At 42.7% G+C, this 72,089-nt stretch overlaps 1 protein-coding gene and 1 pseudogene across 2 annotated transcripts; both read right to left on the reverse strand.

Annotated features, from left to right (window-relative positions):
• Positions 1 to 3,939: 3,939 nt before the first annotated feature.
• Lonrf3 (LON peptidase N-terminal domain and ring finger 3) lies at positions 3,940 to 40,045 on the reverse strand. 2 transcript variants are annotated; one of them, XM_048336169.1, is made up of 13 exons: positions 39,922 to 40,045; positions 38,411 to 39,112; positions 35,331 to 35,449; positions 30,795 to 30,917; positions 24,947 to 24,996; positions 24,750 to 24,907; positions 23,968 to 24,055; positions 15,988 to 16,102; positions 13,765 to 13,886; positions 12,557 to 12,715; positions 10,225 to 10,387; positions 8,533 to 8,682; positions 3,940 to 4,689 (listed from the first exon to the last, which is right to left on the reverse strand). In XM_048336169.1, exons 2-13 carry the CDS (start codon positions 39,075 to 39,077, stop codon positions 4,534 to 4,536), a joined length of 2,070 nt encoding a protein of 689 aa, XP_048192126.1. In that variant the 5' UTR covers positions 39,078 to 39,112; positions 39,922 to 40,045; the 3' UTR covers positions 3,940 to 4,533. The 2 variants fall into 2 exon arrangements, with proteins under 2 accessions (XP_048192126.1, XP_048192125.1); XM_048336168.1 differs by lacking the exon at positions 39,922 to 40,045 and having other exon boundaries at positions 3,941 to 4,689; positions 38,411 to 39,384.
• A 21,503-nt stretch (positions 40,046 to 61,548) lies between these two features.
• Positions 61,549 to 61,833, reverse strand: LOC125343508 (annotated as a pseudogene).
• Positions 61,834 to 72,089: the final 10,256 nt, after the last annotated feature.

The following is a 72,089-nucleotide window of genomic DNA, read 5'->3' on the forward strand; positions in this document are numbered from 1 at the left end:
CTTGTTGTAATGGGTAAAACATTGGCATCCTCAGATTCAGGTTTCTGTATCCTGGACTATGTGTTTGTTTTGGCTACATATCTCCCAAAGTTCCCCTTAAATAAAAATTTAAAAAAATTCTTGAGACATATACATTAATAAAGAAAAGTATATGAGACTTCTGCTCTTTCTGCACCTCAACTATACACCATGTAAACAGAAGTAATGTACTCACTTTGTAGACTTAGCTTCCAGTCTGTTGATCAGCTCAGTGTCCCTCTGCTTGATCCACCTCCCCATTTCCCACTGTAATTATTTGCTGTCCTTAATTGAGATAGATCTATATTCATCCTGTATATTCTGGAACTGCCACAGTGTCCAAGACTCCTCTTCATTTTCAAGGAATGGAGAAACACAATTTTTTTTTTTTGGCCAGTCCTGGGCCTTGGGCTCAGGGCCTGAGCACCTTCCCTGGCTTCTTCCAGCTCAAGGCTAGCACTCTGCCACTTGAGCCACAGCGCCCCTTCTGGCCGTTTTCCATATATGTGGTGCTGGGGAATCGAACCCAGAGCTTCATGTGTAGGAGGCAAGCACTCTTGCCACTAGGCCATACTCCCAGCCCCTGAGAAACACAATTTATACATAAATAATGAATGGTTGTTATACTCTTGTAGTCTTCATGGATGAGGGAGAGGAAGACAGGGATGAGGACAGAAGGGACCCGTTTTGAGGCAGCTTTCATTCAGAGTTTGAGTGGAGCAGAACTCACAACTTACCTCTAAGGGCTCCACATAGGGCTGAATAGTATTTGTGTCAACTGCTGGCCTAGCCAAGGCATTAACCAAAAAAAAAAAAAAAAAAGAGAGAGAGAGAGAGAGAGAGAGAAGACAAGAAGGAAACTAGGAAAGTAAAAGTTAAGTCTTATACTGAGTCATGTGTTCCCTGCCAGTGGAGCACTATTCAAAATTACTCACTCAGAACTCTGAGGCTACTGTCTATCCAACTTCAAATGCCCTGGTGCCCAAGAAGGTTTGAACTTGAGTTACTCTCAAGGTGGGGAGATTCCTCTGCATCCATTGCCCCAGAGCCTCCAGATTAAATGACAGCTCTCCATTCCACTGATGACAACTCCATTCTTTGCTTCCTGCACCATCATTCTCTCCATTTGTGAACAATCAAATCATTTATTAAAAATGTCCATCACACTGGCTGTATGTGTCTCATACCTGTAATCCTCGCTACTCAGGAGGCTGAGATCTAAGGATCATGAGACATCTCCAATGAATGACCAAAAAAGGCTGGAAGTGGAGCTGTGGCTTAAGTGGTAGAGCACTAGCCTTGAGCAAAAGAAGCTCAGGGTCAGTGCCCATGCCCTGAGTTCAAGCCCCAGGACAGGCAAAAAAAAAAAAAGTCCATCACATCAATCCACACTTGGATTGCTCTGGTCCAAGTTCTAAGATGCTTTCTGGGCCCTGCAATAAGCAGGTTAAAGGTATTGTATGCAGATAGTGTGGGTAAAGGTGATGTTTTGTGAAAGTGTAAGTATGACTAATATAATAGCTGTGTTTTACTCAATATTTCCCATACTAGAGACACCGTGTTAAGTGATTTCTGATCCACTTAATTTAATGTCCCTAACAACCTTAATGCTGTAGATGAGAAAACTGGGGTTCAACAGGTTAAATCACTAGTCAAAGTAAAACATGTAGAAGTGGAAAGGTTTATGAGCCTTTTCTTTGATGTAGTTACATTAAGGAACAGGATATGGCACTAGGACTGTGATATAACCACGTGGCCGGGAAAGGGAAGTCTCTTATTTCCTGCCCTCTGGATCTTGTAGTTTGCTTAAGCAGGAAGCAAGCCTATATTTCCATTCCATCCATAGTGTTCTGCACCAGCCCAGTCCACTCCCAACATCAAGCGTGATAATGTGGGAAGGGGAGAGGATGCAGGCAAGTGTTCACTGTATATGCCATAGAATTGAGAAAAATAAGGGAAAGGGTAAGTCAAAGGGGGATGTTGAGGAGATGACACAGATCAATGTATTGTTTACATAAACTGCTTTGTTAAATGAAAAAAATCAATACATAACCTAAAATTAAGAAAAGTGAAGGAAGGGATAGGTTGGGGGTAGGGTGCATGAGAATGGTGAATAGGGCAACATTGATCAAGATGCACTGTATTCATAAACTACTCTGTTGAATGGCAACTCCTTTGTACAAGTACTCAAAGATAGTAAAATATTCAAAGACTATAAGCTTAAAAAAAATTAAAACGAAACCTGGTAATGTGGTGCCCTGACAGAATGGCATCCATTAAGCAAGTGTAGATGATCATTAGGCTTCTGCCTACATTATCGGGATCATCGGAACCCCTTTCTTGCCGGTTTCTGACCAGCAGTGGTGGATTGAAGAAATAAGACTGATTACTTGATCATAACATGACCTTTTCACCATAATAGTCAATAGGTTTCATGTGAACAATGCAACAAAGCTGTATTACGTTGCCGGGTGGGTGCCAGTGGCTCACACCTGTAATACTAGTGTCTCAAGAGGCTGAGATCTGAGGGTCAAGGTTCAAAGCCAGCCCAGGCAGGAAAGTCTGTGAGACTCTTACGTCCAGTTAATTACCAGAGAATTGGAAGTGGTGCTGTGCTGTGGCTCAAAGTGGCAGAGCGCTAGCCTTGAGCAAAAAAAGCTCAGGGGCAGCACCCAGACCCTGAATTCAAACCCCACAGCTGACCAAAAAGAAAAAAAGTATAATGATAATGGCAACAACTCAGTTGTCTATGGTCCTAATCTTTCCACTGCGTCATTACAACATACCCACACTGTGGGGATTTTCAAGTTCTGACACTGAAGGAATCAAATCAGCATTAAACAAGCTAGTGCTTGATCCTAAAACCTCATCCCTCTTCTCCGTCTATACTGAAATCTTTCGCTCATTGCTGTGTGCAGATAAAATCATGGCTTAGTTGTGTGTATGTGTGTGTGTGCACACGCACGTGCCAGTCCTAGGGCTTGAACTCAGGGGCTGAACACTATTTTGAGTTTTACTCAACACTAGCTCTACTATTTGAGGGATAGTTCCACTTCAGCTTTTTGGTAGTTAATTGTAGTTAAATTCTCATGGATTTTCTCAGGCTACCTTCAAACCATGACCCTCAGATCTAAGCTTCCTAAGTAGCTAGAATTGCAGGTGTGAGTCACTGACGCTGTATTTAAAGATTTTACTCTTTCTGACCTCTTTACACCTTTAAAAACAAATACCCCTTCAAGTGTTTTGGCATATTCTAATGCAGATCTTTGAACCCTGAGAAGAGGTGGGATATGCAGGCTAGTTGAGAACACCTATGATCCACTAAACTGAAAGCCATTCACTCTGAACAGTTAAATAGTAGTCAACCTAAAATCCAATTCCTAATTGCACTGGGGAGAAATACTTCTAACCAGATTGTGTACATGGTATTTTCCATATAATAGATTGCAGAGGGCTGCGATATAGCTCAGTGGCAAAGCATTTACCTAGCAAGTGAAATGACCTGGGCTTGATCCTGGTATCAAAAAAGAAAAGACAAAAAAAAAAAACACAAAACCCTCCTCCATACTTATCTGATTCATCTTTTCATTTTAGAGCAATAATTCTTTTAGCCTTATTCTGCATTGTCTATACATTTGTGTGCACTAGATTGCAAAAAACTCCACACTTCTCTGATTTATCTTTTCATTCTAGAGCAATAATTCTTTCAGCCTTACTTTTCATTACACACAGAAAATGGATGGCTTTATGCCATAAACCTGGCATTTGCTATAATCTCTGCCAAATCATTTAGTATTTTATATTTAGTTCAAACAAAAAAAGTAGATTTTGTGAAAAGAGATGATCTTAGCATCATTCTGAAATTCTTTTAAATATCCACTAAGATAAATGTGAAGATGGGTCAAGAACTGGGATCAATGTTTTAAAAATACACATTTCTAACTTTCATTATTTCCCTTAGATCCATCGTAAACCGCATCAATAAATAAAGCAATGACCATTTCAATAATGTTCTTTTAAATTGTTATAAACACACACATAGAAAAAAGGAAACAATAGTGCAAAAAATAAATTATTAAAACAAGAACGAACTCTGAACATTATTTTACACAATGCTCTATAAAACCTGAACCATTGGAATGAGACCTCAAGTCACTGAAATACTATAACAACATTATTAGTATCTTTGCATTTCAACCACACAGTCACTCATGTATGAAAGAAAAAACTTAAAGCAAAATCACTTTAGGGTTTCAGACAATTTTATGTCAAACTTCCAGTTGTTATCCCTTGGGCTCTTAAATGCTTTTTGCTGTTGATATAGTTGGTAGCGTGTCAAGGAGTTATCTTTAGACAGAACATTTTAAACAGGTCACATTCTTTTGATCTTTCTACTTGATTTCTGAGTGCTCAATAGGTGGTAACGCTTCTATTTGGTAGTCCCTTTTGTTATGATGTTACTGCAATTAGGTACATTGATAAGGAGACCTCCTGTCTTCACGCAACCCACTGTGGCTAGTTTCGATGTCTAGCGATGAAGGTGAGAACTCGGCGGATACCCTTCAGGCGATCTTTTAAGGATGTCATAGCTAGGAAAGGCAGCTGTGCTCGATTTTCCAAAGGAAGTACAGCTAATGTCCACCAGCACCAGGCGGGGCCATTTGGATTAATCTGTCATAGAGAAACACATTGGGTTCATGTTAATTCCATGAAAGCCAATCTTCTGATTTCCAAGTGCTCTAAATAAACATCCCCGGCTGAACTGCTTCTATGGGTGGCAGAGACTGCTAGGTGCCTCCAGACTGATTTCCTGTTTCTTTTAGCTGGGTGTATAGCCACCCAGTCGAAGGAGGGGAGAAGACTGCCCATCTCAGCCTCCCTTGCAGGTAGATGAGGCCATAAGACAAAAATTCTGCCTAGTAAGATGTAGAAGAAGTGACGTGTGTAGCTTCCAATTTTTATTCTGGGAAAAGCATGTGCTCTCTGCCTTGTCTATTCCTCCTCATTTCCCCTGGCTAGATTATAGATACAGCAATGATTAGCCTTCCTGGAAGATAACTCTGGTAGAACTAACTCTGGTAGAACTTTGTGATGAAGTAGCCTAGATGCCTGAATGTTCCCTTATGATAAAGCCTAACTATCCTTCTAGAACTGAGGTCCTCCATCTCATTTAGAGGAATTTACTCAAGGTCATTTTTGGCACTTGTTAAAACAAGCAAACCAACATTCTAACAAATGTACCATGTCCCTCCTAATTAGTGTGATTTTTATAAGATGGAATATTTACTAGTCTCTTCCACGTCTAAGATTTGGTTTAGGTTCGTTGGATGGATACACCTGTATTTAGACATGTCTCTTAGCTCCCTTCATTTTCTTGTTCTGGTAGAATACAATAGAGTGAATATGCCGTGTCATACACATAGACACAGCTATTTTCTCTCCTGAAATCAAGGGCTGTGATTTATAGTATCAAAGAGCAGTAACCTCATTTTGTAAAAATGCGATTGGGACACACATTTACATTAAGCTAGGTGCAGTGGCTCACACCTGTAATCCTAGCTACTTGGCAGGTAGAGATCCAGGAGGATTGAGGCTTGAGGCCAGCTTGGGGTAAAGAGTTCATGAAAGGCCCCCATCCCAACGAATAAAAGCTGGGCCTCATAGCACCAGCTACCCAGAAAATATAACTAAGGGCCATCCTTAGCATAAACACGAAACCTTAATTAAAAAAAAAAACTAAAGCATAAAGAATGGAAAGCATGGTTCCTGTGGTATAGAACCTGCCCAGCAAGTTTGATGCAGAGTTTAACCTTCAATACTGAAGGGGAAAAGAAGTAAAAGAAAAAGGAAACATTTACATTTTCCCCCAGCTTTCCCTTTAATAGAGAGCTTTCCTGTTCCTTATCTGTCCTTCCTCACAATTTCGTTTTTGTTTTCAGTTTCCCGAGTATATACTTTAGATATTGGTAACTTACTTCTCCCTAAGCCCCACAACTTTCATTCCTGGGACGGCCAGAACTACAGTGTTGGTTATAACAAAACTTGGATAGATTCTTGTTTTTCACAGGGTCTGCTACTGCCAACGCAATGTGGTAACAAAACTAAACTAAAAGGAAACGAAACCCACAGTCTCCGCTTGCTATGTCATTAAGTCCTTATGAATCACACTGCAGCATCTGGGTTTGTTCTTTGGAAGATGTGGTAAGTGTGGCTGATTGTTACCTTTTGCCTGATTGGAGAGAATTGCTTCCAAACAGGTGAAGGGAAATATTAAGCTTGATGAGGAGTTTACTCTGTTATGAGTCACCATGGCTCAGAGCCAAGAGCCAGCTCACTAGGAAGCACCCACTGGCCTTTCTCCCTTCAAAACTCATGATGCCTTTTCAAGGAGAAAAGAAACTACTTTGTGCTCTAGAGAAAGCAAGACATTTCAGCCCATTAGGGAACAAGTAGGTGTTTGGGTGCCTCATGGTGCAAGAGAAAGAGGGGATGTTAGAGATCTCTCCCATTTCCAAGAAAAGTTGAGAAGGAAGTAGAGATTTATCCAAGGTCATGATGTTAGAAAGATAAGGAGAACCAGTATTTTGGGAGCAGTAAGAATATACATATGCTAGGCCAAATGTGGTAGCTCATACCTGTAATTCCAACCACCCTAGAGATAGAAATCTGGAGGATCATAGCTCAAAACTAGCAGGCAAAGGTTAGCAACAAATCTCAACAAATCTCAAATCTCAACAAATAAGTCAAATATAATAGTTCATACTTCCAATCCCCACTGAAGGTTGAGATAGGAAGAACATGGTTTGTCTAATTCATCCAGTCAGAAAGCAAGAATCTGCCAGGTGCCTGTGGCCCTCATTATAAAATCCTAGCTACTCAGAAGGCTAAGGTCTGAGCATCCTAGTTCAAAGCCAGCCCGGGCAGGAAAGTTCGTGAGACTCTTATTTCCAATTAACCAGCAAATAAAAGCTAGAGAAGCTAGAAGTTGAGATATGGCTCAAGTGGTAGAATGCTAGCCTTAGGGATAAGACCCTGAGTTCAAGCCCCAAGACCAGCACCAAAAGAGAGAGAGAGAGAGAGAGAGAGAGAGAGAGAGAGAGAGAGAGAGAGAGAGAGAGAGAGAGAGAGAGAGAGGAAGGAAAGTAACTGTCTATTAAAAAATAACTTTAAGCAAAAAGGGCTAGAGGTGTAGCTGAAGTAAAACACCCTGAGTTCAAACCCCAATAATGCCTATATAATATATATTTATATATATGAATATATTTTCCTATTGTCACAAAGTCAAGAATGAGCATAAGTAGAAAAAGAAAATTAGTTTCCCTCCTATATCATAAATACCAAATTAACATCCTGAACTTTCTTTCCCAGGATCATTAGCATGTATTTAAGCTTATGTTAATACTTATAGAACTCTCTTAAAGTATCCCTTGATTTAAACCAGGCAAGCCAAGTTTGTTGAAACTTGACTCTCTTTACTGGAGAGCTTCTGACCTATAGCTTGAGCTTTAAAATGCCACCTCTCCACACCAAAGAAAATCTATAGAACCTACTGAAGTATTCTTTGGCATAGGTGAGCCAAGGGTACCCTTAAAAGACAGGATCATTATTAATTTTTTAGTCCTGGAGCTTGGACTCAGGGCCTGAGCACGGTCCCTAGCTTCTTTCTCAAAACTAGCATTCTACCACTTGAGCCACAGTGTCACTTCCGGCTTTTTCTGTTTATGTGGTGCTGAGCAATTGAATCCAGGGCTTCATGCATGCTAAGCAAGCACTTTATCGCTAAGCCACATTCCCAGCCCCAAGGGTCATTATTCTCAGGACCTGTTCTCTAGTGAGGACAATAGTATCTAGTCCTGAAGAGCTAAACATGGATGAGCCTATTTGTGTAGTTGCTGTGCTCTTGCAGCTAGAAACAGAGGGTGGCTGCTCCTAGATCCTTACTCCTACAGCAGTGGAGGAGGGATCCAAAAGAATCTTGGCTTTGGTCTCAACTCTCTAAAGCTCTAGCATTTGAACATACCCTGTCACCCTAACAGAACCTTGGGGCTTGAACTCTGAGCCTGGGTGTTTTCTGAAAGCTTTTTTTTTTTTTCTCAAGGCAAGGTACTTTACCACTTAAGCCACAAGTCTTATTTCCAGATTTTTGGTGGTTCATTGCAGATAAGAGTCTCACAGACTTTTCTGCAGCTGGCTTTGAACTGTGATCAGGAAATCTCAGCCTCCTGAGTAGCTAGGATTATAGGCGTGAGCCACTGGCACCCAGCCTGAAGGTTTTTCTGTTGGTAGTATGTCAGTTCCTATTCTCTCAATCCCCTTATCTGTCAATGCCTTTATTGGATCCTAGTTCCTACTCTTTACCTTAGGTACTACCTTAGGTACCCCAAGTCTGACTTAGGATCCACTTTGTCTTTCCTGTGATGTTCACTGGCCAGAAATACAATACCTAAACTATAATCTCATTTAGTAGAGAATAAACAGACACTAATGAATGTTAGAAATTGGCATTGGATATACCTGGGGATCATCATCTTTTTCCGGCATTGGACCAAAGTGACTGAGGATTCGATTCTTCATTGATGGCTTCAGTGAACGGAACCATGCAGCTGCTAGCTCATAAACGCAGTTATGTATCTCCATGAGCTCAATATAATCTTCTCCTTGAACCTGAAAGAATCAAAGTGGAAGTTAAACATTGTGTGTCTTCTCCATCCCTCCCAGAGGTATGGCACCTGACAGTCTCAAGCATCCATCTTGTCTTCCTCTGGGAAGGCTCACCCATCCAGCTTTCTCAGCCAGGAGCTGGGCCTGTGTGTAAATATGACTATGGATATGAGGAAAGGAAGGAGGATGGTTCAGCTGAGGAGCATGGCTGACACAACAAGAGACTAAAACTCCCCAGAGTGGAGGCATGTAGGTAAAGCAGGTTATATCCTTTCATGTCTTTGCTGTGTTCTTTTCCATACTGACTGTCCCCCTGCTCTCTGGAAGGACAGACATGAATGTACTCATGCCTCCCTGGGTAACTATCTTCAAAGTCAAATATATTTATTCTTTGATCAAGTATTTATTAATCTACAGAGTAAATATATATAAATATAATTAAATGGGATTATTGACTTCTCCATCTACCCATTAACTCAGAAAACTGAAGATTGGGACTTATCATCTTTCTGCTTCTGGGGAATGATGACTGCTTTCAGAGGTGGAGGTCAATGGCCAGATCTCTCCCTCTCTCTCTCTCTCTCTCTCTCGCTCTCTCTCTCTCACACACACACACACACACACATACACACATGTATATACATATATATGTATATATATATATATATTTTTTTTTTTGCCAGCCCTGGAGCTTGGACTTAGGGCCTGAGCACTGTCCCTGGCTTCTTTTTGCTCAAGGCTAGCACTCTACCACTTGAGCCAGAGCACCACTTCTGGCCTTTTCTATATATGTGGTGCTGAGGAATCGAACCCAGAGCTACATGTATACGAGGCAAGCACTCTTGCCACTAGGCCATATTCCCAGCCCCAGATCACATATATTTTTAAAGAAAGGTATGTATGAATCTACAATGATCTCACAGGAAATGAGTTAGAAAACATAAATAAATACATTAGCCAGGTGCTGGTAGCTCATGCATATAATCCTAGCTATTCGGGTGGCTGAGTGGTTCAAAACCAACCTGGGCAGGAAAGTCAATGACACTCTAATTTTCAACTAACCACCTAAAACCTGGAAGGGGAGCTGTGGCTCAAAGTGGTAGAGTACCAGCCTTGAACAAAAGAGCTCAGGGACAGCACCCAGACCCTTGAGTTTTGTCAAAGCTCACAACTGACTAAAGAAATAAATACATCAATAGGTAAATTATACATGTGTAAACCCCACTCCAAATCTATCCCTGGCAGAGATCTAAGTTAGGCTGGATGGGCCCCAGAGTTGCTCTCTGGTAGCATTTCTCATGCATGACAGCAACTCAGCAGCTAAGCAAGGAACATGAGGATAGTGAGTGTTCTCACTGCTGTTCTGCAGTTGAACAGTACTCCAGCTGCATTTCACGTGTGCTGCACAATTTAGTGAGAAATCACAAGACAACCCCTCTGCCAGACCCCGAGAGTTCAGAGAAATCCTTGGCAATCATCTTCCATCTCATTTTGTCATGTTACAGGGATAGTTTGGCTTTGGGATTCTTGGCACTGACCACTCACTTTTTCATCTTCGATGTATTCAATATCAGCGGTGTTATAGCCATCGCACTGGCCCTGTTGGAGTACTTTGAAGCGCCTCTTGCCTATGCTGTCAACCACTGAGCGGCCATCGGCAAAGAATTTAACATTTCTGATCTCTAGGATACAGCCATAATCAGCAAAGCTGTGTATTGAGAATGAAATCAAGAAAGTAAAGACATGATGAGTTCTATTCCTTGGCCTGGACCCTGCTATTCCTGTCAACTTGTGCTGTGCCTCAAGGGACTTAGCTGTAATTCTCTACCCAACAGGCAGTATCTGACTCTAGCAATACAGCTGCTACCATTTCTTAAGCATTTATTATGTGCCAGCACTATGGTTTGTCTCCCTCAAAGCTGTTGGAAACTTAAGTGCCTTTGTAACACTATTAAGAGGTGATTAGACAATGAAGGATCTAATGAATGGAATAATGATCCTATTCTAGAGGTAGATTCATTATAAATGGTAAGGTTGGTCTCCATCCCCCCTTTCTTCTCTTTCTCCCCACTATTTCTTCCTCTCTGTCTCTCTCTCTTTTTCTGTCATGTTATAATGCAGCAAGAAGACCATTGTCATGAGTTGGGCATGGTAGCACACAACTTATAATCTCAACTACTCAGAAAGATTACAAGCTTGAGGCCAGCCTGGGCTACTTAATAAGATCCTTTCTCAAAATCAAATCAAAAGAAAATAAAGGGTTGGGGATATAGCTCCGTGGTGTACAGTGCTTATCTAGCATGCATGAGGCCTTGGGTTCAATACCTAGTACAAAAAAGGCCCTTGATCGATATAGATACCAAATTCTTGAACTTCCCAGTCTCCACAAACTTAACAAATTTCTATTACTACTTATAAATGACAGTCTGCAGTATTTTGAACTCAGTCGAGCCAGGGGTTGTACATATTAAGTCATTAATCCTCACAACAAAAATAAATGAGCTTTATCTCTTAAAGCTGAATATTTGTGATGAATAATCCTATTGATTTCTGTGATTTGATGCTACTAACTTCTAAAGATCATACTTCTGCACAGATAACATTGGTAGACATTAGTTGGGTGCTGGTGTCTCACACCTGTAATACTAGCTACTCAGGAATCTGAGATCTGAGGATTGCAGTGCAAAGTCAGCCTGGTAGAAAAGTCTATGAGACTCTAATATCCAGTGAGCCATCAGAAAACTGGAAGTGGTGTTGTTGGCTCAAAGTGGTAGAGTGCTAGCTTTGAGCAGAAAAGCTCAGGGAAAATGCCCAGGCCTTGAGTTCAAGCCCCATGATCAACCAAAAAAATTGGTAGACATTCCTTTCATTATGTTCTCCATGATTGATAAGTCCTATAGAAAGCTATTAGATTTGATAATGATATTCTTCACTTATACTATAAAATGGGAGACTAAATTATCCCATTAGCATAATGTACATCCTTAAAAAAACCCAGCATTGTACCATCCACTTAATATACACAGGCACTAGATAGGAAAGTAACTTGCACAAAATCTAGCGTGTTCTATGGATGGAGCTAGAATATGAATCTAGGTAGCTTGACTCCACACTCTTAAGCAATACATTTTTAAAACATTTGTTTGTTTGCCAGTCTTGGGGCTTGGACTCAGGGCCTGAGCACTGCCCCTGGCTTTTTTTTGCTCAAGGGTAGCACTCTGCCACTTGAGCCACAGTGCCACTTCCAGCCTTTTCTATATATGTGGTGCTGAGGAATCAAACCCAGGGCTTCATGTATACGAGACGAGCACTTTACCACTAGGCCATATTCCCAGCCCTAAAATATGATTGATTCTGGGATTCTTTTTTTTTGTTTTTTTTTTTGTTTTTTTTTTTTTGGCCAGTCCTGGGCCTTGGACTCAGGGCCTGAGCACTGTCCCTGGCTTCTTCCCGCTCAAGGCTAGCACTCTGCCCCTTGAGCCACAGCGCCGCTTCTGGCCGTTTTCTGTATATGTGGTGCTGGGGAATCGAACCTAGGGCCTCGTGTATCCGAGGCAGGCACTCTCGCCACTAGGCTATATCCCCAGCCCTCTGGGATTCTTTTTTTTGGTGCTAGTATTGGGGCTTGAACTCAGGGTCTGGGTGCTGTCCCTTAGATTTTTTTCTCCCTAGGCTAGCACTATACTACTTGAGCCACAGCTTTCCCTCTGGAGTTCTTTTAAATAGGCAACCTCTCACATGGTAAACTAGGCATCAGAGGGGCCATGAGCCCAACAAATGCCCTTGGTGAACTGGCTAAAAACCTCATAAGCTAGGCCTCTCCACCTATTGGAGCCCCCTTCCCCCAAAACAATTCCTCCCACAGCTCTTCACTTACCCTTTAATAGGGTGGCTAAGACACATTCCAAACTGTTTCGTGCCTGTCTCCATACATCTACGAATCATCAGGCGATAACAAGGCTCAAAAATGTGCAGTGGACATGGAACAGTGGGGTAGGCCATGGTGCACACAAATATAGGCACATTCTTATGTAAGCTGTCAGGAAGAACAAATGAGATGGATATCAAAGCAATGGGGCAGGACATAGAAATGCTGGTCAAATGTACTCATGTTCCTCCCCCTGGGAAGGCAAGGAAGCACCAAATGGCTGATAGAAAAGCACTGAAATACAACTGATGCTGTGGAGATGACTCTCATTAACTAGTACAGAGGTTAGCCTAAGGTCTCAGAGACTAAAACTTAGCATTGTACACGTTCTAATTTAGCTGGATAGGTCTCTGCTTCTTTAACGTGTGGGTGACAGCTATAAATCCTTCCCTCCTGTCTTCCTTCCCTCCTTCCTTTTCTTCTTCCCTTTTTCATCTCTCCCCTTACTCCCTCCCTCCCCCCATTTTATTTCCTTCTCTATTGCAAACAATCCCTTCAGGTGTTCAGCAGGAAGTATGAGGAAAGGGATGTTGATGTAAGTGCATCTAGCTTCCTAGAAGGGCAGTGGGTAATTATCTGCAAGGTTCTTATGCATATATCAAATATGCAAAGCCTCTAAGAGAATGTTCATAGTAAGCCCAGCCGGGAGGAAGTACAAGCAAGAGACAGTGAAGAGTAATTTAGCTCACTGATGCTCCAGTTCTCTTCTATAGAACAGTCATGGGGAAGCCTTCGATCCAGATGCCTGGTCTACATCATCTAGGATTAGGACCCGAAGTTTTGGCTTTTAATAAAGACCCCTGAGGATTCTGATCTTCTTTTGTAAAGACAATCTTCTGGGTACTACAATAGTTCTCCTGATTAAGCTATTCCAGTTTATTCCTGCCAGCACCAACCTGTTTCTAGTGCCAAGATACGTCCTGCTCAGTGGTTTGTCTTGTGTTTCCTCACAAGCCAGTAAATGCTTAACTGACTTAGGGAGTCTGGGGTGGGGGAAGCCCTACTTTGTAGCATTGGCTGATATGCATGATGTAAATAGGCTCACCATGGCCAACTTCAAACTACCAAGATGAAATCACTAGAGTATGAGCTGGGAAAAAATGTGCACACTCAGTTAAAATGAATGCAATTGAGGATATAAACAAGCATAGACCTACCTAGAAAATTCTTGCATTTCTTCTTCTTCAACTCTTTTTCGTTCCTGAAATTCTTCTGGTAGGAATTTCACTATTAATTCATCCATGATTAGGTTTTTACTATATTTTCTTGAGGCAAAACACTAAATGAGGAAATAAGGCGATTAGATAAGATGCAGTCCTCAAAAAAAATTACGAAGGACTTCTGATGCAGTCAGAATTGTCAAAGGATTCACATATTGGTACAATTTCAACTAACAACCTCTCTACATGTTGGAGTTTAAATTTGGTTTAAATATATGCAAATGATTATCTTTATAATTAGAAACATATTTTAATGAGGGGAACAAACTTGCACAGACGTTTGAAAAAAATCTCATCACTTTTCTAAAACACTGAGACTGAAAGAGCATTTTTGTCCAAAATAAAATGGAAAACCTTCTCCTTTCCTTTTTCTGATTATTATGTTTGCAGGCTCACAGAAATGGTCTATATCTGGAATGTGTTGACAGTCAGTGGTTCAAGTTCAGGGAACTAAAAATCCACATTCCTTCATCTTTTCCTACCTTGCCCGGTTCTGTCCTACTCTTCCCCCATAATTGGCTTTTGGATATTTCCAAGTCTGTACATTTTGTTCTAGCTTTATTAGAAACACAAATACACACAGATATATACTGGTAATTGTGTTTGTCTATTTGCCTTTGAACATGCTATCTAGGTATTATAAACTATTATTAACTATAATTTCAGCAGCAGGCTTCAACTCATTAGTCTCTATTACTGTCCTTCCAAACCCCAGTGCCTTAGGAATAGCTACAGATCTACAAGTATAGTAGTGGGTATTTAATGGTGTGAATCAAAGGATGTCAAAACACAGAGAACAGCTTATTGTGGGAACTACCCTTAAAAGTACAGCAGAGAGGGGATGCCTTAGTACCAAACTGCTGTCTATAGCCAATGTCTCTATTCGACAATAAACCTGATAGGAATATTTATCTCTGTGTAAAATAGTTTAAGTATGGCTCTATGTGAATACATAGAGGTTAAATGAAAAAAAAAATCTTCTAGCTCCTGAGTTCTGGCCTTCTGGATGCTTTATTAGCCACAGTCATTGCTGGGCCACAGAAGGATAAATGGCCTTTCCCAGTCCCCAATCTTTGCAGGAAAAGCAAACGGATGGTGGAGGAGTCAATCTCAGCTAACAGTAGTTTTCTCTAAGCATATGGGTAGACTTTTCTTCTTTCTAGTTATCTACATATTGTAGCGTTATTGAAAGATAGAGATCTTATTATTTAAGTATGAAATCCGTGGGGTTCTCATGTACAAACAAACTAGCTTAGTTATGTAAGAAAAAAAATGTGACTTTGACCCATCTCCAACACCAACTCACACCTCTCAAACTGACTTTGAGTGATTACTTCATTCCATTTCTTTAGTCTGTTTGTGGGAAATCTCACCATAGAATTTTTCTAGTCTTGTTTTTGTTTGAGACAGGATCTTACTATATACCCTGCCTCAATGTTGAGATTCTCCTACCTCAGCCCCTAGGGTGTTGGGATTAAAGGCGTGTCCCCCCCCACACTCATCACCACTAGAGATATTCTTGCATCTCTAACCACTCCTCAGAATTTACAGGGGTCAAGGAGCATTATATTACTGGCTATAAACTGTAATGTACAATTCCCCAAAGGAGGGAAATCAAGGCATATTTCTGGCCTCCTTTTGCTTCAGCAAACTCTATAAAGGTCTCCTTGAGAACCAAAGGTGGGGATTTATGTGATCAATTTTACACAATATGAAAGCCCTAGAACTTTGTAAGTAGCATGGCTCCCAAAGGGTTGAACAAGACCACACTAAAATTCTCTGAAGGGTTTTTCCCTTGGGGGCCTGGAAGTTGATCTCTTCACAAAGCATAATAAATATTTTGATAACAGAACATCTAGTGCAAGGCTAGGAAGGACAAAAAGTCACCCCAATTTGCAATGTACTAGATGCTGTGATGAGATGAGAACCAGAATCTGCCATTATCACCCACTTAATACCTTAATTAACGTAATGACTAATAGTTCTAAAAAGCTAGATGCTGCTTCATTTTCCTAAGGAGAAGGGAGGGGCAGTTAGAAGACAAGAGCAATAGAGTTTGATTTTTTTTTTTGCTCTGGCACAGAGCAGTGGCTTAAGATCCAATAAAATATACTGCATAATTCCAAAGAAGCTAACTCAACCAAGGGAAAAGGGGTTTACCTGTAAAATGCCATCTTTGCACAGTGGACACTTTGAGTTATAGTCCAAGCAGCGTTCCAGACACTTCAAGCAAAAAGTATGTCCACAAGGTGTTGTGACAGGCTCATAAAACAATCTGAAATTTAGAAATCAAAATAGAACATAATGGCAGTACAGCCAAAAACAAAAGCAGGAGTACTCATGATTAAGATTTTATGGAAATACTTGGGGAAACAATTTTGTTGTAAGGAAGGTTCTTTTTGTTTTTAAGCTCTTCAGAAAAGCCTTAGTTTTCATTTCTGAGCCAGATTTAATGTCTCCATTTAAGGCATAGCTGTTATAGATACATATATACCATATTACTATGAGAAAAGGTTTTGATTTGTTTGCTAATTTTGTTTTCTTTCTTTTTTACTTAAGCAAAATTTACCGCTCAATGGATCTTGAACCTGCAACTGTAACTCCAACTGCCTTATGGGTACTGTTAATGTTACAGCCATGAATAGAGAGAGAAATATGAAGATAAGGTCACCTACTCAACATATATGCATATGTATACATATACATACTTGACTTCAATTAGATCCCATTTTAGTTGCTTTAGGAAAGCATGACAATTTCAAAGCAACCTGAGGAAAGACCCTTTATTAAAGTGTTCTGCATCTTCAGATTCATGGATGTACTTTGTGTAAAGATAGCCTCATGTGCAATGGGACCCCAGGGTCCCATCAAGGGGCGCCTGGTGACAATTAAGGAGTGGGTATTGCACTCACTAGTCCATGAGCTCAAACTATTTTGACCTCTCAAGAGTGTTCAGTTGAGAGGAAGAGGCTACTAGCTGCATAGATCCCTCATATGGCCAGCAAGTGCATCAGCAGCTTGTCACAGTTGGGCCTGGTGCCAATGGCTCATGCCTGTAATCCTCACTACACAGGGAGCAGAAATCTGGGATTATGGTTTCAAAGCCAGCCCAGGCAGCAAAGTCTGGGGCTCTGGCTCAAACCATAGAGCACTAAAAGCTCAGGGACAGTGCCTAGGCCCTGAATTCAAGTCCTAGGACTAGCACATACACACAACATTAACAATGTCAGAGTTGGAAAGTACTTGAAGAAATTAAACTAGAAGAAATTAACTAGAATGAAAATGGGGTTAAGAGGGATTAGAGCCTCAAGAAGTGAAAGTCCTTCCAACTTTCACACCCAGTCATCTGCCATTTTTATTACACAGTGATTTTCAACCATTGCTGCACAGAATAATCACCTGGGGAGCTTTTGCTTCAAAACACCAGCAGTGATGTGTAATTTCCATACAATAAACTGAACAGATTTTAAAGGGAACATGTGCTAAGTTCTGAAATATGCACCTGCTTAGGAGACCATCACCACAATTCTGAGAATGAACACACCACCGTGCTCATGTAAATGTTTCCTCCCACTCCTATCTGGAAATACCATCCCAATCACATGGGAGATTTGAAAACCTCCACTACACAGACAGAGATCCAGATCTAGAGGCTTGGTGGCTAGACTGAGCATTAGAATTGTAAAAGCCCCTGGGGTGGTTTGAATGTGCAACCAAGGTTGAGAATCACTGAACTACATGATCCTATCATCTCTGCACACAACAGCCTCTTAGAAATCTTCAAACATAATTATCAAAGTCACTTATGCTTTACAAAACAATCAATGATGCTCCACTGGCTGCAGGAAAAGATTCAAGAGGCAAGGGGGAGGGGTGGGGAGATTTATGACAAGTCCATAAAAGGTCTGGAATAGGAGAGATACCTTTTCTTTTTCATCTGTTCTGTACTTTTGAAATTGTGAAATTTTGTTTACATAAGTAGTTCATTTGTCTAGTAGCATTAGTAAGTGTGAGTTATTAAATGTGGCCAAAAAGTTAATCTTCAACAGAAATCTCTTTATGATGGAAATCCTAAGGTAAGAAACTAAGGCGAGAAGACAAAAGTATGAGAATTGGAAAGGATAAAAATTAAATCTGGGACTGGGAATATGGCCTAGTGGTAGAGTGCCTGCCTCGTATACATGAAGCCCTGGGTTCGATTCCTCAGCACCACATATATAGAAAAAGCCAGAAGTGGCACTGTGGCTCAAGAGGTAGAGTGCTAGCCTTGAGCAAAAAGAAGCCAGGGACAGTGCTCAGGCCCTGAGTTCAAGCTCCAGGACTAGCAACAAAACAAAACAAAACAAAAATCAAATCTAGTTGGGTATCAGTGGCTCACACTTGTAATCCTAGCTACTCAGGAGGCTGAGATCTGAAGACTGTAATTCAAAACCATCCCATCCAGGGCAGGAAAGTCCATGAAACTCTTATCTCCAATGAACCACCAGAAAACCAAAAGTGGCACTAGTGGCTCAAAGTGGTAGAGTGCAAGCCTTGAGTGAAAGAGCTTAGGGACAGTGCCTAGGCACCAAGTTCAAGCCCCATGACTGACAAAAAAATATCTACAAAATGTTAAAACTAAGAACAGGATGCTTCAGCCAGGTGCTGGTGGCTCACGCCTGTAATTCTAGCCACTCAGGAGGCTGAGATCTGAGGATTGTGACTCAAAGTCAGACTGGGCAGGAAAGTCTAAGATTCTTCTCTCCAAATAACCAGGAGAAAGCAGGAGGTAGAGCATCAGCCTTGAGCAAAAAGACTAAGGGAGAGTGTCCAGGCCCTGAGCTCAAATGCCAGAACCAGCACATACACAAAAAAAAAATAGGATTAATGAAGTTGTTAAGTAAATATACATACACATAGTTGTCCTTCTATGTGGTAGCAATAAATACTGCTTTTTGTTTTAAAGATGACATTTACAACTGCTTTAAAAATTGTGTAAGACTTCTATGAAAACAACTACAATATATTTTTCTTGTTTTAATTCTGGGTATGTGTCATACTGTATTACTCTACATATTATTAATATGTGGTAATTATGACTGACTCCATTGTACTAGTGAGGAAATTAAAACTCAAAACAGGTTAAATAATTGTTAGTTGGTATGCAGAAAGCTTGGATGGGAAATCAAATCTCAGTCCCCAACCAATCTTCCTTGTCAACTGCATGACAGAAATAACTATATGTCACATAGACACCACCCACCTACACTACATGATTATAATCATAAACTCAACTTCAAATATTTAGTTGGTTGTGGGCTTGAACTCAGGGCCTGGGCACTATCTCTGAGCTTTTTTACTCAAGGCTAGTACTCTAACACTTTGAGCCACAACTCCACTTCCAGCTTTGTTAATTGGAGATAAGTGTCTCATGTACTTTCCTGCCCTGGCTGGCTTTGAACGTTGATCCTCAGATCTCAGCTTCCTGAGTAGCTAGCATTACAGGCGTGAGCCACCAGTACCCAGCTACAGTTTTTACCTATATAGAGGCATACACTAGCATTTCTTCCCCCTCCCTGCTTTTGTTAACTTCAGGTAACAGTTTCAGAAAAAAACACTTCAGGGAGGCTTTTGTGAATCAGGGCACTAAGAGATTTTCTCACAAGACAGTATTTGCCATTGTCACAGAGATGGGACAAACAATGATAATTGCTTCCAATTAGATATCAAGCCAGATAAAATGTTTCCCTATCTGGGAAGAATTATCTTTTCTTACCAGTTACATCCTTGTATTGTGTTCTATTGCTCAGATGAGAGCAAAGGGGTGGGGGGGGTGAGGAGAGAAGAAGCCTCAATATCTTAACACCCAGATAATGCTAAAGGGTCCTTAATACATAGCGACTTGAGTAGCTAAAACTAGGTGAAAAAGACAGCTTCTTTCAATCGACAATGGGGTCACGAGGCCGTTAGGTAAGTAATTCAAATATCAGACATTCTCCTTTCATATCACAAAATATCCTTATCACCTTACAGGTGCTGCTTCCCAGAAGCCCCAGAGGTGGCCCTCCAGTGGTTGGAATACACATAATAGGTTAAATCACCTACAGGGATTTTTCAGCCACTAAACACTGCACGACAGAGTTTGGAGGTATTAAAGTCAGGGACAGGCTGGGAATGTGGCCTAGTGATAGAGTGCTTGCCTAGCATGCATGAAGACCTCCTGGGTTTGATTCCTCAGCACCACATAAACAGAAAAAGTTGGAAATGGCACTGTAGCTCAAGTAGTAAAGCGCTAGCCTTGAGCACAGAGAAGCTCAGGGAAAGAGCCCAGGCCCTGAGTTTAAAAAAAAAAAGACAAAAAACAAGTCAGGGGCAACTTTCCTCTGGGAAATTGTTAAGTTTCTCATCAATGTTCCCGCCAGTACTATTCCATTCACTCTTTCTACCAATTTCCTGTGAAATTAGAACAGGTTTGGCAAATTCATAGTCTAACTTGTGATTCTACCAATGCAAAACTACAGGACTAGATTTCAGTCTAGAAACTTGCATAGGTGACAGAAATGTGTAATTTCCTGGCCCAGCAGACTGCTTGAGACGATCTCTGCTCTTTGACCTCTCCCTCAAAGACATGTGAAGGTTAAAAACAGAACCTAATAGCAGCAATAACAGTCAGGCACTGGTGACTCACTTGTAATCCTACTTACTCAGGAGGCTGAGATCAGAGGATTGTAGTTCAAAGCCAGCCCAGGCATGAAAACCATGAGACTCTTATCTCCAAACTACCAGAAAACCAGAAACAGCACTGTGGCTCGAAGTGGTAGAATGCTAACTCTGAGTGAAAGAGCTCAGGGACAACACCCAGGCACTGGGTTCAAGTTCCATGACTGACAAAAAATAACATAACAGCAATTACAAGAAGAAAAACCTTAGAAGAAAAAAGAGAGACTTTCTACACTGGAAAAACTGAAATTAACGTATGCATATGAAACATCTCTGTCAACACCCGATTGCTGCAGTTTTTCCTAATACTCAGTTGAAAAAAATGCTCTGTTAATTGGTGGAGTTATTATGACCAGAAAGCAGTGGTCTAGCTTATAAACTCAGCAGCCAACACAACAGCTATCCCAGGCAAAGATGCATTTGGGGGTTGTAACTTCATTTAGAACAAATAGGGAGACAGGATAAAGGAATATTTTAATGGCTTTTAAACTCGGTGTGCAAACTAGGGGGTGGGAGTTCCTTATCCTCTCAGTGTTTATTTCTTACACTGAATTTCTAATCCTTCTCCAAGTCCCCTGTTGAGATCAGGGACAAGCAAGATGAAAGGGAGAACACAGAGGAAGAGGAACAAAAGAACTTCAACCTCCCCAGGATTCTTGGTCTAGAGAGAAAAATACAAACAGGAAGAATCTGTATGTTTGATTTTGTATGGCCTAGAGGTTGGAGGGAGTGTTAAGGAGGTTACATAAAAACAACAAAGACATGTTCTCTCTGAGCAAGCTACATTAAGCCTATTCCACGGGTCATATTAATCATGGGGCTTGGAGCCATAGTGGTGCTGGTGGTAGCCACAGGGGACTTCTCAGCTTGGAACCTGGTCGATCTACTACTCTGTTGTGATGGTGAGGGAAATAGTGAAAGGGAGCTGCTTCTATAGAATGGCCCAGCCCATCCTAACTCTCTCTTTCTCTCTACATAAAACTCCTAACAATATGCACAGACTTGCTTGACTGCTCCTACATCCTATCTGCTGCACCTACCAGGTCTGCCCACACTTATGAGTAAATCTGACCACTATAAAAGTAGTATTTTATCTAAGTTAAAAGTCTATATTTCAGCCAGGCACTGGTGGCTCACGATTGCTAGCTACTCAGGAGGCAGAGACCTGAGGATCACGGTTCGAAGCCAGCCCAGGCAGGAAAGTCTGTAAAACTCTTAGTTGCAATGAAACATTTTTTAAGAGTAGCATTGTGTCTCAAAGTGGTAGAGCACTAGTATTGAGTGAAAAAGATCAAGGACAACACCCATGCCCTGAGTTCAGGCTCCAGGACCAACACACACACACACACACACACACACACACACACACACACTCACACACACACATACACACACACACACTCCATATTCCAGGCAATGGAGGCCTTACTCTTATTTATACAGCAAGAAAGTCACTGAGAATATAAAAGAAACAGGCCGTCAACAAGAGTAGAATATGTGCTTACAAAGGGTAACCGAATATCTGAGGAGTCTCTGCTGATTGGATACACTATGTGATAAACCAAAAGATTTGGATACACTATGTGATAAACCAAAAGATTCTTCTTGATAGCTCTTCTCTTGGATCAACTACCTTAAAAAAATATCTGGTGCAAATATCTGTTTCCTTTTTTTCTATGCCAGTACTGGTGCTTTTTTCCTGTGTTAGCACAGGATCTGGGTACTCACATCTCTATTCCCAACTTTTTTTCAGGTTAATTGTAGACAAAAGTCTTGTGGATTTGTTTATCTGGGCTGGCTTTGAACCAGTCTTCATATCTCAGTGTCCAGAGTAGCTAGGCTTACTAGCATGAGCCACCAGGGCCTTGCTTTAGTTTCCTTTTAATGTTGTTTTAGAGTGCAGGTATCTTTGAGAATCTACTGAAACCTGTGGACCTTTGTCCTGGAGAAACAATCTCTCTCTCAGCTTCAGTGAATTTATAGTTCTAAGAATTTATACACATGTTCATGGACCTAGTGTTAAGAACTTCAGGTCTTAGGAATAAAAATAATGTTTGAGTACTAGGTACTATTCTAGACATTAAACAGATTTTTCTCAATTAATCATAACAATCTCATGGGGCAAAGTTTACAAAAGAGTGATCATGTCACTTGATCCAGGATTAACAGCCTGAGTAGAAACAAGTTTCAAATCTTGACTTTGGAGCCCCCTCCACTCGGCCACTAAGTCATAGTTGTGAAATGCAAGAAATGAAGGTAACTTCAAAAAAGTTGTACATGACTACACACACCATGATCACAGCATCTTTTTCAATGTTTATAGTAGAAAGAATGTGGATAATGTGCCTCTCCAGAGATCTGAGCAAGTAGAGATAATATAGCACTAGTGGAAGGGGACATGCTTGACCAAATATCTCACAACTTCAACTAACTACTGTTCATGGCTCAGCATAAAATATAAGCTACTGTCAGGTACCAGTGGCTCATGTCTGTAATCTTAGCTACTCTAGAGACTGAAATCTGAGGATCATGGGTCAAAAAGAGCTGGGGCAGGGAAGTCCAATTAGCTATTAAAAAAAAAAAAGGTCAGAAGTGGCATTGTGGCTCAAGGAGTAGAATGCTAGTCTTAAGCACAAAAAAGGTCAAGGCCTGAATTTAAGCCACAGGACTGGTGCGTGCGCGTGCGCGCACACACCCACACACACGCTAGTTAGGCCTTTTTCTTTGCTTCCAATGGATAGTCTTATGTCCCTGATATAAATTCTTGAGCTTTTAGTTACAGGTCCGATAGTTAAAACGGGAACTAGAGATACAAGCTAAATATCTACCTGGTCTAGGAAAATAATGTAACTATAAGACACGGAATGGTCAGAGAGAAGGTTAGACAAAAAGGACTGTAACTGGCTAGAAAGTGTTATATCATGTCTTCAAAATATTCACAATTAACATAAACAAACCCAATGAGGGTCAAACAAAAAGCACATTCATCTCGGGCTGGGAATGTGGCTTAGTGGTAGAGTGCTTGCCTACCGTGCATAAAACCAATTCCTCAGTACCACATAAACAGAAAAAGCTGAAAGTGGTGCTGTGGCTCAAGTGGTAGAGTGCTAGCCTTGAGCAAAAAGAAGCCAGGGACAGTGCTCAGGCCCTGAGTCCAAGCCCCAGGACTTATATATTCATATATATATATATATTCATCTCAAAGATCATCAGTTTGTGATCTTGCCTCTCTCCAGGTCTTTCTAAGTCAAAAGTCACAAATGTGCAATGTGGCCTCTAAGCAGTACATACAAGGTGGCCCATGTGACAACGCTGTGATTTCCTTTCCACTAGAACTGTGCTTTTACGTGCTAACCAATTTAGCAGGTATGTCACTAACACGATGGTCCAGATACCAGATAGGAGAAAATATCAGGTAGTAAATGATACCACGTCACATACCTCATACACAGTGAGCATTGAAGATCAGAAGCATTGAATGTAAGTGGAGTCGTAAGAGCAGGCTCGGGCCTCTGATCAGTGGAAAGATCTGTGATTTAGAAACAAGAGGTCAGATCTGCACCAACTTTGATTTCAGACAAAGTGCTTCTGAGATTAAAATAAAGTGTTATTCATGCCTCTTACCCACTTCCCCACTCTTATCTAGTGGTTGCCTAAGCCATCAGGAATAAGATTCCCCACAGGAGGCTCTCAGAGGTTTCCAAAAGCCCTCATTGGAAGAAGTGAAAGTCCAGGAACTATGGAGACTTCATTCAAATGTTAACCATCACCTCATTCAACAGAAGCGGCTCCACTGACTGAGACAACCCTTGAAGTCTAGGACTGAATTTTGCTTGGCATTACCAACCTCCCTTAGAAAAATTAGGAAGCTGCAGCTGCTGCTTCTCAGAATACAATTGAATGAGATCTGACCAAACGTCTCTCATCCTACATTCCTAGAACAGGGATGATGGCAGGGAAAAGTTGCCCTAGAAAGAAGTGGCACTATCAAACACTTCAGATCTCATTATTTGGTGCTGTGCTGCCTTGGCTTTCCTTGATAATCACCCCTGAGATCTTGCCATGTCGGGCATGATCTGGCAGAAACTTTATAGCACCCCCTGAGGTCACAGCTGGTAAGTGCCATAGCTGGGCCTTACAACCAGAGCCAGCAGAACTCCCATATGGAGGGTAACTGGCGTGTGAGTCCAGTCATCAGCTCCAAGCCTGGGTAGAATCAGTACCTTGCTTGAAGGCTTTAGGAAGAATATCTGCGTCTTCTTCAGGATCAACTTGTGTACGCTTCCTTTTCTTTTTCATGCCTTCACCAGGCTTGACAGAGGCGATGTCCTGCTTCTCCTTGTCTTCCTCGGCTTTCACGTTGTGTTGTTGCTCCTCCACTGTTCCGTGGATGGCACTGATCACATTGTCGCTACAGGTCTTGCCCGTTAGTTGCCTCTGGCCAGAGCCATGTGGAAGCTCTGAGTTTTCCTAGAGGATGAAAGAGCCAAATATTAGAATCTACTTAGGCACTCTTATCCTCTGGTATCATTACTCAGAGGGGATAAAGAGAATAACAGAGCCCTGATCCTCACTCTGATGACTTATAAAATCATTGAGCAAAACAATCAGTACAGTCTCTAGCTTTCTGCCCAGGAGAAAGATATTTGAAAACAGCTCTAGAAATAAATCCAATGACATGTTTATGTACATTTAGCTAGAGACTTCTTTTGTAGAATCTAACTTCATAGTTCTCAGGTTAAAAGCTTCACCATGTTGTTTCACATGAAATGGAGTTAGAAGAAAATGATGAAGTGAGGAGAAACCTATGTGGGTTTTCTCAGTCTCTATGGTGTACTGTACCCTTCACCTTCCATGGGTTCAAGGCATTGTGCAGGCAAGAGTATATATTGCCTTGCAGAGCAGTTTGGGTGAACACCCCAAGCCCCTTTTCCCAGCTGGTTTATACTTGGAAAGCCAGGAGCACTATTTTTCTTCATTTCAGATGGAGCTGCAAGTAAAAGTGAAGGCCCTTGGGTTTAATACTAGCATTGTCACTTGGAATAATGACCACTGGGAGCTCTCTGATTTCAGGCATATGCCACATAATGCCATAAAAAGGAGGCATATTTTCATTTCATTCCTTCTCCAGAGCAGGGACACAAAATAAAGAAATGTGAGTGCCAAGGTCTTAAATACAGGCAAAAAATATTAGCACAAAGGAAGGAGAAGCTGCTTGCCAGAGGTGCCCAAGTATTCAGCACTGAACTCTCATCTTTCGAGTCTGAGTCCAGCTTCTTCCCCTCAGCCTCTATTAGGAAAGCCAGCAATTGTAGTCCAGGCTCTACATTCTACTCTCTTTTAGATATAGGCATAAATACTTGTCTTCCAAGAACTTCAACTTAATCCTCTCTCTAGGCTCTTTCTTGTTCTCTGCTACACATATTGTGTGTATGTATATACACACATATATACATACATATGTGTATATATACACCTATATACATATATGGGAGGCCTGCTTATGGGTAAGGTATAGTTCAGGATATAAAATTATGTTCATTTGGAGATCAAGTGGAGTTGCCTTTCCATAAGGATCTTATCTGGTGCTCAAAGACCAATAGTTTAAACAAACAAAACTCAGCAAAGTAAGAGTAGTCAGACTTTCTTTCCAGATTGCCCCAAAGCTGAAACAAAAAAAGTCCACCCCAATCATATGGCTACAAAGGAAGTGGGTGAATGCCTTGTCATTGTACCAAATCTTTTTCTTGGCTGGATCTGACAAAAAAATTATATATATTAACCAAACAAACTTTGTGCCAGGCCTGAAATTCATAGCTGCAACTTTAAGAAATAACCTTCTTAGCAAAGAACACAGCCATTATAGTTACTGTTTTTTCTTTCTTACGAACCATAGTAGGAGAATTAGGGCTTACTCTGTGTTTACCCACAAAACAGCCAAACAGCGTCATGAGTGAATCAGGTGAGTTGAGTTTTACCTGTGACAACTTTGGTAGATTATGACTGGTGCCTTCAGTAGACTTTGTTCCTACGTGTTCCTTTAATCTAGGGTGAAGTGCCAACTGCTTCAGGATATCGGGATATTCCCCCGAGACTGATGGTGAAAAGAAACTAAGGAGAAGCTGTGACATAAAACAGAACACTTCACTACTTAAGTTTCTACAGGTACTCAGGTGGGGGGGGGGAAGGGATCGGGGATAAGAACAGACCTTGTAGGGAAAAACTCCAAGGAGGAAGCCTTGGACCAGTGTCCCTGGACACACCAGCTTGCTTCAGCAAACACCAGAATCACTCATAGAGCTTATGAAAAAACAGCCAAGTTTCTCATTCCCATTCCTATCTCCCCAGGTTGGAAATGTAGCCCAATAACCTAGGTTTTTGAAAAGGCACTGCAGATGCCTGTTACCTAGGTCTCATTAAGAGACACCATGGGCTGGGAATATGGCCTAGTGGCAAGAGTGCTTGCCTCCTATACATGAAGCCCTGGGTTCGATTCCCCAGCACCACATATATAGAAAACGGCCAGAGGTGGCACTGTGGCTCAAGAGGTAGAGTGAGCAAAAAGAAGCCAGGGACAGTGCCTGAGTCCAAGGCCCAGGACTGGAAAAAAAAAAAAAGAGAGAGACACCACTTTTCCTGCCGTTCCACAGAAACATCTACACATCTGGAAGGAAAAGGAGTGGTGAAATCAGGAGCAAACTCCCAGTTGAGGAACCTGGAGTCAAGTCTACAAGACCTGAGGGGACAAAAAGCTACAAATGCCTCCTAGGTGTCTCACTGTTTCTTTTCTTGGCTTACACATTTTGCTTTCTCCTTTCACCAACATCACCCCTGTATCTTTAATTCCTTCAGATGCAGGGACCTGAGCCATGAAGTATTAGGAAATGCCAACTTAAACTTCCTCTCTCTTCTTCCAGCCTCTCTTTTATTTGGGCATTCTCTTTCCAAATAATGTAAGGTTAGGTTCAAATATCCAAGGCAGGCAGATTCTAGTCTATGGCTTGTTCTGCATGCAACTGGACGGCTGGAAAAATAGAGTGAGAAGAAGCAGAATACATTTGCAATCAAAGATGTTCATTCAAATGCAGGACACACTATTAGCTGTCCATATCCTTGTTCCACTCCTCCCCTCTTCCAGGCACCAGGGATTAAAAGTGTGTGTGTGTGTGTGTGTGTGTGTGTGTGTGTGTGTGTGTGTGTGTAATATGTAATTCAAGAAGAGTAGGTCACAGGGCTTCTAAAAGATCAAGTGTCTGTACTTAGCAGCACGTGCAGACTTGAAAGACCTACTAGAGGATCTCCCATACTCTTGTTCAGGCTACACAGGGTATTAACCAGTCAAGGCAATTTGACAGAACACCAAGTTCCCACCAGTGTCTTCATACTTTTCCTTCATAAGTGCACTTATCATCAAATTGCACCCTGCTTAGCTGCCAAAGTGCAGCTCAAGTGCTGCCTTATCCTTTAGTACTCCTATCTGTCTGATCTCACCTGCCCTTTCACATTTTCTACAGATGATGACACAGTGTCTCCAACAAAGCCATCCTCAGTGGTCTTGGAATTGTGTCACAGCAATAAGTTCTTCCAGCCAGATGGCTAGCTCTGGAGAGCACATTGGATGGAATTGAATGAAGACACATACATTCCAGGGCCCAAAGAAAAGCCCAGCTTTCAACCCAAAGTCCTCAGAGGATCTCATTGTTTCTCTCCAGCTCTGGAAAGCCCATTCACCAGGTATAATTTTGCAGAGGAATGAACTGGGGAGACACAAATGTCCAAGAACCTCAATGCCAGCTTTCAGATGCCCTTCCTCTCCAGGAGCTTTTGGAGCCCAACAGAAACAGTATATACTTCTAAAGCAGTCTCCTGGAATTCTCCATGATGGTGTTCAGTGGTAGCTACACAGCCTTCCAGGGTTCCAGGATGAAAGGGCAGAGGATGGCAGGAGGGAAAAGGACAGTGAGGGGGGGGGAAAATCAAAGGAAACAAGGTAGGAATAATAGCTTCTGTACCCTCCTTTTCTTTACTACCTAAGATCTCTTTCACTCTAGGCCTTCTCAATGGATTTGGAAAACAAAAGTTTGGGTCAACTCTCAGTAAGAAAAATCATTCCACATGAATTAAAGTCAATTCCAAGGCAGCTTTAGCCTTAGAGAGGCACAACTAGGTCAAGAAGGGAAGAAAAAAAAGAATCTGAGGTTAAAAAAACAAAACAAAACACCGGAAACAAACACAGGGCTGTGAGTGCCAAGGAGGCTTGTTAATGCTAAGTGAATTTGGACCATTTTTGTCTAATCTTTAGCCCTAAACTTGAAGCAATCCAATGAGTAAGTAAAGCTAAGGCCTCTCTGTGATCTTAAATGGCTGTTTTGGCCTCATTGTACTCAGAAATATGCCTGTAAAATCAAACACTAGCTTTAGAACTCTAACACTCATCACTGGTGTATGTTCACCTGTATTGCAGGGCATTACCATGAACAAACCTAAGATTACAAGTTCCTTGAGGACTTTTTGCCTCTTTGGCTCTATAGGACTTTAGCCTTGCCTTTCGTTCCAACATGCAAGGGTGAACATAACAACAGCCCGTCTATGAAAGCAAATTGGTGAAAGTTCCATCCAGCTGAGGATAACCAGATGCTCTCTGGCTAGAGAATGGATAAAAAGAGGTGGTACTCTTGTGCTCACGAACTGCCTCTAACAGTATCTGTATACCACTCCACAAAGTCAAGGCTCTCCTAACTGCCCCTTCAGAATTGGATAATTGCATTGCCAGTCCTGGTCCAGTCCTCTCAGTAAGTGCTCAGATTCAGGACACATCCTTCTGGGACAACAGGATGTTGGAGTGAAGAGGGGGTAGATGCTAGAAGCAGACCAAATTGAGTTTGAATGTCTTCTCATCTACCAACAGCTGTATGATCAAGCTCTAAAAAGTCACCAAGCATCGGCTTCCTGATCTGTCTCATCTGCAACATGGGGATAAATCATAGCACCTACCCTGAGAGGGAAGTTGTGGAGGTTAAGTTGTATCTTCCATATAAAGCACCTAGCACAGTGCCTGGTGTATAGGAAATGTTCAGAAAATGGTACTACATTTAAGATGTGAGGAAAGGCACCCAGTTGGAACAATTTTCCCTGATCTGTGCATGTTCTCCTCTCAAAACAACAACAACAACAACAACAACAACAACAACAACAACAACACCATCCAAACATCCAAACCCAGTCAAAGCAACTTCCCAAATAGGAAACTCTGTTGGAGGCAGAAAATCCACAGGCCAACTTTCACCAAGTTTATCAATTTTGCTAAAGTTGCCTTCCTGGAGCCTTTTAGAACCCAGTCTCATTTCTTTTTCATATTCTTCTTCAACTGTCCTGTTAAACCACATAGGAGCAGAAGGCCTTGCGGCCTGGTCAGAAGAAGGTGAGACTTAAGAGAGCAAAGATAACTATTAACATCAAACTTTTAGTTTAATTATTCAGATACCAGGGGAGTAAATTGTAAAACAATAATAAAGAGTAAAAATCTATCATGTGGTTAGTATTTCACGCAAACTTTTTGGCAACAACCACATTCTTCTGGGACCCAAATGTTGGGAGAACTATTTGGATTATCTTCTAATGGTTCTAGCTTGCATTTGTGACACAGCATGTTTCATTGTGAGCAAAGGAAATGAAATTAGAGTTGGAGTCCTATGTATGGCAAGGGAGATGGGGACCATCACCATCCCTTCCTAGGAGCTGGCCACTCCATATGGCTGGTGAAACTGTAGTTCAGCCAAAGAAAATGATGCAACTGCCAGGACCCCTGTATTCCAGATCTCTCACTAACAAGTGCAATGTCCTCAGCAAGTCTCTACCCTCTTACTAACTTACTTGGTAGGCATTTGGGTTTGGTTTTTGTGTGGATTCTGGGGCTTGAACTCAGGACTTGGGCATTGTCTCTGAGCCTTTGTGCTCAAGGCTAGTGCTCTACCACTTAGAGCCATTTCTGGTGTTTGGTTTTATGGCCCATTAATAATTCAGACCCTGAGTCAAAGCATTCATCGCAGACTCCTACAAAATTCAGAGAAATGGATCCATTTGATTGTACACACTGGGAAGGTAGTTGTTTCTGGGTGATCAGCTGGCACTCTTGTCTCTTTTCTGTCCCTAAATCCAAGGGACCACCCACTCAGGATCCCAGATGCCAGCATGGTTAGTAGCTTCACCCTCTTCCCTAGAGAAGACAGATCCAGTAGACAAACGGACCTAGTGTCATCCCAAGTTACCTTCTGAGCTTCACATCGTGCCTTTGTGTTTCTTCCATCAAGGGACACGCAGTACAGGAACTCCCGGAGTGCCTCCTCCACCTTGCCTAGGTTGACCAAGGCTTGTGCCTTTCGAAAATGTGCCTGCAAGAAAACATTTGCATTAGCCAGGTGCCAATGACTCACACCTATAATTCTAGCTACTTAGGAGACTGAGATCTGAGGATTAAAGTTCAAAGCCAGTCCAGGCAGGAAACTCAGTGAGACTCTTATCTCCAATTACCCACCAGAAAACTGGAAGTGGCTCTGTGGCTCAAAGAAGTAGAGTGCTTGCCTTGAATGATAAAGCTCAAGGACAGCATCCAGGCCCTGAGTTCCAGCCCCACAACCAACCAAAAAAGAGAAAACATTATAGCATTCAGTGTCATCTTATTCACCTTCTTAACAGAAATTTTTTTTTGGCCAGTCATAGGGCTTGAACTCAGGCTAGCACTCTACCACTTGAGCCACTATTTATGGGTGCTGAGGAATCAAACCCAGGGATTCATGTATACAAGGCAAGCACTCTACCACTAGGCCATATTCCCAGCCCCTTCACCTCCTTAATGCTACCATTCTTACTAGCCATCTCTGAGTACTTCCTGAGCAGTCACTATTGTGGGAAGCACTTTCAAAAAACTCTTTTATCTTCATCCCTATCACATGGGCAACTATTTTGAATCCTATCAGAAAGAAGACAAAACTGAGACTCAGAAAAGTAACTTGGCTACATTACATAGCTGATAAAATGTGGGAACAGAATGTGAACCTGGAACTATCCCAAAGCCCATAGTCTTCACTAGTTTACTGTCCTACCTTTGTTCTGCACAGCCATTAAATGAGGTATTGCGAACACAGCCAAAAGCCCCACTGGACCACAGTAGCCCAGCTTTCAGAGTCTACTCAGGTATACCGTCCTTTTAATTGGTACGTAAGCAGACACCTGATCAACAGTAGTGGCTTGAGTAAGCACCTAGACTTGCTCACCATTTTTCAAAGAAGGCCCACAAAAGAAGGAGCATGACCCCTCCCAGGACCTCAAACATCACTAATGACAACCTTAGAACTGCAACTGTGGCATAAAGACTCCTAGAACACTATTCCCCACAAAGCAGTCTATCATTCAGAGGGCTAACTCGTGGTGGAACCAGGATTTTTGCTTCTGGGGACTCAGCTCATTTCTTCTCCCTCACTATATCCCAAAAAAGTATTGAGAGGTTCCTCGGGGTTCAAGTCCAAATGTGCTAGGTGAGACTCTAGAGAAAGAACAACAACTGGGGAAGAGAAAGGAAGAACACGGGAGAGGGCTGCCTTCCCTTTGTGTCTTTAGCTAGTCAATGGAATAATCTAGATTCTCCCATGCTTCTGTATGGCTACAGGGGCTGGCCAGGAGCTGCCTTGGGCAGCTTGAGCTGTGCCTTGGGCTTGATGCAAACTTCTGATAGTCCATGTGCCTAGCTCCTCCTGGAGCCCGGTTTTGGCTGGTGTCCTCCTAGTTGCTTCTCCCAAAAGTGTTGACTAGGGGCCTTCTAGAGAAAGGCTTGTGTGCCATTGAGGGACGCTAGAGGGACTGTGAGAGACTAGAGAGGCTTCTGGAATCCCAGGAAGCAATTCATATACTGCACCTGCTCAAGGTGGTCCCCTTTCTCCCACTGACAACTATAAAGACTGCAAATCATGATGACCACTGGACACTGACTTAGATGGCCAGGATAGGGCTGCCAGAGAAACCTCCTCCCCTAGCACAACTCCCATAGAAATGGCAGGAAATAGGGCGTAATGATGGAAACAAGAAATGTACTCATTAACTTATGTATGCAACAGTAACGGCTCTGTGCATCACCTTGACCATAAAATTAAATTTCAAATAAAGAAATGGTGGGAAGGGGCTGGGGATATGGCATAGTGGCAAGAGTGCTTGCCTCGTATACATGAGGCCCTGGGTTCAATTCCCCAGCACCACATATACAGAAAACGGCCAGAAGTGGCGCTGTGGCTCAAGTGGCAGAGTGCTAGCCTTGAGCAAAAAGAAGCCAGGGACAGTGCTCAGGCCCTGAGTCCAGTCACCAGGACTGGTCAAAAAAAAAAAAAAAAAGAAAAAAAAGAAATGGTGGGAAATGCACAAATGGGAATGGGAAGCAGTTTGCAATTGGATTTATTGGCTTTTCTTTCTACTTCCCAAGAGTCCTATCAGCATGGCCCTCCTCTTTTCTCCCAACCACCAGAAAATGAAATGTTTGCTTCATACTGGCAACAACTCTTCCTTCACTGAGGAAGTCAGCGTTTCCATGGCATCAAAATGGTGCTTCTCAGTGTTGTCATGTATGGTATCATAGCCCTCAGCCGTAGGCCCTAGGCTTATGATGGGAAAATTCTTAAAGTTACAAGAGAGGTCCTCTTAACTCCACGCAACTTCCTGACTTGGGCCACAAGGATGCTGGAACCGCCCCTAATAAAATGTCTTTTAGCTAAAGACAATGCTGGTTTGTATTAGGCTGTAAATATGTTCCTTAGGCAACAGAACACATTGACCCATCTTTATCCATGAAAACTTTCTTGTGAAACAGCCTATGAATTGCACCCTAACATCTTAGGCAGAGTAGGCAGCTCTACAACACTTTATCTAAAGTTCCTAGATCCCAAAGGAAATTTAATAGCCCAATATTTTCATAAGCTTGACATTGTATTTCAGTTAGGTGGCAACACGTGACCTAAACTGGTGTAAGGTACTAGAAAATATTGGTCATATTTACTGTGCGTTTTCATGTAATTTACTGCAGAGGTAGGGTATATAATGACCGTGATTGGGACACTGTCATGAGCATCTTTAGAACACCAATGGTTACACTGTCCTGACTTCACTGAGGGTATTTCTGACTAGAAACAGTGGATTCTAAACATGTTTGTCCCATGAAATTCAGATAAGGCATCATGACCCTAGCCTTCGATAAATTGACCCAGGAAGCTTTCTAACCTGCAGAACGTTCTCTTGGTCATACTCACTGTTGATCCTTACACATTCCTATAAGGCAATCAGTATTGATAATAATAGCTTCCTTTTATAAATGAGGACACTTGGGAATCAGAGAGAGAAGTCACTTCTACAGGGCACTCTGCTTGCATGCAGCAGAACCTAGGCTTAAATCTAATCTTCTAAATAAAATATTTACACATGGTTGAGCTAAGTACTGCGGCCAGAGATGCAGAAAATGATACTTGCTATCCAAGTGTCCTCATGCTTGTCTTTTCGGAGCCTCAAATTTCTTCCTTTGCTTGTTTGTCTAGTGCTCTGCCACTGGAGCCAACCCTCTAGCTTGACTTTTTGCTGATTATTTTAGAAATAGAATTCTTTTGGGGGCTTTTCTGCTTGGACTGGCATTGACCCTGATCCTTCATACCTTTGCTTCCTGAGTAGTTAGGATTATAGGTGTGAACCACAGGCACCTTGCTAAATGTATACTTTAAAATAATGGGTTTTTTATGGTAGAACTTTGAACTAAGGGCTTTGGGCTTGCTTAGCAGGTGTTTTGCCATTTGAGTAGCTCCATCAACCTCCCTACTTGTGCTTGTTCCCAGTTTTGCTGTATAACTAAATTTTAGAAGATATAGGCAAGTTAGCATCTTATATTAAGGGAGAAAAATGGCACCCCCATTGTGTGAGAATGAAGATCTTTTCAAGAAAAGCTGCATAAGGCTGGGTGTCAGTGGCCCATGTCTGTAAACCTAGCTACTCAGGAGGCTGAGATCTGAGTATTAAAACCAGTCCAGGCAGAGAAGTCCAATTAACCATTAAAACCAAAAGCTGGAAGTGGAGTTGTGGCAAGGTAGATTACTAATCTTAAGCACAAAAGCCCAGGGACAGCACCCAGGCCCTGGAGTTCAAGCCCCAGGACTGGAAGGAAGGAAGGAATGAAGGAAGGAAGGAAGGAAGGCAAAGAAAGAGAGGCAAGAAGGAAGGAAGGGAAAGAAAGAGGCAGGCAGGAAGGAAGAAGGAAGGTAAAAGGGAGGAAAAAGGAAAGAAGGGAGAAAGGGAGGGAGGAAAGAAAGGGGTGGCTACATTCCAGGCACTGTGCTAAACTTGTTCTCTATTGAAACTCAGATAGTCCCCAAAACAGCCCCATTTAGTCTCTGCTTTGAACATCTGCATTTTATAGATTAGAAGCGAAGAAAAAAAGAAGTTAAATAATCTTGTCCAAGGCCACACAAGTGGTAAAAGTAGCAGAGCTGGAACATAAACCCAGGCCTCCTGGCTCTCTCAAACCTGGATTTTGAAGTCACAAAATTCAAGTTGCTCTGCAAGTCCCCACCTAAACACAGAACTAAGGAAGAATCCAGGTCCCTTGCACCCTTAAATCACTTCTTGCCATGGGTACCCTGTCTGTCCATCCTCTGTGTCTTTGAAAGCTCTCTCCTTGCTCTATTTGAGCTCTAGCATCCCTAAACCCCGGGGTAGAGCTCTTCCTGCCAATCACTACCTGTAGTCCAACCCCCTACCCATCCTTCCTGCCCTACACTCACCTTAAAACCCCTTGGGCGGAGTTGACAAGCTTTTTCTGCATCGTGAAGAGCGTCTTCATGTGATTTCAATGTAAAGTTGATCAGAGACCGGTTGCTGTAAAGTAAGTGGTCGTCAGGATCTGTGAGAAAACACAAAAGCCCTTATTAATGGCCTCCGACCACAAGCAGGAGTTAACTCCTATATGAGGATGCATCTTGAGTCCAAGTGACTAAGCTCCATTCCTAGTCCTAATAGCTGCCTTCCCAGCTGCTCTAAGTCAGAGCTTTCCCAACAGCAAACAAGCATGGTTGCCTGCCCCTGGCAAGCAGTCCCTTAGAGGCCTTGTGGTATCCAAGTTGCATTAGAGACTTGGACCTAGAGGAAATCCTGGTAGCTTTGCTCCTGAATGAGATATCAACAATAGGCCAAACAGGAAAAGAGAGGAGGTAGGTAGATGTGAGCCCTATCTTGGTGTGGCTCAAGACAAGTCCATGTTAGTCTTCCGGGTAGGATGAATGGTGACGTTGGGAACATCTTTCTTGACAAAGCCCGGTACACCCAAAGTTGCCTTGAAGGAAATAGAAGTGTAAGATTTATAAGACACCATGTACCAGCCAGGCTCTAGTGGGTCATGCCTGTAATCCTAGCCTAATCCTAGGCTGAGATCTGGGGATCAAGGTTCAAGGCCAGCCTGGGCAGGAAAGTCTGTGAGACTCTTACCTCTACTAAACTACAAAAACTATGCTACAACTGTGGTACAAGCCATCAAGTGGTAGCTTTGAGAAAAAAGCAGCTCAGGAACAAAACCCAGATCCTGAGTTCAAGCCCCAGGACTGGCATGCATACATGTGGACGTACACACACACACACACACACACACACACACACACACACACACTACCACATTCTCATTATTTCAAGGCATTGAAGGAACTGGGAACAATGTGAGGCTGACTCTCACCAACTATCTGAATCACCAGATGTCATGACTGGCCAGGCGTTTAGGGGGAACCAGTGCAACTGACCCATTCTCCAGCTGGGTAAAGTCAAGGCCAGAGCTGGGAAAACATCTGCTTAAGATCACACATGTGACCAGTCATTGCTAACTGGTTACATGTTAAAGCTGAGGTGGGGAGCAAAGTTCCCTTTTCTGACGGTGGTTAGGTTATTTAAAATAAAGAAGACACTGATCGTCTTTCAGGATAAAGAAACCATGTCAAGGAGGCCCCTTTTCCTCCAAGAAGGGGGACACTGGTCTTGACATTTTACCTTAAATGCTCTGAGACTAATGAAAGTACAGGATTTCTCCCCTCCCCCCAAAGGACAAATGGGAGCAGCAACAGTAGAAGAGAACCAGAAAGGACATTCCCAGCTGAAAGAGATGGTGTCTCCTTTTAAATGTGTAATGAAGTGGCCTGAACTTATTTCATTACCTCATTCCTTTCCCTCAGTATTGGGCTCCAGCTCCAATGGAAGCTGAAATAGGCTTTGATACCCTCCCCCCAAACTGTCACCCCCATCCCACAGGAGTGTGCTGAGGGCTTCCACAAATGCCCATTACTGCCCTTACAACTTTTGCAACGAGTTGATAGTGTTTTGTCCTTTGTCTTCTGCAACACAGGCCAGTGTTGTGGCAGCTAATGCCATCTACTTTGTCTGGGCACAGATAGGGTATGTGTAGGACGGGTGGGGGCTCCCCTCCCTGGCTGTCCTATCAGTGTGCTCAGTCCTACAAGACCTGTGAAAGGTTAAAGTGGAGATTGGAGAAGTGGAACCTGCAACACACGCCCTTTCTCCACCAGGCAGAGCTATGCCCCGGGCACCTTCAGATTCCGAAGTCCTGTCTGCCAGTTGCTTCCTTCCTGGCAGGCGTCCCTGGCCACCTTGCCTGCCTGCCTGCCTGCCGACCTGCAAAACTACTGATAACCTTCCAAAGCCTGGGAATATCCGCCGGCTGCTCTCGGCCACTTCCTGAGGCCAGATGTGCAGATGTGGGGGTAGGAGCAGAGCAGACAGGTCCCCTTCTGAAAACTGGGGGTGCAGGGGGAGATCCTAGTCAGAGCTATGGGTCTGTCTACACTGCCTTTGAAGCTGCAAAGGTTACCAGGAAGTGGGGGACAGAAGTGTGCTCCTTTTGTGGCCAGTTCATGCCTCCTTGGGAATCCTCCATCGGGTCGACTGCTAAGCTAGCCGGGTTAAAGGGTTCGAGAGGAGGGCAGTGGTTGCTGGCTGGCGGCGGCGGCGGCGGCGACGGCGGGGTGGCATCTATTTCAGCCAAGGATCGTGTGATAGGAAGCGGTGACAATGAGTCACAGGGCAGCGGGCTCGAGGGCTCTCCCACCCCCACCCCCCACCCCCCCGCACCGGCTCGCGGGACGAGCTTGGCCCACTTCGGTTACCTCAGCCGTTACACAATCCCGCCCGGCTGCCCGCCCGCGCGGAGGAGGGGCTGCCCGGCCCGGGCCGCTCTTGGCCCTTATGCAACCAGTGCTCTCCTGACCTAATTCTGAGCCGGACCCACCCCAATGGGAGCCAAGGCCCGGAAGGGACAACTCCCAGAGTTGAGAGCAGCAGAGGAAGGCGCCGATCGGACATCTCCAGCTGGTAGGAGCTGGGACATACCTGGCATGCAAGTGCTAGAAGAGTGCGAAGTTCTGGTTCCTTCATGGAAGGTGTCAGCAGGTGTGGGGGGAGGAGGGAAGGGGGAGGAAGGAGTAGAAAAATTTAGCCGGTGACACTGCACAAGGCAGAAAGAGTCACAAAGATATAAAAAAGACAGTGGAAAGGGGATGGCTAAACAAGGGGACAGGGGCAGCAAAAGCGATGGTGACACAAATATTTCTAAGAAGAGATGAAAAAGATCAAAAGCACCAGAGCTCAAGAGACCAAAGCACAAAAAAGCTACAGTGTTACAAACTGGACTCGTAGAAATTCTCCCTCCCCCACTTTCCCCGCCTACTAGGGTCCATTCCCGCGTCCCCATACCCCCAGGGTTTAGGCGCGATTCCCCACTGGGGGTTTATTCTCCCACCCCCTACCCCAGACCCCCTCCCAGCTCCCGCCAATGTGGGCGATCCAGCGGAGCACGCGGCCAACTCACCCAGACTCACGGCTTCATTGTACTTAAGCAGCGCTGCCTCCACTTGCTGTTCGCGGTAGAGCCGATTGCCTTCCTCGCGGAGTTGCGACGCCCTCACGGGTCCCGGGAAGAACTTCATAAGAAGACCTCGAAGCACCACGTTGACTCGCAGTGGCAGGGGCCCAGGCTTCGGGGCCCGCCGGTGTCCCCGCACCCTCCCACTGGGCGCCATCAAGGCAGACAGCTTGACCCCGCACAAGACACAACTGCGTTCATTTGCGCACTCCTGCTCTAGGCACATTTTACAAAAGGTATGGCCGCACCACAGGGACACTGGGTCAGATAAAAATCCATGGCACTTCCTGCACTTAAAGCCTTCCCATACCTCGGTGGTCGCTACCAGGCAGGTTGACGCGCTGCTCTGGTGTGCCTCTTCTTGCGCGATCTTTTGGGCCAGGCAAAGCACCAGCTGCTTTAACTGCTCGGCTACCAGCTGCTGTTTCTGGGAGAGTTGTTTGTACAACTCGAATGCCTCCCGCAGGCACCCCCGAGACGCCAAGGCGTGGGCTTCTGTCAGGAGGACTTTACATTCCGGCGAAGTCGAAGTCCTCGGGGCCAGCTCTACCTGTCGCCTCTGCAGAAGCTCAGCGTCACAGTCGATCTCCACCGGTGCGTCCGCCTTCTCCATCGGCTCAGCCAATTCTAAGTTGTTGCAGACAAGCTCTGAGGACAAGCAAAACATCTGTTCAGTCTGAACTGTTCAGCTATAGACAGAAGGACCCTCTCAGGGAAGAGACGTCTAGGGACAACGGGCAAGGAGTGGCGGCTAGAAGGAATTGGGACGGTCTCGGCCACACACCCGGCTCCACCGCGCCTCTGTGAGCTCCACGCCGACCGGCCCGCGCCGCCTAATAACTGTCTTGTCTCAGCAAAGTGTTATATAAAACGTCACCACGTGACGTGCCACTGCGCTGCTCATTGGCCAGTGGCGGGGAAATTGTTACAAAACCAGACAGTTTTGTAACAGTGTTGTGCTTGCTTCTTTGGGGCTCCGCGTTTCTTGGCTTCTTTAGAAGGTTGTTTGTATTTATTCACTGCCCTGTTTCCCGCCCAAAACTTCGGCGCCTTTTGATTGGGGGAGGGGAACTCAAACTCTCAGGCTTTTCCGTCCCCAAACGCACCCCCATCCCACTCCCAAACCCCATCCTCCTCCCGAACCCCATCTTACTTCCAAACGGCCCAGCAAACAAGTCCCCTAGGCCAGCTGCTTGGTACCGTGGTGATCGCCCTGCCCTGACAAAGCTAGTACCTGGAAGCACTGTAGTTCAAATGCTTTCCTTCCAGGGGACAATCACTGTACTCTCCTCGTACAAGAGTTGTTAGCGAGGAGATACGGGCGAAGTCCTTGCCTCCGACCCCGGACCCCAAACCCTAGAAATTCCGCCATACCTCCAGAATGTGCTCACAGTGTCCCTAGAAACGACGACAAGGCTGGGTCCCCAAGGGTTCTTAGGTTCAGGTTCCTAACTCACCTAAAAGCGCCTCATCCACCGAGCGCAGAAGTTCACCAGCGCTCCAGCGGCGCGCAGAGAAGAGCTTGCTCGGGAAGCCCGCCTATCCTCCCAGAGCCGCTCGACCCGCTCCACCCAACGCGGGAAGCAGCTCCGGGGTGGGAGCATTGGGGCCCCAGGCTTTAGACCCACAGCCGACTGGGCGGGGCACAATAGGCGTGGCCAGGAGCAACGCGCTCCCTCTGTTCGGTGGGCACTGCAGGGGCGTGGCTTGGAGCAACGCGCTCCCACTGTTCGGTGGGCACTTCAGGAGCGAGACCTGGAGCAATGCGCTGGCTGAGTTCGGTGAGCACTTCAGGGGCGTGGCCTGGAGTAATGCGCTCTCTGGGTTCGGTGGGCACTCTAGGGGCGTGGCCTGGAGCAACGTGCTCGCTGGGTTCGGCGGGCACTCCAGGGGCGTGGCCTGGAGCAATGCTCTAGCTGGGTTTGGTGGGCACTCTAGGGGCGTGGCCTGGGTTTGGTGGGTACTCTATTAGCAAGAATGATAGTTGAAAGCGAAGAACAGTGCTACTCTAGAGTAAGCTCGTGGATCCCGGTCCTCAAGTACGTAACTGTTTTAAGCACTACGCCACAATTGGGAGTCTGGTGGAAATGACACCCAAAACCTAAAACAAACTACTGAGGCCAGCCTTGCACACGCTACGTTGCCTCCCCTCATTTCTGATGAGAGCCAGGAGCACAAATCAGCACAGGGCTTCAGACATAAGGGAATAATGCACTTCCCGAAGGTCAGTCTAGATGCTTCCAACTGTAAGGCAGGGTTTGGGCTTGCCAAGGCTATGCAGTCAGCGGCCCCTCTGAAGCCTACAGGTCGGGGCAGTGCTAGGAACTAGAGTTAAAAGCGCAAGCAACGCTATCGCAGGGACCTGAAGACTTAAGAGTTAGCTCCAGCTGTGTGACCACTTCTTAGCTAGGTGATTAGCACAGCACATTCTGAAGTCCTCATTTTCATTCTGAACTAATGGCAGGGATGATTTAGGTGGGATTAAATAGTATTTCAGAGCTGAAGAGGTCAGAATACCTTGGGGCTCTGAGTCTCTTTTTAATCCCACCTTGAGCCAACACTAAAGTCCCACAGAACAAGTTCTGTGCAGTGAGCCCTAAAGCTTCTCTCTCTAGCAAGAACAGGGAGAAAGGGACATGGAAAGAGACATAGACAAAAAAAAGGGAAAATGAGAGGGTGAATATGATCAAGATATATTAGATGCACATATGAAGCACCATAATGAAATCCATTAAAACTGAAAAAAGCTGTGCCCTGGTGGCTTATACCTGTAATCCTAGCTACTCAAGAAGTTAAAATATGGGCTGGGGATATGGCCTAGTGGCAAGAGTGCCTGCCTCATATACATGAGGCCCTGGGTTCGATTCCCCAGCACCACATATACAGAAAATGGCCAGAAGTGGCGCTGTGGCTCAAGTGGCAGAGTCCTAGCCTTGAGCAAAAAGAAGCCAGGGACAGTGCTCAGGCCCAAAGTCCAAGCCCCAGGACTGGCCAAAAAAAAAAAAAAAAGAATTAATGTTTGGGGGGCTGGGGATATGGCCTAGTGGCAAGAGTGCCTGCCTCATATACATGAGGCCCTGGGTTCGATTCCCCAGCACCACATATACAGAAAATGGCCAGAAGTGGCGCTGTGGCTCAAGTGGCAGAGTGCTAGCCTTGAGCAAAACAAACCAGGGACAGTGCTCAGGCCCTGAGGACAAATCCCAGGACTTGCCAAAAAAAAAAAAAAAAAAAAAAAAGAAGTTAAAATATGAGGTCCTTTTTTTTTTTTTTTTTTTTTTTTGGCCAGTCCTGGGCCTTGGACTCAGGGCCTAAGCACTGTCCCTGGCTTCTTCCCGCTCAAGGCTAGCACTCTGCCACTTGAGCCACAGCGCCGCTTCTGGCCGTTTTCTGTATATGTGGTGCTGGGGAATCGAACCTAGGGCCTCGGGTATACCGAGGCAGGCACTCTTGCCACTAGGCTATATCCCCAGCCCATGAGGTCCTTTTTTGAAGTCAGCCTAGGCAGGAAAGTCGGTGATTCTTACCTCCAATAAACTACTTAAAAAAAAAAAAAGCCGTGGACCTGTGGCTCAAGTTGTAGAGTGCTAGCTAGCCTTGAGCAAAGAACGCTCAGGGACACCCAAGCCCTACATTCAAGCCCCAGAACTCCATCATCCCGTAGTAAAAGACTAAAAAGAAAATGAGGGTGATGGTGATGTAGGGTGTGCTGGTACAAAAGGCAGCACCACTTAGTCACTGACAAGACTCCACACAATTACATTACAATTGATGCTCTAGTCCAGCACCAAATGGCTTTCTACTGAAAGTTAGAAAACTTGACCACAGTGATTTTCTCTTTTAGTTAGACAAATAATTGCCTAGATATATGCTTGTGGATCAACTCAGAAGCCGCCTACTCTAAGTCACTTCCTCCTTGCTCTTACTAACTGGAGCTCCCTTACCCAGTTAGAACGGCAAGAGGGAGATTGACAATACCTTTTTTTTTCCATTAGGAGAGAATTTTATTTTAAAAGTGTCATCTTAACCTGCAAGAATGTCCATTAAACATCACAATTACTCATGCCAAAATGCCCACTTAACCAACACAAACAGCTCAAACCCACCCTTTGCCGACCTTCTATAACCCCATTTTTAATTTTTTTAAGACAATACCCTTTTTATACCAATATTTCCTTTTGAACAGAAAATTCTTTAAACTATCATTTATTTGATAATGTTGAAGATGCTGCAACCAGGAAGAGGGAGCGAGTTGAGCAAGCCCACATTTTCATAGACTGCAGCAACCATTTTCCAATTAGGCTCTGAAGAACTTCCTGGGAAGCCAGGCACTGGGGGCTCACGCCTGTGATCCTAGCTACTCAGAAGGCTGAGATCTGAGGAACACAATTCAAAGCCAGCCCAGGCAGGAAAAGTCCGAGATACTCATATCCAATTAACCATTCAAAAACCGGAAGTGGGTCTGGGGATGTGGCTTACTGGTAGAATGCTTGCCTAGAATGCATGAAGTCTTGGGTTCGATTCCTTAGCACCACATAAACAGAAAAGGCTGGGCGTGGCGCTGTGGCTCAAGTTGGCAGAGTGCTAGCCTTGAGCAAAAAGAAGATCAGGGACAGTACTCAGGCCCTGAGTTCAAGCCCCAGCACTGGCAAAAAAAAGTGGCGCTGAGGCTCAAAGTGGTAGAGCACTAGTCATCAGTGAATGAGCACACAGACATTGCCCAGGCCCTGAGTTCAAGCCCCATGACTGACAAAAAAAAAGGATTTCCCTGGGGCCACAGGGAGAAAGTAGACAGACCCCAAGGCTAGCCGTATCAACCAGGGCAGGCAGCATCATGTATATCTGTTTCATATACTCAGCTTCCCCTTTACATACAGAATAAATTGAAAATCAGGAAAATTTGCTCCAGGATTGTGAATTTATTGAGCATCTTCTGTGTATCAGACACTGTTTTAGGTACTGCAGATCTATCAAGGCTGCCCTTACTTTCCAGGTCCTCCTTCAAGTGTGGTAGCACCTTGTACCCTCACCCACCATGTTCTTATGCTGTCATCCTCTGTAGACGAAATGTTCTCTGAGGGCAAGGACTGATTTTTTTTTTGCCAGTCCTGGGGCTTGAACTCAGGGCCCGAGCACTGTCCCTGGCTTCTTTTTGCTCAAGGCTAGCACTCTGCCACAGCGTCACTTCTGGACTTTTCTAGATAATGGTACTGGGGAATCGAACCCAGGGCTTCATGTATACGAAGCAAGCACTGTTGCCACTAGGTCATATTCCCAGCCAAGGACTGATATTTTAATATCTTTTTTGTCTTCCTGAGAAGACAATGAATAGATCTTATTGAACATGGCAATAGACATTCTAGCCCTGGTTGGAAGTGTGCAAGGGACAAGAAGAAACTCTGGACTCATTCATAGGATGCATCAGGAATGGCTGACAACCCTGTTCTTAGAACAGAACAATAAGCAGCTCTGGGATTTAAGAATCCAGACAAAGCCAGGAAGATTCAGGAAGACACAGACATACAATGCGTGGATGCTTGCTCTCTACTTGAGTTTCTCATTTCATAACTCAGGATCCATTCATTATTTTTACATGGAAAACAAAATAGCATAGACTCTAAAGACCTTCACAGAGGAATAAAAAGACTTCCTCTTGCTATGGAGAGTAACCCAAACCTATCACTAACAGAGACTGTACCAGACAAGGCTAGACACTTGCTGAAGTTTATAATGGGAGGTTGAGTCACAGCCAGGCTTGGGAGCTAGAACTCTTAGATTTTTGTTGAGTTTTTCCACATATTCAGAAAGCTTCAAAAGGGCACATAACATTTCTCACATGAGTAAGAAATTATTTCATATTTTTATCTACCAGATTCCATCCATTCAGAAAATGTTAATTGAGCATATACTGTGATAATGGAGCTGGCAGTTGGGGAGGAATCATACGCTATGTCTTCATCCTCCATTAACTCATTGAGGAAACAAGAGGCAAAGTTTAAAACAGCAGGCAGTATGTGAGAAGTCTCAGCATTGGGAACAGTGTGTCTGGAGGAATATTCAAAGAAGCCACATTACAGTTTTTCCCCTCTCAGAGAAGGTGCCTTTAAGCCAGGTGCTTGGAGACTTAAATAGCTGCTGCTCAGTTCAAGGAAGCTCACTTAGTATTGGCTAGGTGGCCTAGAGAAAGAATTCTCAGTGTGCAGAGCTGAGCAAGCCTCAGAGGTACTGTGTGTGTGTGTGTGTGTGTGTGTGTGTGTGTGTGTGTGTATTAGAGAGAGACAGAGAGAGAGAGGAGAGACACAGAGAGATAGACAGAGAGAGACAGACAGAGACAGAGACACAGATAGAGAGAGACAAAGACAGAGAAAGACACAGAGACAGAGATAGAGAAGTTCTAGGGATGGAACCCAGGCCCTTGCACATGTTAAGAAACTTCTCTACTGCTGAGCTACATCCCAAGCCCTGAAAGTTTGTAGTCTAAAAGCAGGGCAACTGATGTAGTCTAAAAACCAGGAACTGATGGCAGCTCATGCTTGTCTACTACTCAGAAGGTGGGGATCTGAGGGTCATGGTTCAAAGCCAGCCTAAGCAGGAAGTCTGTGAGAGTCTTATCTCCAGTTAACCACTAAAAAGTTGGAAGTGGAGATGTGGCTCCAATGGTAGAGCACCAGCCTTGAGCACAAAAGCTCAGGGACAGTGCCCAAGCCCTGTATTCAAGCCCTAGCACTGGCACAATAGATGATAGATAATTGATAGAAGATGATGACAAAGATGATGATGATGATGAAGATAGATAGATAAATGATAGATAGATATAAAAAGCTAGCTAGCTGGATAGATAGATAGAAGCATGGCAAAGATCATGTTATCACCCATGCAAGTTTGCTCATCAAGCTCTGTTCTCTCATCAAGTCCTGACTCTCAGTATGGACTACAGAGCCAACCACTGCACTTCCCTACAATCTCCAGCAGAGGAACAGAAGAAGGTGGCAACAGAGGACCCAAAACAGCAGGAAGAATGAGCTGAAGAGGACTGAGAGCTATGTGAAGCCCAGAACAATAGCACATTAAAGTGGAGGCACCAGTGACCTGCCTTTGACCAGTCCCATTGAATGAATAAAACTTTAACATATGGGAGGTTAGCTATCCAGGTTATTGTGATGCTCAGTTAGGCCTGGTGCTCATCTGTTTTATTTAAATGCCAGTCCTGGGGCTTGAACTCAGGGCCTGAGCACTGTCCCTGGCTTCTTTTTGCTCAAGGCTAGCACACTACCACTTGCCCCATAGCACCAGTTCTGGCTTTTTCTATACATGTAGTACTGAGCAATCAAATCTAGGGCTTCATGTATACGAGGCAAGCACTCTTGCCACTAGGCCATATTCCCAGCCCTGGTGTTCATCTGTTTAAAGATGGATACAGAACAGAGTGGAGTCCTACATGATGCTCCTGGTCGTCCCACCTCATCATCCTGTTTCCCTGGGGATGAGACATCAATAATTTTTCACTACATTGCACTGAAGAACAAGGGTGCAGAGACTTCCAGTAATATGTTCAAAGTCACCCAAAGAGTAGGGAGAACCCTGTCCTTCAGCTGGCCAGTAGAAACAGAAAGATCACAAAATATTGTCCTAAGGAAGGTTTAGGTTTACTTTGTTTTCTCTGCAACACAAATCAGACACCCTTGGTTAGCCAGGGAGTCTTGCCCAAAGGTACAAAAAGGAGCCAGTCTAGCTGGATGTGGAGGCTCATACCTGTCATCATAACTATGCAGGAGGCTGAGATCTGCAGATTGCAGTTCAAAACCATACCAGGCAGGAAAAGTCGAAGAGACTCTTATCTCCAATGAAACACAAAAAGCTGGAAGTGGAGCTGTGAACAAAATAAGCACCAAAACAGCATCCAAGCTCTGAGTTCAAGCTCCAGGACACACACACACACACACACACACACACACACACACACGGAGCAAGTCTGTAGTGCTACCAGATATGAGACAGAGCCCGGGGCCAGGTTAGCTACTGTGAGCTTGGAGTTTTATCTTCGCTGTATGACTCAGCCCAAGCCACCTCCCCCCTCCCCCCGCTTTATGTCTGTTCTTTGCCTGTTAATAATGATGCCTAACGTCATTGTTCAGATTAGCTACCAGTGATGCAGAATGCGCAGTGCAGCCAGTCCCGATGTGATGATGGGAACAGAAGTGATCCACAGCCATCTGCCAATGGTTATGAGTAAAACATGTGCCCACTGCCCTCGGAATAAGCAGTTTGTTCCCAGAAGGAGAATAAGCTACAGGCCTGAAGCCGGGTCCTGCTCTCTGCAGAGACACAGACCAATGAGGGAGCTCTAGAGACCTGGGCATAGAGCATTTTGGTCTTAGAATGAAAAAGAAAACCCAGGTTCAAACATGTATTTGGAGTCAATTTTCTGAAGACTTAGGAAAGACTGAGACTTGGGCAAGATTGGGCATTAGGAATTGGATTGTTTTGTTTAATTGTGCTAAAATACACATTTAATTTCCTTTTCATTTGAACCATTTTTTAAATGTATGGTTCAGTGGTATTAAGTACATTTACATTGTTGTGCACTTATTACCATGATCCATCTTTTTAAAAAAAAAACTTTTTTTTTGCCACTCCTGGGGCTTGAACTCAGGGCCTGAGCACTGTCCTTGGCTTCTTTTTGCTCAAGGCTAGCACTTTGCCACTTGAGCCACAGCACCACTTCTGGCTTTTTCTGTATATGTGGTACTGAGGAATCGAACCCAGGGCTTCATGTATACGAGGCAAGCACTCTACCACTAGGCCATATGCCTAGCCCAGAACTTTTAAAATTATCATAAAAGTCATGTACAGAGAGGTTACAGTTACGCTTGTCAGGTAATGAACACATCTCTTTTTGGACAATGTCACCCCTTCATCTCTAGAAATTTTTTCACCTTGGAAATCCATTCAACATAAGCTCCTCGAAATCTGCTGGAACCACCACTCTTTGTCTCTGTCAACTTCATTGCTCTTAGGTACCTCAAATAAGTGGCTTCCTTTGTTATTGGCTCTTTCTGACAGGCTTATTTCATTTATTGTAATGATACTGAGTAAACATAGGTCAGAATCTCCATTTTCCCCTGTGGCTTGAACTCAGCACCTGGGTTCCTAAGCTTTCTTTGCTCAAGGTTAGTGCTCTACCACTTTGGGTGATTAATTGGAGATAAGAGTCTCATAGTTTCCTGCCCAGAGGGCTTTGAACTTTAATAGTCAGATCCCAGCCTCCAGTGCAGCTAAGACTACAGGCATTAGTCTGTAGTCTTATCATTCAGAATCTCCTTCCTTTTAAAGGCTGAATGATATTCCATTGTATGGCTACATATTTGTTTATCTATCCATCCTCTATTGGATACCTGGGTTGGTTTTGTAAAAATATATGTGCAAATACATCTTTGACATCATGATTTCAATGCTTTTAGGGAAATATAAATATACATATACTCAGAAATAGAATTGCTGCATCATCTGTTACTTGTATGTTTTTAAGGAACCTCCACACTATTTTCCACAGCAGTTGCATCATTTAACATGCCTATTAGCAATGTACAAGAGTTCCAGTTTCTCCATATCCTTGCCAACACTTGTTATTTTCTCTCCTTAAATAATAACCATCCTAATTGGGTATGAGTTAATATCACATTGTGATTTTGATTTATATTTGACCAATGATGTTACAATATTTTCATGGATTTTTGGGCCATTTTTATACGATTGCAAGTCTGAGAGAAATCAAAAAGGAAAATTCAGTTTTAATCAGGCTGATGCTAAGAATATAGAAGCATAGGGTATTGTGGAAGGGCGGGAGCAAGAGTGATGCAAGAGCAGCTCAGAGTGTGGGGAGAGGCACCTGAGGGACATAGAATTCTTCAGGATTCCATGCTTTCAGGGAGGAAAGGGTGAGCTGAAAGGTGCTAAATGTTCTAGAAATGCAAGAAGCTACTGAAAAGGCTGGAGGAGAGGTTGCCTTGGTGAACAGCTATTAGATTATTATGTCTGGAGCCTAAAATTTAACAAACACTCATGTGGGACATGCCTAAAAAGGCCTGCAGGTATCAGGCCATGAAGGGCTATATAGATCAGGCTAAGGACTTAGAATCTATACTGTGGTAATAATAGGATCCTATTGAAGGGTTTGGGGCAGATGAGCAATGTGGTTGCTTTTGTCTCTTAGAAACATCTCTTTGGCTATGATGTGGATGCAATGAAGAAAATACAGCTCAGGAAATGGAGGAAGGAAGGAAGCACAGAGTTTAAGGAGAGATTTAGAATAAAATAGAGTAGATGGGGCTGGGAATATGGCCTAGTGGCAAGAGTGCTCGCCTCGTAAAATAGAGTAGATATGGGGATGGAGTGGATGACCTCAGTTGACTCTTAGGAGTAACTGATCTGGATATTGTCATTTCATTCAAGCTGAGCATGGGGCTTGTGGGAAAGAAGGGATCTACACAAATTCCTAGCTGGGAAGGATCTGATCAAGGATGGGCTTTCTGCTTTGACATATGCTCTGGCCCTCACAAGTAGAGCATAAGGACAGAATTCTACAGGATTCCCTGGTTAAGGGAAGGAAAGGGTGGGTTGAAAGAAGCTGACACCTTCTTGAGAAAATATTCAACAAGTTTCTAGATCTGTATCTGTAAATCTTTTCATGAACTTGCATCCTGTTTCCCCAGTGGCTGCTATGTAGCAGGTAATCATTTCACAAGTGCTGAGTTTTTATATTGTTCACCAGTGTACTATGGCTTTGAACCCTGAGTTTCAAGTCATTCTTGCACACATTTGACTTAAGTATTTAATGAATAGGGTGTAAGCAAACCCATCCAATCCAAGGAGGTTCAAATAAGCAGGCTGAGGCTCAAAAATAATTGGCCAAGCCACGCACCATTGGCTCACACCTGTAATTCTAGCTATTCAGGAGGCTGAGGTCTAAGGATTGCAGTTCAAAGTCGGCCCTAGTGCGAAAGTCCATGAGACTTTTATTTCCGATTAACTACTGAAAAAGCCAGAAGCAGAGCTGTAGCTCAAGTGGTAGAGCTTTATCCTTGAGTAACAACAAACAAACAAAGCTCAGGGACAATAGCATCCAAGCCCTGAGTTCAAAGATCTAAAATCTAAAATCTCAATCTCTCTCTCTCTCTCTCCACACACACACACACACACACACACACACACACACACACACACACACACACACGAGTGAGAGAGAGAGAGAGAGGCAAAGTCCTAGCCTTGGCCATGAATTAGCTGTAGAATACAATTAATCCTTTTCTTTTTATACATTCCTATCTGAAAACTTAAGAGGAGTAAATGGAACAAATTCATTAATTTGTGACCTTAAGTGAGTTGCTGGTGGCTCATGCCTGTAATTCTAGGTACTGAGGAGGCTGAAATCTGAAGGATGGTGGTTGAAAGCCATTCCAGGCAAAAAAAAGTCCAGGAGCCTCTATTTCCAATTAACTGGATAATTAAGTTAATTACATTTATGACCTTAAGACTCTTGTCATTGAAAGCGATTTTCCCTGAAAGTCTACTGAGCATGATGTTATCCAAGTCAAACTGTCAACCAAGATACATGGGTACATTTCCATCTGGGACACTTATATTAATAAATTACTTTTGACAGAGGGAAAATTCAGAGTCATAAAACCAGCAGAGAGGAGAAAAATGAATGAAGAAGTAAGGTTACAGTTTATAAAATGCCTACCAGATGTGCCTATCCAGAGGTACCAATGAAATGAAAGCAAATTGTCTGTGTGAAAATCAAGGCCCTTGCATGTACAGAGGGTGAAAACAGCCCTTCACTAATTCAAACTTACCCAAGTCAAGGGTACCCGGGGCTGCGCATCTTTCTCAGGCAAGGATGGAGCCTTGACCTGATACTCAAGTCTTAGGGGCTGTGTTGTAGTCATGGAGTCTGTTGAGTGAATCACCTTGAAAATGTCAAGGAGAAATACTGGAGAACTTTTGAGGGTCTACGGCCCCCTCCCTTGGGTCAGATTAGCAGCAGGAAGGTTTGAGCTCAAGATCCTGGGCTCCACAGCCTGCAGGAAGCTATGTGGCTGTCTCTCCACCAGTGAGAACCTGTAACTTGGTCATCATTACATGTGGACATTGGTTCTAAAATTCCTCATTTATTCAAAACCATTTTTCAAACACTGCTCTTGGTGTAGAATCTTGTGATAGGTGGCATGAGTGGGGGCGGATTACAAACCTGAGGAAGGCCTGGATGATCCCCCTAAAGGGACAGAGTTTTCCTAGAGGAGCTAAGCCTTGGTCTCAAATCTCATTGACTCAGCATAGCTCAGAATGAAGGAATGCAGAAGGGTGAGAGTTTTGTGTTTTTGTTTTTTTTGTGTGTGTGTGTTTGTGTGCTGGTCCAAGGTCTTGAACTCAGGGCCTGGGCATTGTCCCTGAGATTCTTTGTCTCAAAGCTAGTGCTCTACCACTTAAGCCACAACATCACTTCTGGATTTTTTCTGAGTAGTTTACTGGATATGAGTCTCATGGAGTTTCTTTTCTGGGCTGGCTTCGAACTGCAATACTCAGATATCAGCCTCCTGAGTAGCTAGGATGACAAGCATGAGCCACCAGTTCCTAGCCAGAATGGTGGAGGCTTGAGCCAGGGTATAAAAGAGTGATGTATAAAGGATGAGACAGTGTTTTGTGTCATCCCTGACATTCAATGGCAACTCCTTCAGCTTGTGTGGTCCCCAGGAGTGTGAAGAAAAGTTACAACTTCTGTGTCTCACAAAGGGAGTGGGGTGGGAAAAAGAGATGAAACTGATCATCTCATCCAAGGGTGAGTCTTTTCACTAATGGAAAACTGATGCAAGTCTGGGGAGCCTTAGGTGCCTACAAGTCCTTAGTCCATAGCACAACTCCAAGAATATAGTAGGTGCTCAATACACACTCACCAAATTATTATTGTCTGAATTTTTTTAGTCCTGCAGCTTCAAGTGGATAGGGCAGCTTTTCATGACCTGGGAAGACACTTGTCCTATATAAACTGTCAACCTGGGAGGATGTGATTTTGCAGCAGATGAAGGAGCTGCCCAATTAGTCACTCACTGTCTCCTAGCCATAAGATCCCTCTCCAGCCCCTACAGACAAGAACCCTCTGAGGATTTGCATTCCCATTAACTCAGGAGATGGTATCGTGCCTTTACTGCCTGCCCAGTCAGGGGATGGTGCTTACCTTCTAAAACCACAGTGCTGGCCCTTCTGGCAAGCCTTTCCTCGTAAAATCCCATACAGTCTGACCTGTCCTAACTCTCTTGGCTGACCTGCCCAGTGAGTCATGAAATCACAGTCAACATGACTGAGTCTGAGGAAGCAATACAAGGTTTGCTGAATAGTGTTCTCCCCAAAAAACCAAACAAAACAGATGGTAATCCCCTTGCTTCCAAAGAGCATGACATCTGCTTCTCTTTCCCCATAATGACCCCCCCAAAGGCATTACACATAGGGGATCAATAATCATTTGCTAGTTAAAAGGAGGGGATTAATCTGAAACTTTCACGGATGGCATCTAGCACATTCCTGTACTATCAGCTACTTGGGAGGCAGAGGCAGAAAGACAAGTTATAGGGGCAGCCTGGGCAAAGATGGTGAGATCTTGTGTCAAAAATGAAATAACATTCAAAAGGGCTGGAGTGTGGCTTTAAGAGGTAACATGCTTGACTCAAATGCACAGGCTTGGGGTTTAATTTCTAGTACCACTAAAAAACAAACTTGCTGGGCATTGGAGGCTCATCACACCTGAAATCCTAGCTACTCAGGAAGCTGAGATGTGAGAATCACCATTCAAAGCCAGACATAGCAGAAAAAGTAAGAGACTCTATTTCCAATTAACTACAAAAAGCTGGAAGTGGCACTGTGGATCCAGTGGTAGAGTGCTAGCCTTAAATTTAAGAGCTCAGATACAGAGCCCAGGCTCTGAGTTCAAGCCCCAATTCTGGCTGGCACACACACACACACACACACACACACACACACACACACACACACACACTATCTTTATTTGTCTAATCCTGGGTAAGTAACCCTTCTATAATTTTTTATTATTGTAAAGGTGATGTACAGACAGTACAATTATATAAGTCAGGTAATGAGTACATTTCTTTTTAGACAATGAGACTCCTTCCTTTGCTCTTAACCTTTCTACTATTAAATTATCCCAGAAGCTGGACAGAAAAGAAGCCATTTTGCTTCAATTTAAGATTACCATTTAGGCCAGGTGTTGGTGGCTCATGCCTGTAATTCTAGCTACTCAGGAGGCTGAAATCTGAGGACTGTGGTTTGAAGCCAGCCGGGGCAAGAAAGTCAGTGCAACTCTTATCTCCAATAAACTATCAGAAAACTGGAAGTGATGCTGTGGCTCAAAGTGGTAGAGCAGGGCTGGGAATATGGCCTAGTGGCAAGAGTGCTTGCCTCATATACATGAAGCCCTAAGTTCGATTCCTCAGCACCACATATACAGAAAATGGCCAGAAGTGGCGCTGTGGCTCAAGTGGCAGAGTGCTAGCCTTGAGCCAAAAGAAGCCAGGGACAGTGCTCAGGCCCTGAGTTCACCGCCTAGGACTGGCAAAAAAAAAAAAAAAAAAGTGGTAGAGCAATAGAATGCAAGGACAGCACCCAGACCCTGAGTTCAAGCCCCATGATTGACCCCCCAAAAAAAGATTACAAATTAGAAAATGTTCATTACAGTCCTCATTCTGCCATCAAGTAGTATGAACTCTGATAAGCCAATTAACTTCTTTCTCAACTTAAAAATAAATAGGGACAATTCCACTTGTGGCTAAGATGGAGTAATGGGGCTTGGGTTACCTTTCTATATGAGAGCACCCAACTAACTACATCAGTGAGACTATCCTAAAACAACTAGAACAAAAACCATTTTCAAGACCTGAAACAATAGTCGATAAAGGACAGTGACCCAAGAAAGACAGGAAATAAGATAAATACTTTGAATACTCCCAGCATATTCTAACAGCTTTATTGAGCTATAATTCATATACCAGAAAATTCACCCATTTGGTCATATATTTACAGACACATGCAATGATCACAATTTTCACCACCTAAAAAGGGAATCTTCTGCAAAAATGGCTGTATCACTTAACATTCCCACCATCACTATACTTGTTATCTGACTTTGTAATGATAGTCATAGTGGGTAGGAAGGTTCATCACATTGTGGTTTGAATTTGCATTTCTTTGCTAATGCTGAGAAACTTTTCTTGTAGTTATTGTTCATTTGTATATCTCCCTCATGAAAAAAAAAGTCTTCTCAGATCTTTTTAAAACTCATTTTAATTAGGTTATTTATCTTCTTTTTTTTTTTTTTTTGGTCAGTCATGGAGCTTAGACTCAGGGCCTGGGTGCTGTCTGAGAGCTCTTTTGCTCAAGGCTAACGCTCTACCACTTTGAGTCACAGTTCCATTTCCAGTTTTCTGGTAGTTAATTGGAGATAAGAGTCTCACAGGGACTTTTCTGCCAGGGCTGGCTTTGTTTTCTTCTTTATATTTTATTTTTGCCAGTCCTAGGCCCTGAACTCAGGGTCTGAGCACTGTCCCTGGCTTCTTTTTGCTCAAGGCTAGCACTCTGCCACTTGAGTGACAGCGCCACTTCTGGCCATTTTCTATATATGTGGTGCTGGGGAATCGAACCCAGGGCTTCATATGTATGAGGCAAGCTCTCTTGCCACTAGGCCATATTCCCAGCCCCAGGCCTGGCTTTGAACTACAATCCTTACTTAGATCTCAGCCTTCTGAGTAGCTAGAATTGCAGGCATGAGCCACTGGTGCCTGGCTTATTTATCTTATGTGTGTATATGTGCTAGTCCTGGGACCACTGGGACTCTCTCTTAGCTTTTTCACTCAGGTCTTGGAAGTTTGCCTTTTAAGCCACACCTCCATTTCCTGTTTTTTGGTGGTTAACTGCAGACAAGAGTCTCAGGAACTTTCCTGTGCAGGCTGGTTTGGAACTGGGATTCTCAGATCTTAGCTTAACCAGGATTAGAGGAATGAGCCACCAGTGCCCGGCCTTATCTTTTTATTATTGAGTTCTAAGTATTCTTTATGTAGTTAACCTTCCCTTACATTAATGATCTGCAAATGTTTTCACTTATTCTATGGGTTGTCATTTCTCTTTCCTGATTGTGGGCGTGTGTGTGTGTGTGTGTGTGTGTGTGTGTGTGTGTGTGTGTTCTTGAACTCATGGCTTGGGTATTGTTCATGAGTTTTATGCTCAAAGCTAGTGCCCTACCACTTTGAGCCACAGCTTCACTTCTGTTTTTTCTGGTGGTTAATTAGAGATGAGTTTCCCTAACATTCCTGCCAGGATTGGCTTTGAACCACAATCCTCAGATCTCAGCCTCTTGAGCAGCTAGGATTATAGGTATGAGCCGCTGGTGCCTGGCTATGTTTCAAAACACAAAAAAAATTAAATTTTGAGATTGTTTATTCACATTTCCTTACTCATCCTTTCCATGTCATAAATAACAATACTTTGTCAAATCTGAGGCTATGAAATTCAGCCTTGGTGCATTTTATAAGAATTTTATAAATTTAGTCCTTATATTTAGGTTTTTGACCTACTTAAGTTTATGTTTGTATATGGTGTGAGGCACTCGTTTCACATGTGCCTATACACTTGTACCAGAACTATTTGTTCTTTTCTTGGTGAATGGTTTTGGCACCCTTGCACAAATGAATTGACTAGACATAAGGTTTAATTTCTGCACTCAATTCTCTTCCATTGATGCATGTCTATCCTTATGCAAGTGTCTCACTGTCTTGATTACCACTGATTCGTAGTAAACTCCAAAATCAGAAAGTATCTTTCTCTTTTCTCCCTCCACCTTCCTTCATGTCTTTTTCTTCCTTCTTTCCTTTCCTTTCTTTTTCCCCATTCTCTTTCTTTCCTCCCTCTCTCCCCCTCTCTTCTTTCTTTTCTTCTTTCCTTCCTTCTTATCTCTTCCCTTCCTTCCTTCCTTCCTTCCTTCCTTCCTTCCTTCCTTCCTTCCTTTTCTTTCTCTCTTTGACAAGGTCTTGCTACATAGCCCAGGTTGGCCTCAAACTCATGAAACCTCCTTCCTCTCAGCCTTCCAAGTGCTGGACTCCATATCCAGTTTTTTGGGGTTTTTTTTGCCAATCATGGGGCTTGAACTCTGGGCCTGGGTGCTGTCCCTGAGCCCTTCAGCTCAAGGCTAGTGCTCTACCACTTGAGCCACAGTGCCACTTCCCAGTTTGCTCTTTTTCCAAGACTGTCTTAGCTATTCTGGGACACATGCAATTCCATGAATTTTAGAATCAGCCTAACAACTTTAAAAAGAAATGTAGCTGGATAATCATCCTAACACTACTGTCTTCCATCTATGAGCATGAAATGTTTCCACTTATTCAAACTTTTAAAATTTCTTTTAGCACATATTTATACATTTACATTCCTTTTCTTAAATGTATTCCTAAGTCTTTTTAATGTAATTATTTCTTAATCCCATTCACCGGTTAGTCACTGACCTTATATTCTACAATGTTGGTGAACTCATAAAGTTTTGCTTTCCAATCCAGATCGCATTAATGGATAGAACTCTGGTACAATGTTGACATGCTTGCATCCTTGTTTTGTTCCTAATTTGAAGGGTATTCACTCTTTTACCATTAAGTATGATATTAGTTGTGGATTGTTACAGATATCCTATAACAAGATAGCCTTCAATTTGTACTTTGTTGGATATTTTTTAATCATGAAAGGGTGTTAGATTTTATGAGGTGCCTTTTATCCATCTGTTGAGATGATCATGATTTTTAAAATTTGATTGCTGTGGTATATTGCATTGACTTTCAAACATTAAGCCAATTTGTATCCCAGAGACCTGCCCCACTTTTGAGGAGATATTTTAGATATTGTTTTTCATTTTTGCACCCATATTTGTAAGATGCATTAATTTGTAGTTTCCTTCTGATGTTTTTCTCTGGGTTTGGTATCAGGGTAATATAGGCCTCCTACAATGACTTGAGAGATGTTCTATCCTCTATCATTTTACAGAAAATTTGTAAAGAACCACTATTAATTTTTAAAATATTTTGTTAGGACTTAGTAAAAATGATTGGGCCTGGAGTTTTATTTGTGGGTAATTTTTTTCATTTCTTTATTGTTAAAGTGATGTACAGAGGGGTTACAGTTTCATATGTAAGGCAGTGCATACATTTCTTTTTTTATTTGTTTATTAAGTGAACACAAATTTTTTACAAGGTGTTGTGCAAAAAGGGTACAGTTACATAGTAGGGCAGTGTGTACATTTCTTGTGATATCTTACGTCCTGTTTTTCTATCCCTTCTCTAGGTCAGGTAGACATATATACAATATACAATATATCAAGAACATATACAGTATTCACAGACTTGGTCTCTACTGTCTCTCCGTCTCCCTTTGTTAACAGTCATATATCAGGGAGATCATGCCCCTTTGTTTTCTGTGTTCTAGGCTTGTCTCGCTCAACATTATTTGTTCGAGTTCTGACCATTTCCCTGCGAATAACAGTATTTCACCATTCCTAATCACTATGTAGTATTCCATTGTGTATAAGTACCATATTTTTTTGATCCATTCGTCTGTGGAGGGGCATCTGGGTTGTTTCCATATTTTGGCTATTGTGAATTGTGCCACGATAAACAGGGAAGTACAAATGTCTTTTTGATATCTTGGGGTTTGCTGTTTAGGATAGATGCCTAGGAGTGGTATGGCCGGGTCATAGGGTAGGTCTATATTGAGCTTTTTGAGAAACCTCCATACTGTTCTCCAAAGTGGTTGTACTAACTAGTGCATACATTTCTTATCCAACTTGTTACCTCCTCCATGGGTAATTTTTTTTAAAGTTTTAAGTTAAGCATTCATTATTCGAAATACACCAGAACTGTCTTGGTTAATATAACCATTTATGGACTTTAGAATATTTGCATATACATAATGAGATATTTGGGGATGTTACCCAACTCTAAACACAAACTATATTTATGTTTTACAAATACTTTATACACATAAGCCAAAGAAAATTGTACAAAATATTTTAAATGATTTTGCATATGAAATTAAGTTTGATGGTGTGTAATTTTCCTCTTGTGGCATCCAGATGGTAGTTTTAAAAAGTTTTGAGATTTTGGAGCATTTTACATTTTTGGATTAGGGATGGTTAACCTGTACTAGTTCAGTCTCTTCATTTGTTATACCTCTATACATGTTCATTTTTTCTCCTTGAGTCAGTTTCAAGTTTATATCTTTTTTTGTAATTTTCCATTATATCTATATAATTATTCCTTTTATCCCTTTATACTTGGTCTGAGGTAATATTCTAGCCAGGCACAGTGCTTCATGCCTGTAATTCTAACTACCCAGGAGGCAGGAATCAGAAGGATCTTGGTTCAAAACAGTTCTTTCTCAACCAATAGCTTGGTACAGTGGCGCATGCTGTCATCCCAGCTATGTGGGAGGATGAGGTCAGGAAGATCATAGTTCCACAGCAGCTCTGGCAAAAGAAAAAAGAAAAAAGTTTTTATGACTCCCTTTCAGTGGAAGAAGCTGGGTGTAGTAGTGCACATCTGTCATCCTAGGTATGGCAAAAAGTCTAAAATAGGAAGACTATGGTCCAGGCATGAACATAGGCAAAAACAGAGTCCCTATCTCAAAATAACAAGTGAAAAACAAACCAAAAAAACTAGGGGCATGGCTTAATGTTAAAGTATTTGCGAAGCAAGTGTGAGGCCCTGAGTTCAATCCTTAGTATTGCCACAAAAAGTAATGCTTCCACTTTCATTTCTCATTCTGGTCATTTGAGTCTTGTATTTCTATTTTTGTTCTGGTCTATTTAGCTAAAGGTTTGACAATTTTGTGGATCTTTTCAAAGAGCTAGTTTTTAGTTTCATTGACGTCTCTATTGTTTTTTATTTCTCTTCCATTAATTTCCACTCTAATATAGTTTTTCCTTCCTTTGGCTTACATCATGTAAAAAAAAAGCCAAGGGCTGGGAATATGGCCTAGTGGTAGAGTGCTTGCCTCGTATACTAGGCCATATTCCCAGCCCCTTACATAGATTTTAAAACATTAAACACCATGTGTGTGATATATTCAAACATATTATGTGCATCACATACATGCACATATGTGTGTGTGTTTGCATAAACACATTCACAGGAATAATAAGCCATATACTTAGGATGGTGGGGCTGGGAATATGGCCTAGTGGCAAGAGTGCTCGCCTTGTATACATGAAGCCCTGGGTTCGATTCCCCAGCACCACATATATAGAAAATGACCAGAAGTGGCGCTGTGGCTCAAGTGGCAGAGTGCTAGCCTTGAGCAAAAAGAAGCCAGGGACAGTGCTCAGGCCCTGAGTCCAAGGCCCAGGACACACACACACATATATATATATATATATATATATATATATATATATATATATATATATGGATGGATGGTGGTTACATCTTGGAAAGTGAATTACCATGCTATATAACAAACTACACCAAATCTCAGCAGCTTACAATATACATTGTCAGGAATCCAGACACGGCTTAGGTGAGTCTTCTACTTTGGCGATCCTCAAGTGTTAGTTGGAGAGGCAGTCTCATATGAAGATGCTCAGAGTGAATCTTTTTCTCAACTTCGCTTGTGTGGTTGTTGTCAGGACGACTCCTTTCCTCATATGCTGCTGGCTAGAGGCCTCCCTTGATTCCTCACCATCTGAGCCTTTCACAACATGGAAGTAGGTTTCATTAGAGCAAGCATGCAAGAATAGCAGCAAGATCAATGTCACAGTCTTTTATAACCTAATAACAGAAATACCATCCCATCACTTTGGTCATACTCTAGTTTCTGCACAGAAGGGGGGATTATACAATAGATCATAATAGAGGATTGTGGTTAGAAGATAGCCCAGCTACTAAATTCATGAGACTCTTATCTCTAGTTAACCAGCACAAAGCTGGAAGTGGAGGTGTGGCTCAAGGAGCAAAGCACCACTCTTGTGTGAAAAAGCCAAGTGACCCCAGGAAGCCATGAGTTCAAGCCCCAGTACAGGCAGGTGCATACACACACACACACACACACACACACACACACACACACACACACACACACACACACACACTAGATCACAGGCCTATCCAGAAGACAGGAGATCATTGAAGGTCATCTTTAAGCTGCTAATAAAAACACAGGGAGTGACTAATAAGAGAAGTCAGGGGACTTTAATTTTTCTTGTCATGTTTTATTTATTTTTGTGCTGATCCTAGGATTTGAACTCAAAGCCAGGGTACTGTTCCTGACTTTCTTTTGCTCAAGGCTAGTGCTCTACCACTTTGAGCCATAGTGCCACTTCCAGTTTTCTTGTGGTTGATCAGAGATAAGAGTCTCATAGACATTCCTGCTTGGATTGGCTTTGAAAGATGATCCTCAGCTGAACACCTCAGGGTGGGACAGGAGGAGGGGAGAGGGGGGTATGAGGGACAAGGTAACAAACAGTACAAGAAATGTATCCATTGCCTAACGTGTGAAACTGTAACCTCTCTGTACATCAGTTTTATAATAAAAACTTAAAAAAAAAAAAAAGATGATCCTCAGATCTTAGTCTCCTGAGTAGTTAGGGTGTCAGGTACAGGCTCTTGGCATGGGGCCTATTTTTCCCTTATTAAAGAACCCTTTCTTCAGGAAAATGTATTATTTCTAGTAGTTCTCTGCTAAAATAACAATAATCTTTTAATCAAACAATAGCAACTTCAGTGTCATCAATCGTTCTTTAGAGTGTCCAACTTCTATACCTTCTGAGGAACAATGACATCATTGAGAATTGAAATCTGTGAAATGTATGGTTACCTGCACTTCAAATATGTAACGTTTTAAAATTTTCCAATGACAATTTATGAGCCTCTTAGACAAACAGCTACTTTTCCTTTAGAAAATGGCATTAAGGCCCTGAGAGAACAAACTCCTGGCTGTGAACATTTGAAGCTTGCAAGAGCATGGAGGCGCGGTAGTGACTGGGAGGCAGGAACATGGCCTGGAGAGGAGAGAATGGAGCGAGGTCCCTAGCAGCCCCAAGGCAGCAGCATCAGTGCAAATGCCTGAGTCAAGAGGACCCAGGGGGAAGGAGGGAGCGAGGCAAGATGCTCACGTAAGAGAGCCAGGATACCTTGGGATCTTATGAAAGAACAAGGTAACTTAAATGACCATTAAAGTCTATGTTTAGCTTTTTAATACTGATAGTGGAAGAGCAATGGGATTTATAGTAGTGGTGATGGGGAAACTTTTTCATTTTCAGAACCTTTAGGAGGTTCCAGAGGAGTTTGGAAACCCTAGGTATTACATATGGCTGGAAAGGCTGTTAAAAAAAAAAAATATATATATATATATATAATCACATATATTATATAATACAATAACATATTAATTATCCATCTATTAATCTCGACTTATTAATATCATTAATGATAATATACAATATAGTAGAATATACATTTATATATATTCAAAATGCAGATTTTTCCTGACAAAATGTCAGGAAAATGATTGTTCTGCTCAAGATCCAGGCAGCAGATTAAAAACAATCACTCTAGGATCAACTGTTAATAACCTTAGGAGGAAGAGAATATGACAGGTGTGTGCTCATTCTGTACAATTCAGTGGTATCTTCTCCATTCCCTAAATAGTAATTATGAACTTGAAACTGACAATTCACTTCAACAAAATAAACCTGCAACAAATTCCATATATAGCATGTCAACCTGCTTACAAATACTATTTTTTTTTTTTGCCAGTCCTGGGCCTTGGACTCAGGGCCTGAGCACTGTCCCTGGCTTCTTTTTGCTCCAGGCTAGCACTCTGCCACTTGAGCCACAGCGCCACTTCTGGCTTTTTCTATATATGTGGTGCTGGGGAATCGAACCCAGGGCTTCATGTATACAAGGCAAGCACTCTTGCCACTAGGCCATAGTCCCAGCCCCACAAGTACTATATTCTGTATCTCTTTATTCCTTTTTTTTCAAATGTAAGGTTTCACATATTTATTACTGTGCCCATTCTTAAAGTAACCAAAGAAAAATCAGTTTAAAATGCCCAACTGTCAGTCCAGGCAGTATTGACGTTTCAGCTTGACTGGTTCATGGAAGAGCATAAATACGTGAGAATCTGGTGCAATTCCTTACAGACCCAGCTTGGTTCTCAGTGTCTTCTCTTGGAGTTGTACCTGATTTTGTTACCAGTTTTCTGAGGCGATTTTGCTTTTGTTTCTTGGCCAGAAAGCGCTTGATTCTGAAAGTCTTGTGAGAAGTCATCGTTAGAGGCACAGATAGGTGCAGTTACCATGATGGCAAACAAAAGCTGAAGAGCTCTTTATTTATTCTTTTTATTTCTTTTTTGGTAGTCCTAGGGATTGAATTCAGGGCCTTGTGCTTGCTAGGCTGGTGCTCTGACACTTGAACCACAATCTCCAGGGCTTCTGTCTCATTTTCTTTCTTCCTTTATATTTTTTCCTTTGCTGGTCCTAGACTGGAACTCAAGGCCTGGGCACTGTCCCTGAGCTTTTTCAGGGACAGTTGGAGAGCAGTAGCCTGGGCCACAGCTCCACTTTTGCCTTTTCTTTTCCTTTCATTTTTTGGTGATTAATTGGAGATAAGAGTCTAAAGAACCTGCCTGTGAGGACTGGCTTTTAATCCTGATCCTCAGATCTCAGCCTCCTGAGTAGCTAGAATTACAAACATGAGCCACTGGTATCCAGCTGTCTCCTTTTTTTCTTTTCTCTTTTCTTTTAGTAATCCTTTCTTGGTCTTATTTATAGTTCTACTTAAAAATTACAGTCAGCACTGAAAATACTTCAGAAGACCCCAGTCTGCCACATGGGCAGGCTATACTTTATAGTCAAGAGGAATCAAGTGAAATACAAAACTGGAGGTGATGTAGAGAGAAAGAACACTTGGTTAGGGCTTATGTATGTATTATTTGAATATAGTTTGAGCAGGTGACCATTGGTGAATGTTTGAGAGCCATCAGGTTGTTCTAGGAGTTGGTTATGGTCCATTTGGATTTGAAGTTTCATTATAATTTACTATGTACAGAAAATCCTTTCAGCCAAAATCAAAATCTATGATGGTAGCTTTAGGCATATATACGTGTACTGGAACTAGGGAAGGGAAAGGGAATGCCAAAATCCTTTTCTTAAGGAAATTTGTCTGTGGCTCCATTCAAGTTTTCCTCTTTTAAAATGGCCATGGAATCCTTACCATGGTCTTCTCTAGACCTCAATGTATTCCCTACTTCTTTCTTTCCCACTGGGCCAAAAAGCTTCTATCATACAATTTGGAAGGATTACAGGTCCATGTTTTCTATCTTCACAATTTTAATTCATCAAGATAATCACTTGACTTATTTGTACTTCCTAGAGGAGACACTGAAAATATAAAGAATATGTAGGAATATATATATGTATATAACTTTATTGTCTCATACTAGGTTTATTACACCTTAATCCCACATTCTTGATCAAGTGAATCCTTTGGAGAATCCACAAAGGGGGGTGGATTAACAAGGCTCTGAAAGGGTTTTTCAAGTTCTTTTTCCAAGTTCACAGAAATAGGATTTACCAAATGTTCAAAAATAATTATGATGAATCATAATCGTGAAGAAAGTTTTCTGTCGTTATTACAAAGTTATTTTTAAAGTGTTTCTTCATGAATCATACAAAATAACCAATTGCAAAATAAATTGTCATTTTCAGAATTGCCTCTGAGACAAGGAAACTCAACTTGAAAAGAGAAAACCAATATTAATTGAAGAATAGTTCTGTCAAGTCAAATAAAAGAAATGATGTAGTAATAAGTGAAGCAATGAACTTCCCAAATGTAGATAATATCATTATTAAAGAATACTCCTCAAATTTTGACTCAATTTTCATCCCTAGTATAGCTTTAAATTATCTTGGAAAAAATCGCAAGCCCTCTTAGATGATTCAACTCTTTTAGGATCACGGCAAAATGCCATCTTAGCTCTTGAAACTGGAAAATGTTTTTGTATAGAGAGATATATTAATGATCTAGTTTATGAATTATAGTCCAGAATTCTGTCTATGCAAAGTGAACCAACACTGTATACTTCCCAGACATTAACATGGCATCCTTTTCCTTTGTTAAAAAAATATTGACAATACCCAGCTCCTTTGGTTTTTAGGACTCCTCTAAACATCAGGCATGTAGTTGCATAGGCATTCTTGTTCTCAGGACACAATGTTAATTGAGTGGGAGGTGTATATAATGGTACTAAGATGTTCCAGGCTTTGCATTTGCTCAGCTTGCTTGCTCAGCTGGTACTCTACCACTTAAGCCATATTTCCAGCCCTGTTTTTGGTTGGTTATTTTGGAGATGGAGTCTGACCGGCTTCTCTGCCCAGACTGGCTTTGAACTGCCATCCTCTGTCTCTCAGCCTCTTATGTAGCCAGGATTACAGACATGAGCTACTGGAGGCTGACTCCCCACTTTTTACCTGCAATATTCTGAGAATCGGTGAGATGAAGTAATTTGCTGGTACATGAAGGCCTATCTGCTAGCTGTTTGGATATAATTGTCTTTTGCAGTTTTGGGGTTGAACACAGGGCCTCACACTTGCTCAATAAGCACTCTACCATGTGAGCCATGCTCACAAACCTGCTTTGCTTTAGTTATTTTATCTGGAGCTACAGTCAGAGCATGATCCTCCTACCTACAGCCCCTCACATAGATCGGACCATAGGCATAAACCACCATAGCCACTTTTTGGTCAGAGCTCTCCTTGAATCACAATCCCCCTGGATATCTTGGACTGCAGGTATGGCCTGGGCCATAGCTGCCATGGCCAAGGCCACTGGGCCTTGCTTTGGTAAATAAACTACCTGAACAAATATTTCAACCAGGAACTAATCTAGAGAAAGCAACCGCACTAGCTATTTCATCAAAGAAAATTTAATATAAATAATTGTTAATTAAGCATATAGTTAAATAAGTAACTGAAAGAACAGAAAGGCAAATTTTTCCCAATAGAAATAGAATATTCATTAGGTAAATATGCCTTGTGAGTACTTGAAACGTAGCTAGTGCAACTAATGAGCTGTATTTTAAATTTTATTTAGTTGTAATTCATTTAAATTTTAAAACTGAGACTAGATATGCCCAATTCTGGCCAATGTAGAATCATAGAGACTGAATTTATTCTCCTTGACACAACTGAATACTGGACAAAATATATGAAGTAGGTTTTTTTTTTTTTTTTTAGGCATTGAAAAGCAAATAAAAGCAGAGAACCATGAGAGAAGGAAACAAGTGACGTAAGAAAAAAATCAAGAAGTTTCCCTCAGCTTTATTGACTAAAGAGAGCTTCCTAGCTGTGGTCAAAGGACGCAGAAGCAGAGCCTGGATCTCTGTGAGTTAAGAAGCTAGAGCTAGGAGTTCAGGATGCTCAAAGCAGCTAGATTTTGCAGGACAAAATACCATGAAGGAGAGCACTTCCCAGGAAGGTAATTCCAGAAAGCTGCAGAAGGATCAGCCTTGACTACATGGAAAAATAAGGATAGGTGCAAATATGTGAGGAAACTACCAGAGACAAGGAAAGGAACAGCACACAACCTATATACAAATCTAGAAGGCAGACTGGAAAACTCATCGTTCATGGTGAACTGAATAGGATACTCAGAAGGGTCTTGTCACATTAAAATGGGATAATTAGCTTGGCAGTGGAGGGGAAGGGGGAGACAATGCTTTACTGCAACCTAAAAGACTGAAAAAGAGAAAATTACGTGTCTGAAGTGTAAAAAATAATTAAGCTGGCCTATAACTATCACTGCAGTTAGAATGAGCAAATCAGAAGATTTCTAAATGGTCAAAAAGTTATATAGAGGCATGCAAGGTATTAAAATGATGAAAACTGAGTTTCTTGACATGAAAATCATATCTAAGATAAAAACACTAGATAGAGCTGGGAACCAGAAGCTTACACCTATAATCCTAGCTACTCAGGAGGCTGAGATCTGAGGATTGTGGTTCAAAGCAAGCCCAGGCAGTAAAGTCCATGAGACTCTTTTTTTTTTTCCAGTCCTGGGCTTGAACTCAGGGCCTGAGCACTGTCCCTGGCTTCTTCCTGCTCAAGGCTAGCACTCTGCCACTAGAGCCACAGCGCCACTTCTGGCTGTTTTCTATATATGTGGTGCTGGGGAATTGAACCCAGGGCCTCATGTATACGAGGCAAGCACTCTACCACTAGCCATATCCCCAGTCCCACCATGAGACTCTTATCTCCAATGAACCACCAGAAAACTGGAAGTGGTGCTGTGGTCCAGAGTGGTAGAGCGCTAGCCTTGACCAAAAAGAGCTCAAGGACAGCACCCAGGTCCTGGGCTCAAGCCCCATGAACAACAACAACAACAAATACTAAGGCGAGGAAGGGAACAAATTTATGTCAATAAATGTACAGATGTAGAGGAAAAAACTTAGGCTAACTGCTTGAAATATACAACCCACACGACTAACTGGACATGAAATGGACATAGAAAGAACCAAATTGCAAAACAAGAAGTAAACATCCTTTATTTTCAGATAATTGTATGCAAAAAAGCCTGAGTTGCAACTTAAAAAAGGTTCTTGAACTAAATAAGGTTTAGCAAAGTTGCAGACTACAATCTTAATACACAAAAAATTATTTTTGCTTCCCTACTAAAAGGGAGATTGAAAATATAAAACACCATTTATGATCCCTTGTCCACAGGACCTTGAAACTTAAATGATCCTGCTGCAGCCTCTGGAATCCTCCCCAACTCCCCCCACACATATACATCCTTCTCCCATGGGGCCTTGCACATGCTACCTGGAGGAGGCAGTGACTCAGACCCCAGATGCCAGGGAGTCTGAGGAGAACATGGTCATCCACTTTTCTACACTAAGCCTATATAATGACCACCCCGACTGTGGCCCTAGTACAGCTTTCCCACCAGCTCTGCCCTGTCAGAAGCCCTTGCTTCAAGCTGCTTTCTGGAGCTATACTGGAAGCCTGATTCCAGAGGCCCTCTGGCTGCTGAGGCTGGGGGACACCCTCAGTCCCCACTACCCTGCAAGAGCAGCTGTGGACATAATGGAGCTCTGAGTACTGATGCCTGTGCTCCTTTCCACTATCAGAGACAAGCAAGCTGCCGGGGCAAGACCAAGTGTTTGCTTATCCTCCTTCAGAGCAGGTGTCAGGGTGTCAGAGCCTCTCCAATAGAGGACCCTGAACTCCACTGAGCCCTGGGTGGGAGGGGCAACAGCAAGGAAGGCAGGTATTAACACTGCCCTCCACCCCTCAAAATGAATAGATTGATGAGTAGTTAAATAAATAAATTACTTTCCATTTGCAATATGTAAATATGGTAGACAGAATGAGTTTGTGCATAGTTTACTGAGTGTATGCATGAACCTCCTCAGCATTACAAATGTATGTTAATTAAAAACAAAGCAATAAAATATTAATACTTATGGATAAATCAGACAAAAGATGCCTGAGATACTTTTTGTTGGAAACAGTACTCTATTACTGAAACTAAAGAAAATCTGCATAAAGAGATTTATATCATATTCATGTGTCAGAGGACTCAATATTGTTCAGATGACATTCTTTCCAAATTGATTCAGACTCAATAAAATCTCTTTCAGACTTTCAGAAGATTTTCTTTACAAAAACCCACACACTGATTCTAAAATTCAAATAGAAATGTAAATGACCCAAAAGAGCCCAAAGAACTTTAATAAAAGAACACATTTAGAAGGCTGACACCACTTAATATTAATAGTTATTAAAAAGCTGTTGGTTTTAATGCTTACTATAAAGCTACATTATATTCAAGATAGTGTGCTGCTAATGTCAAATAAATACAGTTATGAAATAGAATGGTATCTAGAAATACACCCACAAAAATATAGACAACAGGAAGTGGTGCTGTGGCTCAAGTGTAGAGCACTAGCCTTGAGCTGAAGAGCTCAGGGACAGCGTCCAGGCCCAGAGTTCAAACCCCATGACCAACAAAAAAAATAGACAACAGCTATTTATTTTAATCAGTGGTACAAAATCATTTCACTGGAAAAAGAATAACCTTTCCAATAAATGACGCTGTAACAACTGGATATACATATGTCATATACAAAATTAAATCAAAACAGATCATAGTCCTAAATATAAAAACTAATATTTTTAAGTTCTTAGAGAACATGTAGGAGGAAAAAAAATTATGATCTTCAGTTAGGCAATGATTCCTTAGATGTGACATTAAAAGCAAAATCCATTCAAATAAATTAAAGTTCATAAAAATCAAAAACAACCTTTTTCTCTTTGAAAGACAGGTTAGGGACAGGAGGCTAAGTGGTAAAGTACATGCCTAGTACACACAAGGCCCTGAGTTCAAATCCTGTATTACCAAGAAAATCTGTTGAGAGTGGACAAGTACTTCAGTGTTAGGGCACTTAACATGTTCAAGAAAACCCTGGGTTTGACGCCGCAGTGTCACATACATACACATGCTCACACATGCACACACACACACACACACACACATACACACACTCATTCAGTATATTTTGGGGCTAGACTCATAGCTCAAGTGGTGGAGCACCTGCCTAGCGAGCACAAGACTCTAAATTCAAACCCTAGCATGGCCAAAAGAAAGAATAAAAAGGCAATTCATAGGCTAGAAGAAAATATTTGCAAAGCATACATCTGATGAAAGATTTGTGTTGAAAATTGTCCTCTAAAAATTTAAGAAGAAAAGAAATTCAATCAATAAATCAATATATAATTGACCAAAGATGTGAACAGACATGTCATTAAAGAAGATATATATTGCCATTGTCATTAGGTAAGTATAAATTAATACTATCATAAAATATACCAACATACACATGAGGATGGCTTAAATTAAAAAGAATGCCCATAACAATGCTGCTGAGGATGCCAATGAACTGAAATCTCTTACAAAGCTGGCAGGAGTGCAAATGGTTTAAACAGTTTGATAGTTACCAAAAATGTTAACCATATACCTATGAAGTGATTCATCTATTCTTCTCTAAATTATTTATGTCAAAGAAAACATATTGTCACAGTGAGTGGAATAGCACTTGTCTAACACATGTGAGGCGCTGAGTATGATCCTCACCATAGAAAAAAGAGAAAGAAATGATAGCACATATCTATCTACAGAAAGTTCTGTACAAGAAATGTATCCCAAAAAAAAAGAAATGTATCCGATGCCTAACGTATGAAACTGTAACCTCTCTGTATATCAGTTTGATAATAAAAATTTGAAAAAAAGAAAGTTCTGTACACATGTGTCATTACAAGTGTTATTTGCAATAGCTAAATCTGAAAGCAAATCAAATGTTTACTACCAGATGGATAAATAAAATTGTGCTACAGGTAAAGTATTCATAATTTAAAATCTGAAGTGCTCCAAAATTTGAAACATGTTACCTGGGCTTCAGAGGCTCACGCCTATATAAATCCTAGTTACTCAGGAGGCTGAGGTCTGAGGGTGTCAGGCAGGAAAGTCCACGAGACTGTTATCTCCAATTAACCACCAGGAAAGCAGAAGTGGAGCTGTGTGCTCAGAGTGGTAGAGTGCTGGCCATGCGTGAAGAAAAAAACAACAAGCAAGAGCATGAGGACCTGAGTTCAACACACACACACACACACACACACACACACACACACATACACACACACACACATTAGCCCAGTGACTGCCTGCAGAGAAAAGAGGTAAAGAAGAAATTACCACCACATACACTTAGAAACTCTTGGCTATGTTCCTTATTATCTTGACTGAAATGATGATTTCACAGGTATACATACAAGTCAATACTTACCAAATTGTACACCTTAACATATGTGTTCACTACATGTCAATTATACCTCAATGCTGTAAAAAAAGAATTGACCTACACAAATACACCAACTGATTTCTAACAAATTTACAAAAATAATTTGGAAGATTGTGAGAAAAGAATAAGGTCTGGTAGATTCAGCAATAAACCTACAATAAGTCCCTTTAAGATTCAAAGAATCAGTTCGGGGTTCCCGCCCAGGACCCACAGAGGCCAGTTCGTGGGGCCCGCCCAGAGCCTGCTGCAGTCAGTTAGGGCTTTTCCTTCAGGGCCTGCTGCAAACAGCTTGGGGTTCCCGCCCAGGGCCAGCCACGGCCAGTTCGAGGTTCGGAGTTCTTGCTCAGGCGGGCGCACTGCAGCCAGTTCGGAGTTCCCTCCTGGGGCCTGTCGCAGCCAGTTCGGGGTACAGAGTTCCTTCCCTGGGACCCGCTGCAGCCAGTTCGGGGTTCCCAACCTGGGCCAGCCACAGCCAGTTAGGGGCTTCCACCCAGGGCCCGCGGCAGCCAGTTCGGGGTGCCAGCATGGGGCCCGTTGCAGGCAGCTCGGGGTTCCCGCCCGGGGTTCATCCGAAGCAGCTTGGGGTTCCCGCCGGTGGCCAGCCACAGCCATTTTGGGGCTCCAGCTCGGGGCCCACCGCAGCCAGTTCAGGGCCCCTGCTCAGGGCCCACTACAGGCAGCTCTGGGTTCCTGCCCAGGGCCCACCACAGCCAGTTCGTGGTTTGGGGTTCCCTCTCAGGGCCCACTGCAGGCACTGTGTGGTTCAGGGTTCCCATTCAGGGCCTGCTGCAGCCAGGTCGGGGTTCAGGGTTCCCACTCGGGGCCGCCGCAGCCAGTTAAGGGTTTGGGGTTCCCACCCGGGGCCCGCCATAGCCAGTTCGGGAATCCCTACTGCTAGCCCAGGGGTCCCAACCGGGGCTGCCTCAGGCAGCTGAGGGATCATGGCCGGCTGCCCTTGGCAGCACAGGGGTCCCAGCTGGGGCCTAACACAGGCAGCTCCAGGGTCGCAGCCAGGTGCCACAGGCCCCACTGCCTCCTAGGTAGAAGGCTGACGCTGCTAATGCCTTGGGAGCAACAGACTTGTTCCCCAGGATGACCACAGTCCCCCAATCACTGAGAGAACCACACAATCACCACCGCCCAGGACCTCCAGATTCCATTGAGCCCAGGTTAATAGTAGGCGAGACAATAGGCACCTGGGGACAATCTGAGCCAAAGGGGTTCTTAGAGCAATTTTATCAACCCCAAAAGAAGTAAGAACAACATTATAATGGTACACAATCTAGCTACTGAATACGGGCTCAGGGTTGATCTTTACTTCCAAAGGGAAAATTGTGGGGACACTAAATCTGCTGCTATACTTAAAAAAGACAGGAAACTTACCTGTCTAGGATTGTGTACCTATAAGAATAGCACAACAGGACTTGGTAGGTTTGCTTCAGGTCCTAAACAGTGACAAAGGGGGCTAGCAGACTAGCAATCTAAATCCAAATGGGCAGAAGAAACACAAAGAAGTATGGCAAGACAGGGATTCTCATCACCCACTCAAAACAAACAGGAAACACAGCATTCAATTGAAATCCTAGAGGAGAGCCCTCAAAATGCTCTACCAACTATGCTGATAAAAATGGTAAATGAAAAGTTTGAGTCTCTCCAGACAAGTATCCTAGAGCATGAGGAGGCAAACCAAAGAATAATTTGTGAACGCAGTGAATCCAATTGTAAGTTAATAGAGGACTTCATGGCCTCCACAAACAGAATGATATATGAAATCCAACAAAAAGAAAGAGTCCCATGAAAAGATAGCTACTCATCTAGAAGAGATTAGAGACAACATCAACAGAACCAAATTAATGAAGTAAGGAAGTCCATAAGGACCTAAGAGAATTACAGCAGAGATATGGAAGCCATCAAGAAAGATCAACAAGAAGGTAGGGAGACAAGAAACCAAGTTGTAAGTTTAGGGAACTAGACTTTATGGAGAAAGAACAAAAAAAAAATACAGAATCAATCCAAAAAGCAAGACAGATCACTTCAAGAGCTTTACGATAAAATGAGGAAGCCCAATATAAGGCAATAGGTATTGAAGAAAACCTAGAGGAAGAAGTTAATGGAATAGGCAACTTATTTAACAGAATATTACCTAAGAACTTCCCAAACATCCAGAAGGATAGGCCTATCCAGATACAAGAAGCATTTAGGACCCCAAACAGACCAGATCAGAACAGGACTTCCCATCAACACATTGCAATCAAAACTGGATCAATAGAGGCCAAAGAAAGAATCCTTAAAGCGGCTAGGGAAAAGAGAACAATCACATATAAAGGAAAACCAATCAGAATTCCCCAGATTTCTCAGCCAAGACCATGAAAGCCAAAGAAACATAAACCTTATGGTTTCCTCATAGGGAATAGGTAGTACATGATTAGGCTACTCATGGTAGATCAAAATACCCCATTAGCTACACCCATATGGTCAAGATGATGCCTAGTGAAATGAACTCCACCTTACAGAAACAAGAGTTATACAACTGCTGTAATTATTATCAACATGCCATGTGAAACCATACCTTTTGTATTTTGGGTTTTTTCTTGTCTGTTTAGTTTTGTTTCTCTTGTATTCCGTTCCTGTGGTTGTACCCCCGCTACCACTATATCTCATCCGAATA

This window comes from Perognathus longimembris, chromosome 28 (assembly GCF_023159225.1).
Source record: "Perognathus longimembris pacificus isolate PPM17 chromosome 28, ASM2315922v1, whole genome shotgun sequence".
NCBI lineage: Eukaryota > Metazoa > Chordata > Mammalia > Rodentia > Heteromyidae > Perognathus > Perognathus longimembris.

Bases quoted from the DNA above. Each gene is read 5' to 3' on its own strand.
- Lonrf3 (XM_048336168.1), bottom strand. From the start codon at position 39,131: ATGTTTTGCTTGTCCTCAGAGCTTGTCTGCAACAACTTAGAATTGGCT. The intron at 35,450-38,410 runs GTGAGTTGGCCG...GTTTTCTCACAG, and splicing joins CAATGAAGCCGTGAGTCTGG to ATCCTGACGACCACTTACTT. The intron at 10,388-12,556 runs GTAAGTGAAGAG...CTCAATACACAG, and splicing joins CTTAGCCACCCTATTAAAGG to CTTTGCTGATTATGGCTGTA.